At 37.4% G+C, this 56854-nt stretch overlaps 1 protein-coding gene and 2 pseudogenes across 3 annotated transcripts; 2 read left to right on the forward strand and 1 right to left on the reverse strand.

The window, feature by feature from the left end:
• Positions 1–11125: 11125 nt before the first annotated feature.
• On the forward strand, positions 11126–22128 carry LOC143575274 (auxin response factor 2B-like). 2 transcript variants are annotated; one of them, XM_077059690.1, is made up of 15 exons: positions 11126–11350; positions 11991–12106; positions 12203–12298; positions 12752–12808; positions 12898–13053; positions 13154–13238; positions 13321–13411; positions 13500–13664; positions 13756–13875; positions 13951–14026; positions 14112–14283; positions 15100–15917; positions 16009–16199; positions 16281–16461; positions 16529–16790. In XM_077059690.1, the coding sequence occupies exons 1-14, from the start codon at positions 11290–11292 to the stop codon at positions 16423–16425; spliced, it is 2349 nt and encodes a 782-aa protein (XP_076915805.1). In that variant the 5' UTR covers positions 11126–11289; the 3' UTR covers positions 16426–16461; positions 16529–16790. The 2 variants fall into 2 exon arrangements, with proteins under 2 accessions (XP_076915805.1, XP_076915806.1); XM_077059691.1 differs by lacking the exons at positions 16009–16199; positions 16281–16461; positions 16529–16790 and adding an exon at positions 21789–22128.
• Positions 22129–25221: 3093 nt separating this feature from the next.
• Positions 25222–27209, forward strand: LOC143575276 (PR5-like receptor kinase pseudogene; annotated as a pseudogene).
• Positions 27210–44482: 17273 nt separating this feature from the next.
• On the reverse strand, positions 44483–46300 carry LOC143575289 (transcription factor ICE1-like; annotated as a pseudogene). Its single transcript, XR_013142734.1, has 4 exons — positions 45281–46300; positions 44923–45160; positions 44671–44841; positions 44483–44576 (listed from the first exon to the last, which is right to left on the reverse strand). The product of XR_013142734.1 is annotated as a transcription factor ICE1-like (transcript).
• Positions 46301–56854: the final 10554 nt, after the last annotated feature.

Below are 56854 nucleotides of genomic sequence, written 5' to 3' on the forward strand. Positions count from 1 at the left end.
GGTGATAAAGGCTCCAAGAGAAAAGAACACATAAGTCATGGATATGAGGTCAACTGAGATGACAACAGAAGAATCATGTCTTCTGTCAAAGGCAACTGAATCTGAGTCTGAGTTATGGCATCGAAGAATGGGGCATATACATCTTCGAAAAAATGAACTACATTGTCAAGAATGGGCTGGTGCTTGGTGTTCCCTTGAAGAATTTCAACTTTGAAGACCAATGCTTATCGTGCAAGAAGGGAAAGCAACACAAGAAACCTCCTCACACCAAGAAGGTTAATTCAATAGTCAGTACCCTAGACTTACTTCACATGGATCTCTTCGGTCCCGTGAATGTAAAGAGTCTAGGTGGAACATCATACTGCTTGGTAATAACTGATGATTACTCTCGATACTCTTGGGTATACTTTCTGAAGACAAAAGATGAGACGGTTCAGTTGGTAATTAACTTGATTACCAAGGTTGAGAATATCGTGGGGAGAAAGGTTAAATACATCAGGAGTGACAATGGGACAGAGTTCAAAAACTACAGATGGAGATGTTCTGCTTACAGAAAGGGATAGACCACCAGTACAGCGCCCAGTATACTCCGCAACAAAATGGGGTGGCTGAGAGGAAGAACATGACGCTAATTGAAGGAGCCAGAACCATGCTGGCTGATACTAAACTTCCTGTGATGTTCTGGGCTGAAGCAGTTGCCACAGCCTGTTATATCCTTAATCGTGTTTTAACTGTTAAAAGGCTAAATAAAACTTGTTATGAACTTATGCATGGTCGAAAGCCAAACTTGAATGGTCTCGAACCATTCGGGTCCCCATGTACGATATTAAAGACAAACTCTAAATTTGGTGAGAAAGCCGACGAAGGTATTTTAGTCAGATATGTTGTTGGGACACCCAACAGAAGGGTCTTTAATTTATCGAACAGCAAGGTTGAAGTGGTATGTAACGCCGACATCACGAGTTACAAACCACCAATGCCCAGCACGGGACCCGCTGAAGCTTTTGACTATGATAAACTGCTCAAATCCTTTAATATGCCTTACTTGGATTTTGCAGAAGTTGATGAGAAAATTGCTTCACAGATTTTGTATGATGAGGAGGAAAATATTGTGCAACGTCCACGATACGATGAAAGTCAGCCTTCCACGTCAAGTGCCGTTAATGCTCCTGCCGCCTCTAATGAAGAAGAATTTTACAACCCTTTTTACTCTCAACAACAATCACCCATTGATGAACTCTCTTCGAACATGGAAGACAATCTGCAAGTCATTTCGGTTCCGACTACTGGAGTTCACAAAAATCACCCTTTAGAGAACGTGATAGGTGATCTGTCTGACGGTGTACAAACAAGACGAAGCTTGAATGAGCACACCTGTGTTTACGCAAGTATTAAAGAAACATGTATCATTAACGAGTGCTTGTACACTTGCTTCATCAGCCAGATTGAACCAAAGAACTATCAAATGGCTCTAAAAGACAGCTCGTGGGTCGAAGCCATGCAAGAAGAGTTAGCCCAGTTCGAGAAGATGGAGGTATGGAAATTGGTTGCAAAACCGAAGAATGTGCATGCGATTGGCACCAAATGGGTTTTCAAATGTAAGAGAGATGAGAAAGGAATAATCATCAGGAACAAGGCGAGGCTGGTCGTAAAAGGGTTTAATCAGCAAGAAGGGATCGACTACAATGAAGTGTTTGCTCCTGTGGCAAGATTGGAAGCGATTCGTTTGTTTTTGGCATTTGCTGCACACAATGAGTTGAAAGTGTTCCAGTTAGATGTGAAAAGTGCGTTTCTTAACGGTAAAGTCGATGAGGTTGTGTATGTTGAGCAGCCTCCAGGTTTTCCTGACCCAGACTTTCCTGATCACGTGTACAAGTTAAGTAAAGCGCTATATGGACTACATCAGGCCCCTCGTGCCTGGTACGCAACCTTGTCTGATTACTTACTTGAGAATGGGTTCGAAAGAGGAAAGATCGACAGCACGCTGTTTGTCAAGAAAAAGGAGGGAGACTCTCTCCTAGTTCAAGTCTACGTGGACGACATCATCTTTGCTGCTTCAAAAGTCGCCATGTGTCAGGAATTTGAGGAAATCATGAAAAGGAGGTTTGAAATGAGTGCAATGGGTGAACTAAATTTCTTTTTAGGATTGCAGGTTGATCAGAAGAAGGAGGGGATGTTCATCCATCAAACTAAATATTTCCAAGACGTTCTCAAACGCTTCAAGATGGAGGACAACACTCCATTTGATACTCCGGTTTGCGTCAACCACTAGCTCGGTGCTGATTCAGACAGTGACGCAGATGTGGACCCCACCCAATATCGAGCAATCATAGGTTCTTTAATGTATTTAACTGCATCTAGACCTGACATTATGTTTGCAGTTTGTCTCTGTGCTAGATTTCAGGCAAGCCCAAAGGAATCTCACATGAAGGGAGTGAAGTGAATACTGCGGTATCTCAAAGGCAAGCCTAAGCTGGGATTGTGGTACACGAAAGGGGGAGACTTGGATTTGGTCGCTTATACAGATTCTGACTATGGAGGTTGCAATCAGAACAGGAAGTCGACGACCGGTGGATGTCAGTTTCTGGGAGGAAGATTGGTTTCGTGTCAGTGCAAGAAGCAGACCTCTGTAGCCATTTCCACTTGCGGAGCAGAGTACATGGCAGCATCGAACTGCTACTCCCAGGTTCTTTGGATACAACAGCAATTGCGCGATTACGGTCTGAATTACACTCAAACTCCTATTTGTATTGATAACACTGCTGCAATCTCAGTAACTAACAATCCCGTAAAACATAGCAAAACTAAACACATTGATATTCGTCATCATTTTATACGGGATTGTGCTGAGAAGAAATTAATAGTGCTCGAAAAGGTTGATTCGTTAGATAATTTCGCCGATCTTTTTACTAAAGTGTTTGACCGAACTCGTTTTCAAAACCTTGTTGAGCTTAATGGGATGATCAATCCCGAGTAACCGTATTTTTCGTTTTTATTTTAAAAAAATATATATATATATCGCTTAGAATTATGTCGGTTGCTTCAGTTTGAAGGACACATCTTCGGATGTGTTTGGTCCTTACTTCTACTAGTAGATTATGAGGATAGCCATTAACCAGATGACTGAAAGTGACCGGGGCGGTTTATGATGTGGTTTTATTCTTTCGCTGAAAAGTAGTCGTTCATACTTAGTTAAAAGGACGCATATTCGTATGTGGTCGGTCCAGCTGATCCATTGGATCTTCAGGATAGCCGTTTACCTGATGACTTTGACTTGATCGGGGCGATAGAATTTAAATTATTTTTTTAGGGAGATGATATAATTTTTCAAGTCTATAACTTCGTAAGAAGTTTCAATACAATGTTTCTAAGAAAATTGATCCAACTGTGGAAAGTGATAGACAAGCTAATTCTGTGTGCTTAACTAGTGAAGTTATTAGGCCTAAAAGACTCTAGAACAGTCATTGTATGTTATAGTAGCTTTTTATGGTGCGTAAAAGTTTATGTGATACTAACTAAATCTTCTCGATTTAAAGGGAAAACTCATTAAGAGTTGTGTATGTCTCCATTTACATCTTTCCGAATGATAGGCAGAAAAGCGATTACCCAGTCATACACGAGCCCGCGAGTGTTCTGATTCCCAAGAAGATAGTGTGTCAAGTAACTGCAGTGATCCAGATTCGGGACTTGCAGTAGTCTACTGTTTGAAGCTTTGTAAATCTTTATTATTAAAAAAAATAATAATAAAAATATAAAAAAAATTATGATGTTAAGCCTTCTGAAGCCTATTATGTTATACTTATCAATCAAGAGGCAAGAAAGAGAACGGGAAGAAGACTCTAAAAGATCAAGATGTATTTACAGTTTAATCAGACACTACGGGTCGAGGTCAACTCGGGGTGACTTGGGGAAAGCCAAATACGCTTTGAGAATAGATAGGAGACATCACTTCTCTGATGTGTTGTCCGTCTAAATTTTGAGCTTAATTGAACCTAATCCGTATCACAGATGCGATGAAAACCATTCTAAGTTGTTTACCTGCTTACAACCTGTTCTTTATGTCATAATACAGCTGAACATGGATCTATGTGACAGTCACTTAATCAGTATGATTCCTGTTCGGATCTTTTCTAAAAACATTCTTGTCCCTGTCAAGACTGAAATTTGATCCCGTATACTTTATTTCTAAATTTACTTTACGTATTTCATTTTACGGTTCAAAGCTTGGTTACTTGCTTCTTTGATTTTAACATTTAAATCTTTAACGGAAGTTATTAAAAGACAATTGCATAATGTTCAAGATTATGAGGGACTATTATGTAAATTTAGTGCTAAGCGAAGTTGCTATATGGTGAAGTTATGGATAAGCGAAGTTATCCTTAACTTCGCCTATGCATATTTAATCCTATATAAAGGTCAACTTGGTCAACTGTTTACACATTTTCTCAACCCAGGCGAACTTATCACTCATCAACCTCGGCGAACTTTTTTCTCGAATCAAACCTCATTCTTGTTCGTTTCTAATCCGTGTTAAAGGTGTGTAAGGTCGATATTACGTTTAATTCTTGTCGATCATGTTAATCAGAGGTCGTTTTGGTCCGATTCGGGGCCTCGTTCATGCTAACCCTTATACACCCGCTTTTCAAACTCGTTTTTAACGTGTTCGTAACCAACTTGATCGTCTAGATCTCCATAAAAACATGTTTTTTAGAGTCTACAATCATCAAATTATCCAAAAGACATCTCGTTTGGACGTCTAAACCTTTGCCGTTTCAGTTCAGGCGAAGTTATGGTTTAGGGGAAGTTGTTCTCAACTTCGCCTAAGGCTTAACTTCGCCTGTTACGTTAAATTTTAATTAATCAGGGGCGAAGTTGTTCAAGGGGCGAAGTTATGATTAGGCGAAGTTATCCTTAACTTTGCCTTAGGCTTAACTTCGCCTGATGCTTTAAATATTATTTAAAAGTTAATCTGTTGTCAGGCGAAGTTATTGTATAGGCGAAGTTGTGCTCAACTTCGCCCTATGTCTAACTTCGCTTGCACACTAATGTTTATCTTAACTTCGCTCATGGTAATAAGCGAAGTTACGATCTGCCTTGACGATTCTCTAACTTAGACCGTTTGTGGTGCAGATATGGCAGCTGTTGCAGGAGTCGGTGGTGCTGGTTGTGACGAAGGTGGTGATAACAACCGCCAATTCTTTCCGGGGCACAATATGTACATAACACTGGACCCGGATGCTAGCGGTGTTGATGATTATCGCGAGATAATCACTTTTCTGATTCGCTCGCGTATCTTCCATGCGATTACTACAACTCTGCCCATTTCTCTGCCAAACATAGAAGACTTCTGGCAGACAGTTGAATACGATTGTAGAGTCGAAACCCCAGTAATGCGCGCCACCGTTAACAATCAGGTGGTGCAGTTCTCATCGGAACAGATAAGGGTCGCTTTGCAGTTTGGGAACGAAACGAGAGATGACCCTACGGACGTTGTTGCTCCATTCAGAGATGGTGCATTTTTAAGAATGGGCTATTCTGGTCCATTGGGTGACACTCAGAGGCGCAAGGGATTTTTGTTGGATCAGTGGCGCTTTCTAATGCATGTGATGATCGTATGCATGTCGGGTCGTATGGCTGGAACGGACGGTATGGGTGCCACGATGCAATCGGCAATGACAGCACTAACTTACAACAAGCGTTACAGCTTCAGTCAGATGGTGTTTTATGAGATAGACCGTCAGAGACGAGCGGTGACTCGTGAAAGATTCTTGATGTATCCACGGTTTTTGCAAATGATCTTGAATCACGTAGCTCCTTCGCTACCTCAGCGCCGACCGATTCGTTATGTAGAGAGTGTCAGCAAGAGAATATTTGCACAATGCAGATCATCAAGTGCTCGAAGTAAACTAGAGCTTCGTCCACGACATACTCCGCTTTTTGGTTATTTGATCAACCCGGCGTGTGTTGCTCCTCGTGGAGACGAGTTTCGGGATCCGGAACCGCAACAGGCTGCTGTTTCTCAACCACCACCTGTGGTACAGCAGGCATTGCCTGCTGCTCCTGTTGTGGCGCCGGAGGAACACGTAGACCTTGAAGCTGCTTTTGGTGGCCAAGGATTTTTTGATATGGAACGAGTCGATCCTGAGGAAGAGGTTCAGGTTTCAGTTGCACAGGTTTCTAGTATGCATGTGCCGTTGGTAGCTACGTTGGTAGCTGATTCTGAAAGAACCGATTCTGACTCCTCAGCTGATGAGGTTGCTGAAGCAAGACAGATACTGGTCGCTCAAGAGAGGATTCATGGAAAAAGAAAGAAAGATACTGATGACAGTGAATCTGATTTTGAGGAGGAGTTAGGTCGGTTGATTCGTCGATCTAAAAGGGCAAGAACGGGTGAAGGATCGGGAGCTGGTGAAAGCTCGAGGGTGGTTCGTTTCTCTCCACCTGCTCTATCTGGTATGACTATGGTCCCTGCATCGTTGCCTATGACAGGACCAATCACCTCAGGTGCCCCCGTTTTGACAACATCATCTTCTTTTGGCATTCCACCTACCACATTTCAGCTTTCGACTCCAGAAATTGTTTCCTTGCCACCTCCTACACTTACTCCATCGGAGGTTGTTGCAAGATTCGTTGAGTCGACGTTGGTTGCCACCGCAGGGTTATATGTTACAATACCACCTGCGGTTACGTTTCAACCTGTTTCTGATGTCCCGGCTACTTTGGGAATCCCTTCACCGTAATGCTCAAGACACCTCTCATATGAGTTTTGATTTTGATGCAACTTTATCTGACTCGGACAGAATAGCAGCTCTTGAAAAGGTCGTGGCAGAACAGTCGAGAATAAATCTGATCCAGACTCACGCTATTCAGCGACTTGTTGCAGAGAATCAGATTCAGTCGTCTCTCCTGATTGAGCACGGTAAACTTTTTGATGCCTTGAAACAGTTCTTGGCATCTCAGGGGGAGACGAGCTGCAAAGGCGATGAGTTGAGGACGAAGAAGAGGAATGATTGAGACGATGATCCCAATGCATCGAAAGGTGCAGGTGGTGAGTTGCCAAGAACTGAACAAGCTCTTGGGACTTCCACATCTCAGGGGGAGTCTACTGGTGCAACTGGTGAATCAGGGGGTGATGATGTGGTGGTAGTGGATGTTGAGGAGATGTTGGATGTTGATATTGCAGGTGACGACGATGTATTACCGATTGAAGAGATTGAGAAGATAGGGGCTGATATTGTAATTGATAGTGAGATTGAAGAGGGAGAGATTGTGGAAGAAAACATTGAGCATGAAATTCCCGAAGTTGATAAGTCAGATATGGGTCAAGATCTGGGTAGCGATGAGACTGAATGGGAAGAGCAGCCGAGATGGAAAGAAGGCTACGCTCAATGGTTCGTAAAGACAAAGAAACCGGCGGTTCCTACTATGTTCAAGAAGAGTTACAACATCAAAGGATATGCTGAATCGAAGAAGGGGATTATATGCTGGTTATATGATGAGCAGTTGAGGCTGTTTGTGATTAAACGTTTTGAAGGAGTTCAGTATTTCAAGAGATTGTTGAGATCGTTGAATACCTTGCCGGAGTGTGAGGTGAAGGACTTAGCCAAGTTGGGGTTGATAAACAGGAGTGATGATAATATGGTTAGGATTATTGGGAAGATCGTTTGGAAAGAAAGTATAAAAGATAAAAAATTCGAGTTATTAAAGCCGCAGAAAGGAAAGCTCGTTGAAGATAAAGACAGAGGTATGAGAGCTGATGGCAAACCTTGGATGATAATGAAGTATAAGCCGATCCGGTGTTTAAAAGAAGTGCCGATGAAACAAATGCCCAAGGATGTCTTAAAGAATCTGAAATAGTGGTATGTTGATAGTGAAACAGCTGAAGCGGTGATGGAGGATGAAGATGAACAAGAGTTGCTGAGAGTGTATGATCCAATGCACTTGGTGAATTTGTCTCAAGCTGACTTGCAGGTGCTGAACGAGAAAAAGATATTCTATATTCCGGCATGGAAAGAAGAAGGCAAGAAATATCAGAGAGTAGTTTCCGTTTGTGTCAGAGAAGGAGTTCATGCTTGAAGACGGGTGACTCGAGTTTTGGGGTTACAAGACACGTGATTGAAGTTAGAGATATGAAGCTACTGCCAAGGGGGAGTCTGTTGGTACATGATGTCAGTAGTTCAGTATCTAGTGTCTGTAATCGTGTTAGTTGGTTTTGTTTTGTTTTAGTTAAGTTGTCTCACAAGTTCGCCTGTTATAAGCGAACTTGTGGAACAAGCGAATTTATTGACAACTTTGCCTAGCATGTTAGGCGAAGTTGTCGAAGGGTATATATGTTTAGGCTACGGCTTGTTTTGAAAACGGTGGTTCAGTACGTGTAATTGAGATTTGGCTATCACGTGTTAAAGGAGTTGCAATACAACGTGTCTATTGGGTACTGTAACGTGTCTTTGTACTTGGGTTTAACGTATATCGAGTCTAACACTCGTATCGTCTTACGTAGGGATTCCGCACCAACGTAATACAAGATATTTCCGTGTAGATCCGGCTGTGAACCTACATTACAAGATATAAAGCAAGACTTGTAGCTCAAGGTTTTTCTCTGAGGCCAGGAATTGACTATGAAGAAACGTATTCTCCTGTTATGGATGCTATTACGTTTAGATATTTAATCAGCTTAGCAGTCTCTAAAAATTTAGAGATGCGTCTTATGGATGTTGTCACAGTTTACTTGTATGGATCACTAGATAGTGACATCTATATGAAAATTCCCGAAGGATTTAAACTCCCCGAAGCTATAAGCTCAAAGCCTAAGGAAATGTATTCCATTAAGTTACAAAGATCCTTGTATGGACTGAAACAATCTGGAAGGATGTGGTACAATCGTTTGAGTGATTATTTTATAAGCAAAGGATACACAAATAATCTTATTTGTCCATGCGTCTTCATCAAGAAGACAACATCAGGATATGTGATCATAGCTGTGTATGTTGATGCTCTCAATTTAATTGGGATACAAAAAGAAATTAATGAAGCGATTGCTCTTTTAAAGAAAGAATTTGAAATGAAAGACCTTGGAAAAACCAAATATTGTCTTGGTTACAAATTGATCATATGCACAATGGAATACTTATGCATCAGTCAACTTATACTGAGAAACTCTTAAAACTTTTCAATATGGACAAAGCAAACCCTTTTAAGCACACCAATGGTTGTTAGATCACTCAATGTTGACAATGATCCATTTCGTCCTTGCGAAGATAATGAAGAGATTATTGGTCCCGAAGTACCATACCTCAGTGCAATTGGAGCAGTTATGTATCTTACTAACTGTACAAGACCTGACATTTCTTTTGCAGTTAACTTATTGGCAAGATTCAGTTCATCCCCTACTAAAAGACATTGGAATGGCATTAAACATATTTTTCGGTATCTAAAAGGAACTGCTGATTTAGGTTTATTTTATCCTAACGATTCAAAAGAAGGGTTAGTTGGTTATGCAGATGCAGGTTATTTATCTGATCCCCATAAAGCAAAATCTCAAACTGGATACGTATTTAAGAATGGAGGAACTGCGATTTCATGGCGTTCTCAGAAACAAACACTCATTGCAACATCTTCAAATCATGCTGAAGTCATTGCATTGCATGAAGCTTCAAGAGAATGTGTATGGTTAAGATCTATGTCACGACACATATTGATTTCTTGTGAACTAGAGAAAGATCGAATTCCAACTCCTATCTATGAAGATAATGCAGCTTGTGTCTCGCAAATGAAGGAAGGGTATATCAAAAGTGACAGAACAAAACATATACCACCAAGATACTTTGAGTATACTCGAGACCTTATTAAAGACAATCAGGTTGAGATGAGATATGTCCAGTCCAGCAACAACTCAGCTGATCTTTTCACAAAAGCACTTCCCACAACAACATTCAGGAAACACGTTCATGATATTGGCATGCGCCATATACGGACAATGTAATGACCTGCAATATGAGGGGGAGCTATATACTACACTCTTTTTCCCTTAGCTAAAGTTTTTTCCCATTGGGTTTTTCTTTAACAAGGTTTTTAATGAGGCAGTACTTCAAGACCCCGAAGTTTTGAAAAAGTGTCATCCAAGGGGGAGTGTTGTGAAACCACCGACGACCTTGCAAGTTGTATGTCACTTTTGTCAAAAGTTTTGGCCACATGAACACTCCACATATTTCAAATGTCTGAGATTTGTCCCCTGTATATTTTACCTTTTGTGTAGTATAAATACTGCTTCGATGGAAATGAAATATCACCCCAGTACACTTCTCATATATTTACTTATTTCTATCATATCCAATATTCTTACAATTACGGTAATATTATAACATTTTTAAACAATATTCAATACTTTCCTTTTTATATAAAAAAAAAGAAAATTAGTTTTTATTGGTCCTTAACGGTCCGCAGCTAATAGAATCTTAACGCCGTTAGTTTCAGGTCGCCGGAAATATGTTTTTGCCCGAGAAAGTCAATTTTTTTTTCCGGAAAACACTACATGAACACCGCCACCACCACCAATTGACTCACCGCCAACCAACCACCATCACTTAAGCACCATCAACTGATTCCGACGATGACTTTAGGGTTTCGTCGACCTCAATAATTAGAGCTTTTACTAGAAAAATGTTTCTAATAGTACGATACAAAGTTACCATAATGTTTGAGACATAACTGTTGAGGTTTCGGACAATTATGTGTGTTTTCCGAACAAAAACGTTTTTCCGGCGACCTAAAACTAACGACGTTAGAATTGTGTTAGTCGCGGACAGTTAGAAACAAATACGTTAAAAGTTGGGACCGTTAGCAGCCAATTCGTTAGTTAGAACGACAATAAACAAAATACGATAGTTGGGTACAATGAAAACCAATTCTCTTAATAACATTTTTATATTATTATAACACAAGTCCATGACCACAATACCCATTGGTTACAAAAAGTAGCCGGTAACAAAAGCCAAATAACCGGCTACAGCCGGTCACCACACGCACTTGTGTTACACAATTACCACCCGTCAATATTATTATTATTATTATTATTATTATTATTATTATTATTGCACTACCAGTTTCCAGTTTCCACCCATCTCTCTCTATGTTCACTAAAATCTTCATTCATCAGAATCATCATCACACAATTTGTTCAGTTACTCGCTTAATTAATTAATTAATTAACCTCACGTTATTTATTTAACGTCTATTTCGAGCTGATTCACAGCTGCTGAAGACGGAGAGTTAGGGTTTCGTCGGAGTAAGATGACGTCAGCTGACGTTTCTAACAGAAATGAAGTAGTTGCTGATTCTATCAACGGCAAAGGTATATTCCGGTATATTCTGTTACTGTTTCTAGGGTTTTGTACTTTAATTTTGTTGTAAGCTTGTTATTGATTGTATATGTTTGTATATATGATTCGATTAACGGCAAAGGTATATTCCGGTATATTCCGGCGTATTTTGTTATTGTTTCTATGGTTTCGTAGTTTAATTTCGTTATAAACTCGTAATTGATTGTAATTGTTTGTTTATATGATTCGATCAACGGCGAAGGTATATTCCGGCGTGTTTTGTACTTTAATTTCGTTATAAGCTTGTAAGTTATTGTAATTGTTTCTAGTTATGATTTGATTAATGACATAGGTATATTCCGGCGTGTTTTGTTTCTGTGTTTAGGGTTTTGTACTTTAATTTTGTTGTAAGCTTGTAATTGATTGTAATTGTTTGTGATTATGATTCGATTAACGGCGAAGGTATATTCAGGCGTGTTTTGTTACTGTTTTTTATAGAGTTTCGTACTTCAATATTGTTATAAGCTTGTTATTTATTGTAATTGTTTGTAATTATGATTTGACCGACGGCGAAGGTATATTCCGGAGTGTTTTGTTACTATTTTTAGGGTTTTGTACTTAATTTCGTTGTGAGCTTGTAATTGATGGTAATTTATTGTGATTTTGGTTTAGTTGATGCGGATATGGCGTTGTATAAGGATCTGTGGCGAGCGTGTGCCGGTCCGCTGGTTACGGTGCTGCGTGAACGCGAGCTGGTGTTTTACTTTCCACAGGGACATATAGAACAGGTTTTGATTTGAATTGTTTTGTGAGTAAGGGTTTTGAATGGATTGAGATTGAGGTTGGTGTGTTTTGAGTGATTTCCGGTGGTTATTGTTGTGTAGGTTGAGGCGTCGACTAATCAGGTTGCGGATCAGCAGATGCCGGTGTATAATCTTCCGGCGAAGATACTTTGCCGTGTTGTTAACGTCGAGTTGAAGGTACGGTTATTGAAGATGTTAAGTTTGACGGTGTGCGTGAAACCAAAAAAAAAATTTATCGGAAAAAAAAACGACGGTTTGATTTTATGTTTTTGTAAAACCGAACCGGATCGAATTTATAGATTTTCATTTTTACTTTTAAGGAATATAAGAATTTAATTTAATAAATATTTAATAAAATATTTTAGCCTAAATGTATAATAATCAATTAGTTATTAATTAACAAATGATTTAGGCCCAAATTCATTATTGTGGGCCAGCCTATTATTTTTGGCCTAAAATTTTCAAGCTCATAAAAACCGAAAAAAGCAAAAATCGAATAATTTTAAAAAATTTAAAATCAGATGTTTCGGTTTTTGGGTCGGCTTTTGCCCAACCGTGAGCACCCCTAACGTAAATTTATGTTGGCTGGGTTGTTTGATTATTTTTTGATGGATGTGTGTGTGTGTGTAGGCCGAACCGGATACAGATGAGGTGTTTGCACAGATCACTCTTATGCCTGAACGTAATGTGAGTATCATGAGCTTGATGAGTTAAAATGATAATGTTATTTTGTGAGCGGATTGTTGATTGTTTTACCAACATTTTTGTGATGGCAGCAAGATGAAAATGCAGTTGAGAAGGATACACCACTGCCCCCGGAACCAAAGTTTCGTGTGCATTCGTTTTGCAAGACGTTGACTGCTTCGGATACTAGTACACATGGTGGATTTTCAGTTTTCAAAAGACATGCTGATGAATGTCTTCCACCATTGGTTAGACCGCTTAATGAAAAAGATTACTATATCTTTTTTTTTTCTGAGTTGGTTTAGTTTGTATCGTTTGTGATTGGTGTTTTCTTGTTCTCTCTTTTAGGACATGTCTAAGCAACCGCCAACACAGGAATTGGTGGCGAAGGATTTACACCGAAACGAATGGCGTTTTAGACACATATTTCGCAGTAATTGACTAATTGCTGAAACTTTTATTAGTTAATCAAATGGAAACTTGTTTGTTGATTAATAACTGTTTATAAATGGCAGGTCAACCACGAAGGCATCTGCTGCAAAGTGGTTGGGGTGTTTTTGTTAGTTCTAAAAAGCTTGTTGCCGGTGATGCTTTTATCTTTTTAAGGTAGAATAATTAATGTCACTTTAATCATCCATAATTTTGATTATTTATCATTTAATGTTTTCTTGACTATTGGAATGTAAATACACAGAGGTGAGAACGGTGAACTTCGAGTGGGGGTAAGACGTGCAATGAGACAACAAGCAAACGTTCCTTCATCTGTCATATCCAGCCATAGCATGCACCTTGGTGTCCTTGCGACAGCCTGGCACGCCATTCAAACTGGAACAATTTTTACAGTCTATTACAAACCCAGGTATGTTATATGATGGAATATAAATGTATATCTATGTTTATTTAAGTCGCTATCCAACATTATATGTTAACATTTTGCTTAAATTTCACAGGACTAGTCCTGCAGAGTTTATTGTTCCATATGATCAGTACATGGAATCTATCAAAAATAAGTACTCTATCGGGATGAGATTTAACATGAGGTTTGAGGGTGAAGAGGCGGCAGATCGAAAGTATAGTTGTCACAAGTTACTCATCTTCTTGAACCATCTCTTGCTTTCAGTATTATAATTTGTTTAATATTGTAGATTTACTGGAACTATCGTTGGAATTGAAGAACGCGATCCAAAAAGCGGTTCAGAATCTAAATGGAGATGTCTGAAGGTATTAATTTACTGCTAATCATGTGAAACTGTACCTTACTTTATGTTGGCTATCACAAATGTTACAAAAATGTATGTTATTTTAGGTACGTTGGGATGAAACATCTTCCGTTCCTCGTCCAGATAGAGTGTCTCCATGGAAAATAGAACCCGCTCTCATGCCTCCTGCTATTAATACGCTTCCGGTGCATAGACAAAAGCGACCTCGGTCAAACGTTTTGCCTTCGTCTCCCGATTCCTCCGTTCTTACTAGAGAAGGTAGTAAAGGGATTCTAAAATGGGTTAGGTAACAGGTCAAATTGTCAAAAGGGCTCTAAAACAAGCGAGACTAGATTGAGTTGACTTGTGAGCTTTTTTTTTTGTCTACTTTTTTTAATAAAAATTATGAATGCTTTAAATGATTAAAAAAAAGTATAATGTATTGTGGACTGTGGAGGCCACCAAGTACTAACTTTTTTGGTTAAAGCTTATCTATTGAAAGTTTGAAACTACCTTATAGGACCCATCATTCATTGTTTATACCAAATCCAGCCAAAATATAGTGAAACATAATAAAACGACAAACACACCTAGTTTTTTTTGTTTACATTGAAAATTCATTGTGTTTTAATAGATCATACAAGGGTATTTTTGTCTTATAGGCTTTTTTGTTATTAAGCATGATTCTGGTATAAATCAAACCAGGTGCATGCTTTTAAAGTAGTTTCAGTATATAGTTGACCTTTATGAAAAAGGTCGAATACATGGACGTCCTCCACAATCCACATGCCTAATCCCTTTTAAAAAAAAGCATTTTACTATGATAGTCTATAAGTCTTTGAATAAGTTGACTTAGTAGATTGTACACATTAAAAAGTCTTCTGAAGACTTTTCTAAGCTGTTTGACTCATTCTCTTTATAATTAAGATTTTCTTTTGACCCGTTTGAGATAAAACACGACCCCGTTTAAGATAAAACACGACTAGGCCTGTTAACGAACTGAACACAAGGCTTATCCAACACATTGATAGTTGACTAATCTAGTAAATGCTGTACTAATTAGCAAGTTGACTTTCCTTTTTCTTGGTTGTATAGGTTCATCAAAAATGCCTGCAGCAGACCCTTCACCAGGAAGTGCATTTTCAAGGGTCTTGCAAGGTCAAGAACTACCGACCTTGAGAGGCACATTTATTGATAATAACGAGTCAGATTCCTGTGATAGACTGATCCAATGGACACCGTCTGCAACAACAGATAATGAAAAAGCCGACCTTTCTGTTTCTCGATGTTACGGGTCAGATAAAGTTTTACCTGTTAGCAGGACCACTGAATCCTCCTTCACAGACCTATTATCGGGTTTCGGGTCCATCAACGGTTCTGTTACTTCTGCAACTGAATTCTCTATGCCAACCGGTGGTAACACAAACCCATGGGCAATGTCCAGTTCACCCTCCAATCTCTCACTCAGCTTGTTAGGCAGCGGTATGAAAAGTAACCTTCAATCAAGTCAAATCTCATACCCAACAACACGCGATATTAGGTATAGTGCTTTTGACGATTACACCCTTCATTCTAGCCCACAACACGGGAAATGGTTGATGCCACCACCGCAGTCCGGTGACATGATGCAAAAACCGGTTAAGCAAAACGAGCCTACAATACCTAAAGATGGAAGCTGCAAAATATTTGGTGTACCCTTGGCTGCTAACATAAACGTATCAGATGCACGTCAAGGTTTGCAACCGCAACCTCAACAGTACTTTGACTTTGAGTCTGATTTGAAGTCTGAACAGTCTAAAAAGTCAAAACCAAATAATGATTTAGCAATTGGTCAAGACCAAGAGAAAGAATACCAAAGTTTCCAGTCAGTTAATGTGAAAGCTCAGGGTGTTTCTACAAGAAGTTGTACAAATGTATTAATTTTTGTTAAAGAACCTTATTTTAACTTGCCTATTTTGCCAAACTTTAATATTGTTTTTGACTTGTAAACCATGACATTTGTAGGTTCACAAGCAGGGTATTGCGCTTGGTAGGTCCGTGGACCTCACAAAGTTTAACAACTATAATGAATTAATCTCTGAATTGGATGATTTATTTGAATTCAATGGCGAACTAAAGAACGGTAACAGAAATTGGCTAGTCGTGTATACCGATGACGAGGGCGACATGATGCTTGTTGGTGACGATCCTTGGCAGTAAGTACCATTTTTCTTTTTGAGAATTTATTATATATTTATAACCCACATCTCGTAATTGCTATGGTTTATTTTATTTAGGGAATTCTGCGGTATGGTTCGTAAGATGTTCATTTACACGAGAGAGGAGGTTCAGAGGATGAACCCCGGGACGTTAAATTCAAGAGACGATGACAACTCATCGGTAGCAGAAGGCATGGATGAAAGGAAACTCGAGAATGCATGAGTCTTGGCTGTCTAGATTAATATACATAAATATTAGGTAAACTTTCTTAAACTAGTTATTTAACTGGTTATAAATACGATTTTGATGGCGATGGTTATAACAGGTTTTGAACTATTCGTGTTGCATTGCATGAAGATGGTCGATCCAACTTCTTGATGGACTGCGGTCTTGGTAATATATTGTTTTCAGTTTTGAACAGCTGAAGCTAATATATATATATATATATATGATACATATAAGCGCGTAATATAATGACGATAGCTGAGAGTGTTTTCAATCTTTTTTATGTATAGTCTGTTATGTGTTCCCAGTTTTTGCATGCTTGTTACTTGTTAGAAGTTATAATGTGAATGAAGCCTGAATCATCTCATCTTGTATATAGTTTTACATGTGATCATGCTCTTGCGCTTTTTTACGGTCGCCTTTGATATTGTCTTTGACCAAATGTGCAGTCGATTAGCTTTGATTGTGCAGCAGCTTCATAACTTAGATTATATGATACCTGAGCATCCAAGCATTGTGCTGTAAATTGCTTGGTTCAATCAGTGTCGGAAAGACGTGCTAGTTATAGAAGCTCTTTATAATGGAAAATAATGAAATAATAATCAAGTTTAAATACTTTTCCAATAAAGTAGTAATAGAATAGTTTTCTAAATATAAGGACTTAAAATAGAACAATTGTTTAATTTTGTTTACATTTTTTTTTGGATTATTTAGTTTTTGACATATAATTACAAGTTACGTTTAAATATTGAGCAAATAACATCAAATAAAAGAAAAACAGTGTAGTTTATGTTTTTGCTCATAAAAGTTAAAAACGTTTTACACGTACAAGTCCCCTGACATGTTAATTTTGAACAAAATTATGACCTAACTTGAAATAGCGACACATCTATATGTTTAACATATAGATACACATCTATATGTTCATCTATAGTTCAAGCGACAAGTGATCACACCAGTGTTCAACTATCATCTCCTAAACCCAACTTCCAAAACCTTAGCTTATATATAAACCTAAAACAATAGAGGTGTAAACTAATCCCAATTGGAGTCCGCTGTTTTGAAAAGTTGTTTTAGTGGTAAGAGGCATGCCCTCCCAACGTGGAGATGCATGCTAGATTACCTGTTGGGCCGATTCAAAGGACATCTGGGTGAAGAGACGAATCAGGGCTTTAATTTCGGGTCACTTAATTTTTTTTTTGACTATGTAAGGAAAGGAAATCATCATTTGTTGAAGCTTACAATTATTTTTCCCATATTTGATTCTTGAGAGTGAATGGAGATCCAATTTGAGTTGTGACTATCCAGAACAAAAACTATCAATTTATAATAACGTAAGGCGGGTAAATGTGTTTAAAAAAGGTGACAAAACCGATTCCAAACGACTAGTAATCGATTTTGAACGGCTAGTAAAACTGACAATTCCAAACCGGTTTTTAACAGAAAAACTACAAACCAGTCCCAACCCTAAGGTATCAAGCGGGTTTCTAAAATATCGGTTACAAACTGGTTTTGGCTCAGTTTGGTTAACCGGTTTTTTCTCCTACTTCTAATTAAGATTTTGATTTTACTTAATTATACATATGGGCCAATAAAGCCCAATGTTAGACGTTAGAAACTAGTATAAATAGAGGTGGACAACAAAACCGGTTCCTGGAACCGGTTCGGTGGAACTGAACAGGAACCGAACCGGTTCCTACCCGTTTTTCGTAGGAACCGGTTCGGTTCCGTTTCAACCCGACGATCCGGGACCGGTTTGACATGTTTGGAGGTGGACCGGGTAGGAACCGGAACCGAACCGGAACCGGTTCTGGAACCGGTTCGACCGGAACCGGTTCGGAACCGGTTCTAGCCGTTGGAGTAGTTCTAGCCGTTGGGAAACGGTTTTATGGCCGTTTTTTTTACCGTTGGGGTCAAAAATGGCCGTTTTTTGGCTCCCCAAACACCCCATTACTAGTATAAATAGGTATTTGGTGTAATGGGTTCATCACAACACTCAAAACGCAAACCCGAACGCAAAAAAATACAAAAAAACGCTATTACAACGTTCTGAGTTCTCTAATCTCTTGTTTTCTCTTCTTCTATATTCATATTTGTTGTTATGGCTGCCTCACAATCGTCGGTTGGTCAAGGTTCCACCGCCGGACCAAGTTGCGTTCGTATTGTACCTCATAATCGTAATCAAGAGATTTGGTGCAATTGGGATTTGGTTGAATTGAGTGACAATTCATTGAAGGCTCGGTGCAAGTTTTGTGGGATTTATTTAAACCCACTTTCGAATTCAAATTTGAAGAAACACATCGAAAGACCGTATTGCAGGGCATTGAAACAGAACGTCGAGTCGCAACAAACGCAAATGGATAGTGAAGGCGGAATATTTACATACCAAATTGATCAAGTTCAAGATCGTATGGCGAAGTTTGTGATTCAAGAAGCTTTGCCGTTTAGCCACTTCGACAACCCTCGCTTAACCGCCATGATTCGAGATACGCTTCAACCACAATACACTCACGTAAGTCGTCATACTCTTAAACGTTATTGTTTAAAATTGTGGAAGAAGGCCAAAGAGGTACTAATTGCATATTTTGAAAATATAAATACGGGAATAAACTTAACTAGTGATGTTTGGTCGACTCCACATGGTCTACCCGAATCTTATCTTTGTGTCACCGCTCATTGGGTAGACCCGTCATCGTGGGAAATGATGAAACGCACCATTGCTTTCGAACTCTTTGAGTATCCACATACGGGAGATAATTTGTTTGAAATTTTAGATTATGTTATAAAAACTTATAAACTAGAAAATAAAATATTTTCAATTGCATTTGATAACGCGTCGAATAATACATCGGCGGTTGATAAATTAAAATTAAAATATACGCCGATTTGCAATGGTGTATTTTTTCACTCAAGGTGTGTTGCACATATCATTAATTTAATCGTGCAAGACGGACTTGCTTCAGATGAGGTTACATCGGTTATAAACGATTTTAGAGTAATGCTACATGAAGTTTTTAAGAAAAGTAAAAAAAGACAAATGGATTATAGAAAATTTTGTAAAGATACGGGAAGAAAAGCTTTGGGAGCTAATTGGGATGTACCTCATCGATGGAATTCCACTTGCATAATGTTTCAAAGTGATTTGAAACAAAGAGAAACTTTACAAATGTTTCATTCTAGTCTTGCCGAGAATGATTTGGCAATCCCCTTTTCAAATGAGAAATGGGAAATTATCAATGACTTATCGACTTTTCTTGAAGTTTTTAAAACATCAACTACGAAACTATCGGGAACGTATTATCCGACAAGTCCCTTGGTTCTTTCGGAGTTATTTTTAATCGTTAACAATCTTAAAGAATTTGAAAATAAAAGTCCAATGTTTTCAACATCATATTACCAATGAAGTTTAAATTAAAAAAATACTTTCTTGAATTGCCACCGATTTTTACTTGCGCCGCCGCTTTAAACCCAATGTTAAATGTTACGGGGGTTGAATGTGTGATAGACGAAATTTTTTCAGCCTTAGATATGCATGAAGTTGACCCAAACTTTTCAACAGAGGCACAAAATGATTTTAACTTGAATTTTAAATTTATGTATGACTTTTATATAAATAAATATGGGTCAAACATACACATGCCTACGCCGGGGGGGTCTTCATCAAGTTCAAGTGCTACTAGAGTACGAGACCCCATGATTAGCCTTATGAACACCGTTCGCAACGTAACGGCTAAAAAACAAAGGGGTAACACCCCTTCAAGCGAACTAGGAATGTATAGTGCATATGATTTCTCTACCGGTTTATCCGAAGAGGAATATGGCACTTTTGATGTTTTGGCTTGGTGGAAGGTAAAGGAAACCGAGTTTCCGATTCTTGCCACCATGGCCCGTGATTTACTAACCGCCCAAGCTTCTACGGTAGCTTCGGAATTTGCTTTTTTTCTTAGTGGCAGGGTAATATCGGTGAGAAGAACAAGACTGGATTCGGAGTCGGTAGAGATGTGCATTTGCTTGAAGGATCACTTGGACTCAATCGATCGTGTTCAACACGTAACCACTCTGGAAGACGAAACACCACTTGATGTTCGAGTGCACGACGAACAAGAAGGAGTTTCTACAAGTAATTCTGATGAATAAGTCGCCACTCAATAATTACGACGAACAAGAAGGCTTTTCTAGAAATAATATGTCACAACTTTATATTTATAAGTTTAATGTTTTGTTAGTTTGTTTTTGAATATTTTAAAACATGTAACCTTTTTTTTTTGAACTTCTTAAAGTAAATAAAATGAATTTTATGTTAATTGTTTTTTTTATTTAACATGTTATACAAATACGAATCGTATAACACCGCTCTTGATTATAATTCAGCATTTGACTTGCGTAAGCCAAAAGACTATAATACATAGCAAACTCAACAAATGTAACACGATACAGATTTAAGTTCACCATTACACGATACACGATACAGACTAATCAATTCAAACACGCTGACACTCATAGCATTAAGTTCAATATGTTGTTTACCATTGCTCTGTGGGTGAACAACAAAAGTAGCATGAGCCTCTTCAGAAATCAGAAGAACACAAATCATCACCTACACAAGCAGCGGAAACGAAAAACGAAAAAAAAAATAAAATTTTACACTGTAACCGGTTGGAACCGGTTACAGTGTAAGAACCGGTTTAGGAACCGGTCAGAACCGGTTCCACCGGTTCCGGGTCCGAGGGTTGGGGAACCGGTTCGGTTCCTTAACCGGTTCGACCATGGAACCGGTTTAAACAGTGATGTTGACTAATGGAATCGGTTCTGAACCGGTTCCGGTTCCTTTGACCAACCCGATTTGATCACCTATAAGTATAAATACACATTATTATCTCTATTTTTAAAACACCAAACATTATTATTATTATTGTTATTATTATTATTATTATTGTTATTATTATTAAATTATTATTATTATTGTTATTATTATTATTATTGTTGTTGTCGTCGTCGTCGTCTTCGTCGTAACAAGAACTTAACGAAGGCAAAAAATAATCGATCAATGGCTGGTATGTATCTTCTTCTTCTTACTGTTTTTTATCTGTTAATAAGTGGAGGACTTGATTTTACTTTTTAGTTAGTACAAGGACTGTTTTTGTCAAACTGTAAATATAGTTTGTTAGTTAGTTAGCTTCCGTTGTAACTAACTGACTAACTAACTAACAAACTATTATTTATTAAAACAAGAAGTTGTACAAAGGTATTATTTATTAAAAAAATAAATAGTTTGTTACTTGTGAATTGTGATAATATTAATATTAATTGTGATAATATTAATATTGATAATATTGACTTGTAAATCATGATATTTGTAGGTTCATAAGCAGGGGTATGCACTTGGTAGGTCTGTGGACCTCACAAAGTTTAACAACTACAATGAATTAATCTCTGAACTGGACGAGTTATTTGAATTCAATGGCGAGCTAAAGAACCGTAACGGAAATTGGCTAGTCGTGTATACAGATGACGAGGGCGACATGATGCTTGCTGGTGACGATCCTTGGCAGTAAGCACTTATAAATTTTTTAGAATTTGTTTCATATTTATATCCCAAATCTTGTATTTATTAATATGGTTGTTTATTTTATTAGGGAATTCTGTGGCATGGTTCGGAAGATGTTCATTTACACGCGAGAGGAGGTTCAGAGGATGAAACCGGGGGCCATTCAAGAGACGACATGGATGAAAGGAAACGCGAGAATGCATGAGTCTTGATTAATATTCTTAAATATTAGGCAGACTTTCATTAACAAATAATCTTGATTGATTATAGATATGACTTTGATGGTGGTTAAAAGTTAACGTCTAAATGTTGTAGCCTAGTAGGTAAACTGACTATTCGTGTTGCATTGCTTGAAGATGATTGATCCAACGCTTGATGGACCGCGTTTTATACTTCTGTTGCTTTCAATTGGAATATGAGCCCACGGGCCAGATTAGGTTTTCTAAGGTTTCTTATAATCTCCATATATTGTAATGTATTATTGAGTAATAATCAAAGAGTTTCACCATTTTGCGGCTACATGTATCTCTTTAAAGACTTGACAAGTGAGTTTGTTTCGCGTTCGAAAGGGGTTAATGATAAATGGAGGAGAAGAATCGATGAGCAAAGTGTTGATGGTATTAGTCAATATGGAAAAAAATACCAAAGTAATGAAACTTTATGTATTTGTGGGGCCCTCTTTAAGGCCAACCTTTCAAAAGACTTCCTATTTAGCAAGTTCGAAAATGCCACCACTATGTCACGGACCAAATATTTGAAGACCGAGATGCTTAATTTGTGTTGTAACACTTGGGTTTGTTGGCTCGTCCCATACTTCATTGGGCACCAGCGGGAAAGAAGACGTACATGCCTAGTCGTGCTGGCACGACGGACGCATCGCTGGTTGCGAGCTGTTGCCACTCGCCTGATGAGTCCAAGGCAAGACAAAACCAGCAAGCCCTAATCATGAGCAGACCGATTGACTGGCCTTCGGGCGCCACACGGAGTCAAAGGGATAGCTATGTGACAAGGCTCTCTTTTAGGCATTTCATTCAACAACTTATATGCTTCCAAACTAACAATTAATGTCTAGCTAAAAGCTTTGTCAAACCATTAAGGTTAAGAGACGTTAGAGGCTGTTACAACATGATTAACGTATACTTGAAAACTGAAGAAAGAATGCATGTCTTTTACTAAAGTGCCATTTATAATTTGAACAACCAATGAACAATGCACTCTCCCCCGCAATCCTCTATTGCAATCGAGAATCAAAATCACATGTAAGTAGTCAAACATGATTTAGTTGTAACATAAACGAACATGGAGCCATAAAAGTATATGTAAATGTTGAAAGCATTAGATTCACAAAAACATAGATTTCAATTTTGACACCAATTCTCATCAAAGACTGAACTAGAACTTAAAATATTACTTACCAAACAATAACAGAAAAATCCAACTCTCATCAAAGACTAAACTAGAACTTAAATGTGCTGTGTGTATATATATATGTGTATATATATATATATTTATATTATTATTATATATGTTTGTGTGTTGTATAAATATATATATGTATACATATATATTAGCTTACAACATCATTACACTTCAAAAACAAATTCCTACCCTTTGCTGACTGGGCATCACGTATCGTAATTCGCCCAATTTATAGCCCCCTCCACTACACATAGCGTGATAATAAAACTTCACATGTGGGGCTCCTCTATGCACCTCCTACAATTATTAGTTATATTTTTTTATGAAAATGTTTAAATTCGGAGTACATATACTTAACTTGAGTAAACCCTCATGGACCTTGCAAACAAACCAAATGTATCGACAAACCACAAAATGCGATTGAAGTTTAACTAAAAACATACTTGTCTCACTATGTTGACTTTGGGTCAATATTAGTATTAGACCATCTTTATATTAATACAAAATGATTTTGTATTTCAGTGTGTGGCTAATTGCTTGGAAGATCACAAGGAAGAAGGTGATAAAATAAAGCCTCAACGACCTTTTCATTCCATCTTTCTTTTTCCTCGTTAATACGTTCGAGGAATGGAACCTATGATGCTCTAAATCAAAGTTGTCGTTTGCTATACGACACGGATTCCTATAGTCGATGTCGCCAACTAGCGTGAATAATACAGTCTTGTAACATATTCTCTAAATGCGTATTTTTTTATTAATGAGTGAACTGCGGTTTTCATCCTTGTGTTTTGTCCAAATCTACGGTTTTAGTTCAATAATTTCAATTTTGCGATTTTCGTCATTGCGGTTTCATTTCACTTGCAATTAAATCCGAATTTATTAACCCCGTTAGGTGTAACATCCGGCCCATCGCACCACCAATATTGTCCGCTCTGCCCACGAATAGCTCACGGATTTGTTTTTGGTTGCCCAAAACGCGTTGGTAATTGAAGAGGCATGACATTTACTTATGAACCAAGGATCTCTCTTGTCCACGGCCGATGTGGGATAGCCTAAGAGTGGGACGATGTTGTGTTTGCCAAGGGTGTTATATTAGGTCTGGTCGTTAAACCCATCAACGTGCCCCCTCACGCGAGGGGCATTTTTATCCTTTTTCTCCCTAAATAAACTCAGTCGTAATTTGGGTAATTTGGAGTCTTTAGTTCTCCTACACTTGTACCAAAACCAACTGACTGGACCCATTCCCACTGAACTTGGGAATATGAGGTCTCTTACTGATTTGGCAATAAGCGAAAATCAACTCAGTGGTCCTATACCTTCGTCACTAAAAAACCTGAGAGACCTACAAATTTGTATCTTTGTGTGAACAATTTATCAGGTCCAATACCACAAGGAGTACTGTCAAGTCCAGTCATGATTGATCTAGAAATGGACAATAATCAATTGTCTAGGCATTTGCCTGAAGATTTACGCCATGGGAGAATGCTTCAACATTTATCGCTAAGTCATAATCGATTCACAGGTCCTAAACCGACAGGCATAAGGAACTGCCCTAGCTTAATAAGAGGTCATTTTGATTTTAACCAATTTACTGGAGACATATCAGATAGTTTCGGAGTGTATCCAAGTTTAGATCTACTTGACATGGGCAGTTGTCTCCAAACTGGAGTAAATGCAAGAACTTGACAGCCTTGTTGGTGGAATATAACAACATCAGTGGTTGCATACCACCCCAATTTGGAAATTTTACTCGACTATGGACACTTAATCTTTCTTCAAATAACTTGGCTTGTGAGATTCCAAAGGAACTTGGAAATGTGAGAGGCATGCTAAAATTGTTATTGCAAGATAACAAACTTTCAGGTGTTATACCTCAAGAGCTTGGGTCACTTCAAAATCTCCTTGTTCTTGATCTATCCTCAAACAGATTGCACGGGCCGATATCGAGGCATGTTGGTCAGTGGAAACAAATATATTACTTGAATTTTAGTGATAACAAGCTCACCGGAGAAATCCCATCTCATATTAGTAAATTAGAGCAACTTACCACACTTGATTTCTCTTGGAATTCTCTTATGGGTGTGATACCATCTGAAATTCAAAGTTTAGTATTTTTGGCATATTTGAATCTTTCTCACAACAAATTATCTGGTTCAATTCCTAATGCCTTTAAATCATTGCCAAGTGGGATTGATATCGATCTCTCTTACAATGAGCTCGTAGGTCCAGTTCCCACATCATTTTCTATCTTCAAAAATTCATCCATACAAGTATTCCAAGGCAATCCAGGTTTGTGTGGAAGCGTTACCGGATTGAAATTTTGTAAAGTTCTGCTGGAGAACAATATTAATGACAACTTTCATCATAAGCTCGTCCTTCTTGTAATCATAATGATCCCCCTTTTTGGGGTAATTTTACTCGGCTTAATATGGATACTTAGGTGGAGAAAAAAAGTGAAGCACAATGTCAATGCTGAGATTTTCATAAAAAATAATGAATTCCTCGCTCTAAAAAGGTACTCTTATTCACAAATCCAGAAGATTACAAACTCCTTTGAAGTTAAATTAGGCCAGGGTGCTTTGGATCCGTGTACTAAGGATCATTAAGCAATGGAAATCTAGTGACAGCGAAGATTTTAAGTGAATCAAAAGGTAATGGTGAAGATTTCATTAATGAAGTTGCTAGTGTTAGCAGGACTTCCCATGTTAATATTGTCAATCTAGTGGGATTTTGTTTAGAGGGTCGCCGAAGAGCTTTGATTTATGATTTCATGCCTAATAGATCCCTTGAGAAGTTCATATATGGTCGGGGCTCTTCAAGTATTAGTCAACTTAGGTGGGAAAAGTTGCACCAGATTGCTATTGGGATTGCTAGAGGTTTAGAATACTTGCATAGGGGTTGTAACACACGGATCTTACATTTCGACATAAAGCCCCATAATATTCTTTTGGATCAAGAGTTTTGTCCTAAGATATCAGACTTTGGACTTGCTAAGCTATTCCCCGAAACGAGAAGCATGATATCCATGTCCCATATGCGAGGAACACCAGGGTATATAGCTTCGGAAATATATTCTAGGAACTTTGGTCCAGTCTCCCACAAATCAGATGTTTATAGTTACGGAATGATGATCCTAGAAATCGTTGGAGGGAGGAGAAATGTTGAGGTTGAAGTTGATAATACAAGTGAAATATATTTTCCACATTGGATATATAAGAAAGTTGAATCAGAAGAACAACTTGAACTGCATGGGATTGTGAGCAATGAAGAGAACGAATTAGCAAGGAAGATGATTATTGTGGGTTTGTGGTGCATACAAACTAATCCCTTGAACCGTCCAGCGATCACCAAGGTGTTGGAAATGTTAGAAGGCAGCTTAGAGTTATTGGAAATCCCTCCAAAACCTTACATGTTTTCACCGCAAAGATCAGGTGATCTATCTTCTACATATAATTAGTTGCATTCTTATTGTTTACCCCTGAAACTAATTTATAATGATTGTGTCATCTAAGTACTGCTATGTTAATTAACTCCTGTGAATGTTAAGAGAATGTGTGCATATACAAGCTAATACTTCTATTTTGCTATGTTAAGTTAACCAAATCATTAATATTTTCATATATTTTTCGCTTTTTTTGACCTCCATAACACATAGTCTAAGTGGTTAACAGGCTAATGTTATGTGAATGAAGCCTGAATTTTCATCTCTGTATAGTTTAACATGTGATGATGCACTTATGCAGTTGATGGTCACTTTGTTATTTTTTTTGGTCAATTGCGTGGTCGCCGTTCGTTTAGGTTTAATTGTGCAGTAGCTTCATAACTCGGATTAAATTTACAATACCTAAGCAAGAGACCATTGCACATTTGCACGTTAATGGGTTCAATCGGTATTGGAAATATGTGCTAGATAGTTATATAAACTCTTTATTTCTTTATATTGTTTAAAAGGGAAGATATAATGAAATAATATTGAAGTTTTAATAGTAATCCAGTAAAGTACTAATACGTTCGTTTAGGTTTAATTGTGCAGTAGCTTCATAACTCGGATTAGATTTACAATACCTAAGCAAGAGACCATTGCACATTTGCACGTTAATGGGTTCAATCGGTATTGGAAATATGTGCTAGATAGTTATATAAACTCTTTATTTCTTTATATTGTTTAAAAGGGAAGATATAATGAAATAATATTGAAGTTTTAATAGTAATCCAGTAAAGTACTAATACGTTTTCCATTTATTAAAACCACTCAGTTCAAACTAATGATTCGTTGTTAGTAACTTTTTTCATAGTTTTCTAAACTGAATGACAAACGAACGATTATATTATGAAATTTGGCAGTATTGTAGTGATTTTTTTTCTTCATATGCGTGTTTCCCTGTAAGGTATGAGTGGTGATTGATACATGCCGTTTCGTTTTAGCGCATTCAAGTCATTTAAAAATTTAAAAAAACTAGATAGCTAAAGTAGTGTATTATATCCGTGAGTAGCATGTGGTCACTATTACACGTTTCTTTTAATAAGGAAAAAGTATAACAAAGTGTATAACCTAACGTAACTTACTAGCATACTATGCTAACAAGCTATGTTATGTAGACATAACATTGTTCAATGTATGGAATATCTTCCTCCTTTTAATTCCATTCATTGGTAGGCCAGTTAGTGGGCCTCATCTTCTTTATCTTTTCATTTTTGATGGCCCAACAGCCCAACTCGATGAGTTGGCTCATCATTCATTTGTTACCACACTGCAAAGAAATAAAAAAAACTTGATTACATCTTTAATTAAGCAACTGTACCGTTTCGTTTCGTCATTTGGAGTACCGTTTTAAGAAAACTTTTACATTAATCGACTCTTATCCTCATTCTAGTTAAAAGCCCTAAAAATTAGTTTGACATTCGGATAAAACTTAAATAAGTCAAGTTTTTTAATGGATGCCCAATGAGTAAAAATAGTATAAAAGATGGGAGTGATGGCTATAATATTCTCAGATGATATTATTATCAGTCAACTGTGTAAAAACGTAATGACTATTAAAATCCAATTTTTCTTATTGTTATCTTAGAAGTATAAATAAAGAACTATAATCTCACGATATTAATTTTTTTTTCCTATTTTCTATTATTTTTAATCACACACAACAAATAACCAATAATTTGATATAACATTAATTTAAAATTCGAATAAAACTTAATTGAGTTAATTTTTTTTAATGGATGTTCAATGAGAAAAAATAATATAAAGGTGGGACTGATGACAAAAATATTCTTAGATATTATTATCGATCAACTGCAAAAATGTAAGATTATTAAAGTCTGATTTTTCTTATTGTTATCTCAGTAGTATAAACTGTAATATCATGTTATTATTATTTATTTTCCTTTTTATATTATCTTTAATCACACACAACAATAACCAATAATTTGATATATTTTATGTTATATTATATTAGATTCAGTTTTTTGTTTGAAGTTTATTTTTCTGAATTAGTTAATTTTTTATGTATGGACGTTAAAAAATGTAAATACAAGATCCTATAAATATTCTTATTTTGGTTATACTTATTTTGGTTATACTTATATTTAAAGTTTAAGTTTAAGTTTAACAACCTGCTTTTCCTAATAGATCTCATATATTTGGCACTGAAGCCATGATCTCATATATAAGAGCATCGTCGAAGGCATAAAGAAAAGACTCTTGGAACATAGATCCGGTTGGGTGGACGAACTTCCACACGTCCTTTGGGCAAACAGAACGCTGAAGAAGACCAGTACGGGAGAAACCCCGTTCAGTCTCACTTATGGCACTGAAGCCATGATCCCAGTCGAAATCGGTTTACCCTCACCAAGGGTCTTAATCCAACCAGAAGACAATGATGCGGAAAGACGGTTAGACCTTATGCTAGCCGAAGAGCGCAGAGACTTAGCCGCCGTGCGTGAAGAAAACTACAAACGACAAATGCAAAAATACTACAACACGCGGGTAAAACTCTGCAACTTCAAGGAAGGAGACTACATACTGCGTAACAACGAGGCTTCGAACCAACAACGCCCAGGAAAGTTGGCCCCGATTTGGGAGGGGCCATACATTATCAAAGAGGTTCTGGGAAAGGGCGCGTACCGGCTCGAAAGGCTCGATGGCACTCCCATCCCTAGAACATGGAATGGAGCTCAATTACGCAAATGTTATATGTAGATCAATTCCAACTTGTAAAGAAAAGGCCTAGAGCCACTTCTAATGGAAATGATTCTCCCTTCATGATGTATTGATAGCTTGTAACCTATGAACTTCCCTTACAGGAAGTAGTTGCGTGTGGAAGGCGGCAATACCCGCATAAACACAACGCCAAAATGTTAAAAAAGTTCTAAGGAAAACCTACACGCAGGTCAGATGTAGGTAAAGTTTAGCCATCCTTGTAAGTGCAAGTGACGGTCTTACCCGCACAATCACATTCAAGGAAGCCAAACTTAACTTACCATCTACCACGTTAAAAGGTTAACTTATGAACACTTAAAAAAGGATAAGAAAAACCTACACGCAGGTCAGATATAGGTCTAAAGTTAAAGCCATCCTTCTAAGTGCAAGTGACGGTTACACCCGCACAATCACGAAAGAGGAAGCAAAAACTTTAGTCCATTATCAACCACGTTCAAAGGTTTAACTTAATGCCTTAGAAATTTTGAAAAACCTACACGCAGGTCAGATAGAGGGTAAAGGTTAGCCATCCTACCAAGTGCAAGTGACGGTTTTACCCGCACAATCACGAAGGAGGAGGCGAAACTTTAGCCCATCATCAACCACGTTCAAAGGTTCTTATTCTAAACACTTGGGAAATTGCTAATTTAAACTAAGTATGCAAGTCATAAGTTTATAAAGCAAAGAACCCAAGGAAGGAAATAACAATCTTATACGCAAAGAGATTAATATTTCACAATCATTTACAAGAATGGCTGGGTAACTACCCGCCTAAAAGAAATCTATACAAAGCTAAGTCTATCCTACCAGCGGGAAGGGATCTTCAGGATCAGGCTTCAGGGCCACCTCCGCTTGGGCCAGCACCATCAGAGCGCGGCTGCCCAAGGAAAGCCTTAAGGATGTTTAGCCCATCATCAGCAGCAGCAGCTTCATTCACCTTCTCCACCACTGGATGCGGGAAGGCAGCGTACTGGTTCACAGCTTGGTCATAAGCAGCTTCAGTGTTAACATTGAATAAAGGGAAGTTGGAGGGCGGAAAGCCTCTCTCAGCAAACCCTAGACCAAGCAGGAAGCCAGTCTTCTGCCCATCCTCATGAGAAGCGTTGAGGGCTGCGCTCATCGCATCGTCATAAGAGGTCTCTGAAAGGACCTGACGCACAACCTACAAAAGAATAAAGTTAGAACATTTTCTAATTACGAGCAGAAAGCGTAAAGAAAAAGAGGATACCTGAGGCAACGCTTCTCGAAGCAACCATTGGAGGGTAGCTTGACTTTCTTTACAAGCACGTTCGGCTCCGCTTTTATCAAGGTTGGCAAGTTGAACTTCCTTGGCGGCAGCTTCTTCGACGCTTTTGAGTTTCCTTTCAGTACGGTCAAGCACCCCCCTCTGGTCAAGGATCTCCTGCAGCTTCTTGGCATCTTCCATTGCCAAGGCGTCATGAGCATGCTGAAGAGCCTTTAATTTGCATTTAAGCTGCTCATTCTCTTCGCGAAGTGGCTCAGCAACAGCTTCAGCCTTGGCAGCCCTCTCAGTTGAGTTTCGCGCAGTCTCCTTGGCCAGCCGAAGCTGTTCATTCACAGCTTGGGCAGCCTTGGAGCGGGCCTCGAGTCGCGCCTGGACTTCAACCTCAAGGGCCTTGAATGCCTTCTCCTTCTCGGCTGCGGCAGCGGCCAACTGCCGGTTCTCCTCCCGAAGAGCCCGCGCTTCAGATATATCTTTGGCGCGAGCTGCTTTTAACTTGTCGTTTTCACGACAAAGCAGCTCGACGCGGGGCTGCGTTCGGGCCTGGAGAACCCGAAGCTCATTGGTTAGCCTACCCTCTTGGTAGCTAGCCATGGCTTCCCCCAACGCACCATGAGGAGCGGCGTGGCGAGCCCAGTCCACGCACTCCGCAGGGGTGCGAAGGGTTGTTCCTCGGCGTATGTTCCATCTTGGAACATACACTTCATTGGAATCCGACACTGCAAAAGAAACAAAGGCAGTTAGGAAAAGATGATAAAAATATGTAAAGGAAAAAGAACCCTACGTACCTGTAGGGTCAATAACAGGCCGATAGCCGCCAAACCCATCACCTGAACCTAAAGGAAATCCATCCAACAGGTCAGGCAGACGGGAAGGTGGCATAGATCGGCGGGAAGCCTGGCGCATACCTGAAGGTCCGGCCGTCGGTGCCGGTGGCGCAGGTATAGTGGCAGCTGCTGTGGTAGCCATGGTTGGCGCCACCTCCTCAGCAACAGTAACCGCCGGCTCCGTGAAAGATGCTGTAAAAATCGCACTCACGGCCGGCGGAGACACCTTCTCAGCTGGAACAGCCTCAGGAAGGCTGGAACCAGCGGAAGCAGGCGTAGACGCCTGGGTCGATGCCTCGGGAAGGCTGACCGAGCCTACCGTCATTGGCGGGGGAATACTTGCTCCAACTCCACCCTGGAATGCGTCAACATCCACACCTACATAAGCAAAAGTGTTAGAAAAATTTATTTTAAACAACAAATCTAGACAAGAATTATGGGGGCACTTACGGGGTTTCTTGAGCTTGAACGCACGGACGAGCGGGGGCGAACCCGATGGAGCAGGCCTCTTGACACCGGTAACCGTCGTTGCCGCTGCCTCCTCGGAGGTGACACCTGCAGCCTCCGGAGCGGTGGTCTCTTCACCACCGGGCTTCCCCGCCACCTCTGCATTATCTGACTCCGAGTCAGATAGGACTACCGGGTCGGCCGTAGAGGCCACCTTCTCCTTGCCCTTCGCGACGGCAGCCTTTCTCTTCCGCACCAGTGGAGGACCTTCTGCGGATTCCTCAGAAGAAGAAATGTCATGAACTCCAGCAGCAGGCACAGCTTTGAGAGGTTCAGGGTAGAAGATAGGCTTACCTGGCCGTCGGTGGCTCAGGATCTCTTGGCCTGGCGGGTAAACCTCCACGAACCGACCCGCAGTCTGCTCGAGGATGGGCAACTCGTTCTCGTCCAGAGCACGAGTACCCATCCGCGCAGGACCATCTTCCTCCCGCGGATTCAGGAGCGACTGAAGATCGTTACCCTCTGAAATCAACAAGAAAGTTAGGAAAAATCGTAGTCAGCAAAAAAGAAACAAGACATACCATAAGGGGTAGAGTTCGAACCATATTCAAGGACGATCGGAACCTTATCCGCATTCGCCGCCTTCCACACCCGGCTCATCCCCAGCATCACCATCGCCGACTCCGGAAAACGGAAAACCGGGGACTGGACCCGGGATATCTTCGAAAACCATTCCGCCTCCTCATAGTTAAGGGCGGGAAGGTTCGGAAGCGCCTGGCCATTCTTAAACTTCATGGCGATGGGGACGGCGCGAGCGGATATGAAGAAGAACTCTCTTCTCCATGAGCGAAGACTCCGCTCGGTGGTACAAATCTTTAAACCCTTTATACGGGTTGTAAGAGTGTACCACCCCTGGATGCACCTCCAAGTGTAGAAGGTCATCAGACGGTCAACAAAGGGCTCAAGGCCCAGTATCCGGCACACCCACTCAAAGTGCCGGACCTTGGCAATGGCCATGGGGTGCACCTCTGTCAGGTGCACACCGTGCCTCTCCAGGACACGGTACACAAACTTTGTCAACGGAAACCTAAGGTTTCCGTAGACAAAGAATGCAGCATAAACCCCGATCTTGCCACTAGGGGCATCGTACACAGTATGGTGGGGTTCAGGAAACTCAGGCTCGAGAGACTCGAGCATGAACTTCCTGACGATATACTGGTACAGATCGACAGGAAGAGAACACTGGCACTCGCCAGCAGTCTTCTGATCATCAGTATCATGAGAAGACATGGTGGAAAGAAGAAAGTGATTTCGGGAAAATGCTTGCCTGAAAAGGGGAGTATTTGCCGGAAATCACTAAGAAGAAGAAGAAAGGTGAAAGTGTGAATTACAGATAACTCTCCCCCCCTTTATATAGTAATCGCAATTAATGCGGTGAATTTAATGCGGAGGAGAGAGAAATCAAAGGTGCAATGAAACTATGACACGTGGCAAAAAGCAGGCTGGCAACAGCTGTTGAAAGGACGTGTGCCAGTAATTTCGCGGCCACGCGCCTGAAAAATCACGCCCACGCGCCTGAAAAAACGACTGGAATGACCATGTTCTGTCACGTCACCATAACTTCCTGCACGTCCTGACACAGTCAGAAGAAACTGTCGCACGACGTTTCAGAGGTTTGGACTGTTCTTATCTTTTCACCAACTCTTCGAATTTCAAAATTCAAAATTCGAAAATATTAAAAAGTAAGCGGGAAAATATCCCTTACCCCTTGGCAAACAAGTAACCGTAAGACGGCTGCGGGTACAGTGTTAAGGCAAAACCCTTCACATACCTAGCACCCGCAGGGAATTGAAGCCAGGAAAACCTTGGTAAACAAGTAACCGTAAGACGGCTGCGGGTACAGTGTTAAGGCGGAACCCTTCACATACCTAGCACCCGCAGGGAATTGAAGCCAAGTACCCCGGCAACCAAGTAACTATAAGACGGGTGCGGGTACAGTGTAAAGGCAAAACCCTTCACATACCTGGCACCCGCAGGGAATTGACGCCAGGAATACCTTGGAAGTAAAGTAACCGTAAGACGAGCGCAGGTACAGTGTTAAGGCAAAACCCTTCACATACCTAGCGCTCCGCTGGGAATTGAAACCAAGAAGGATCTTCTGGGCAATGCTTGCGGAAACGGAAGTAACATCCCCGCATAGCGGGAACGTCGAGAACTACGTTGTTTGAAGCTCCAAGATGGAATTGGTGGTCTTAACATAATTGATCACTATGTTCAAAACTACCAAAACCTCATGGAAAATACATACAACTGGGACTCAACGCTCCTGACTTGCGAGGAGGTTACAGACCTACCCGCATCATACCCAGAGACCAAGCAGGAAACTCGGGCATTTCTGCAAGTGACAAGGACTTCCCATGGAAAACCTTACAAAACCCTTTTCAAAACCCTTTGCTTAAGTCCAAAAGTTCACCTCACTTTATTAAACACGCATGAGAAGAACATTGGACTGGGGGGACTTGAAGAGGTAGGTCCCAGCAGAGACCAGTTGGTCCCGCAAGACTCACCTTGAACAGGGTTGTCTGCGCAAAGGCCATCTGCTCCCGCAGGACCCACCATGCTCATAGAATCTTACGCGCAGTACGCAAGCTGTACACGCAGGGAAAGCCTCCCAATGGTGAAGTACCCCGCCTGTTCCCGCAGTTGCGGATACAAGCCATCAGGGAAGGCTACCCGCAGACAGCAAGGCTACACGTACAAGATTAGCTACTTCAGCAGTCACGTGAAGGCATGAGCAAGGCGGGAACAATCCCGCCCAAATGAGCCAGTCTGATTCTGAAAGATCTTTTGTACCATACCTACCAAGGTATGGATAGGACAGACGATCTGACCAGAACAGCCCATGAGCCAATCACAGGGTGACAGCTCACCGACAACAGTGCGAGGAGGAGCACCCTCTAGTACTGTTTGTCACTATTAGCCGCTGCCTACTCACCAACTCTCACTGTGGAGCAGGCGCAGCCTACAGTTGGTGGAATAGTATTACTGTTGGCCGTAACCTATTCACCAACCAGCATGGCCTGCGTACAATCCACAGTCAGTAGGACGTGCATGGTCTACAGTTGGTGGAATAGTGCAGCCGACTTTATTACTGTTGGCTGTAACCTACCCACCAACCAGTATGGCCTGTGCGTAATCCACTGTTGGTTGAACAGGAATACTATTCAGCCGGCTGTACCTTCTAGAAAACCTACCTTCGGCTATAAATACTCCAATATCTTGGAATGGTAAGATCATCTACAATCTCGTATAACTTACTTGATAACTGCTCTTATAGTATTCATATACTTTTATATTCAAAGAGCAATATAGACTGATTCTCACGCCGGAGGGTGGTCACAAGGAGGAACCCCCCCCCTTCTCAGTGACGAGCTTACGGTGTCTGTTTTGCAGGTTCCCTGAAGTACAACTTACTCTGCTGGACCTAACCTTCGTGGGAAACATTATCTAGCCCCCAGATTATCCATAATCTGCCCGGGGTTACTTAGTGTTTCTTCACTGCTTTTCCTAATAGATCTCATATATTTGGCCTTGTCTGCCGGCTCTTTGTTTCTACAAGTACCTTCGGCATTATCACTATTATTATTATTGATTTTTTGAAAGGCATGATTTTAACCGATTTTAGTTAGCATATTACATGTGAGTAAAAAGATAACACTAATAATAACATATATATTTGGCTTTATAGGCCTCCTTTTATTATTCAGAAGTACTTTAACTGATTGAGGACAAAAAAAAAAAGCAAAACTTGAAACTGAAATACTCAACACGAGTAATGTCATGGATAAGAAATTGGTAGACAAATGATTCTAAATATTTTCATAGGTTTGAAACATGTATGATATTAAGCGAGAATAGTCTTATTAACTGTACATTTTAACCCGCACTTTAACCTAGTATATTATATGATCTTATATAACTAATATATAGGTTTAAATAATATAATTTGAATTTATTAAAATTATAAAGTTGTAAGCGTTGTTCAGTATTTGATATTTCAAGTCATTTAAAAGTAAGTTTAAGATCGAGTTTCGAGTAATTGCATTTAAATAGTTAAATGTTAATCACATAATACCATAACAAGGTTATACCCAATGAGTAAAAAGTAACAATACACGACACATATGAAACCGGGTATGTAATATTTTTGTTATTGAATATAGATCAATAATATCTATAAATTTGGGAACAAAATTGTAAGACCGGTATACTGGTGACCTCATAAAAGTTTAAAAGAAAATATAACGTTAGTTATCTTCATTGACTAAAAGTGGAATCAGCAAGCGAATAGTGGAGACTAAAATTGTAATAAGCCTTTAAAATCATATATGGGTAAAGTAGGAATGAGCTCGGTAGCGTATCGGTATCGAAAATACCGATCCCGAAAATCACCAATTCTTGGTACCAGTACAGTCCATCGGTACCAGGACGGTACCGGTATTGAAGGTAAAATTCGGGAATACAGGTATCGTACCGATCTCAAAACTCAAAACTTTGGTACCGATTTCGGTACCAGTACCAATCGGTACATGTACCGAATTTGCTCATCCCTAGGGTAAAGTTAAAATACAAAGTGAGAAAAAACTGAGAAATGTGAGAATGATTTGTGACCACACAAAAACCTCTTCAAAGTAAATTAAAAAAAATAATAAAAAAATCATAACTCAAAATATAAATAAAAAACGAAAAAAATTTAAAAACTAAAATGTTTCCGCCGTCATTCCCGTTCAAAAAAAGTACATAAAAATAAAAAAAAATGGCGAAAATACATAATGCCGAGATCAAAGACACAATAACGAAAATGAACAAAACACACAATTATAACTAAAACAAAACACAATATATCGCAAAATATAACACAACCGAATAAAATATAGCACAACGTTGAGTAATATAACACAATATAAAGAAAAAAGACAAAATGTCAAGGAAAAAAGACACAATCAATGACGAAAATAAACACAAAACACAACGATAAACAAAATATACAACTTTTTTCACTTACCATTGTTTTTTATGAGAACGAGAAAGATGGTGGAAACATTTTTGTGTTTTTTCTTTTTTCGTTTTTTTTTTAATTTTGAGTTATGATTATTTATATATTTATTTTTAATTTTTTAGAGGTTTTTTAGTATGACTACAAATCCTTCTCATATTTCTCATTTTTGTTCTCATTCATAGAATAACTTGACCCTATCGTGTGTGTATATATATATATATATGCATCTAAAAAATTATGTTAAATATTTCATAATCAAGAACATAAAATAGAAATAAATAGAAATTTAATGTACTTTGGGGTTTAAAATTTTTTAGGCAAATTAAATTCTATTAATTCCACATTTTATTTCATTGATCGATAAAAATATCAAATGAAAATATTCTTGTTTGAGGTCCCACCTTTTAAATAAAAAATCTCGTTAGACCTTTGTTAAAAAACTTTTAAGTTTTATCCGATTTTCAAACTAATGTTTTGGTTCTTTTGATCGGAAAAAAAGATAAAATCGATTGATGTTAAACCTATCTTGAAACAGTGCTCCAGACAACGTAGTGGTTCTTCAATTTAGGTGTTTAAACTTTCAATTAAGAAAAATCAAACAGTATGGAACATCGTTTTGAAATAAATTTTACATTACTGGACTTGTATTCTCCTTTCGGTTAAAAACCCTAAAACACCAATTTCAATTTGGACAATACTTAACGGCGTTAAGCATTTTTTTTAATAGGGATCTAATGAGAAAAAAAATAAAAGGTGGGACTAACAGGAATATTCTCGGTTGGGCATATTAAAGTAAAAATGTGAGATAGTTAAAATATAATTTGTCAATTTTAAAATCATAATAATTACATAATTATAAAATAATAATATAAAAACTGATGACGTGGATTTAACCAGAAGTGATTTCTAGTGATGTTTTTAAAGGTTTTCCTTGTTATGTGAGGATGACTGTTTTTTAGGAATGCAAGATGGTAAATGACCAGGGATGAGATTGTACCGTACCAGCATCGATACCGAAAATATTGGTACCGAAATGTTAGGTTCGGTACCGAAAACTCAAAACTTAGTATCAGTATTGAATTTGTTCATCTCTGTATGTGACAATGTAGAGGGTTATCTTTTAGCTACTGAAAGTCTGAAAGTCGTTTAGCTTCTTTGAGCTTGCTCACTATTTTAGTATTTCAAATTTCTACACAACTTGACCTGAGTATTAATGAAAAAGTGATTTCTAGTGATATTAAAAAATATCTTTCTTTTTAAGACGATCATCCGTTAAATGCTCTAGTACATGACAATGATAGTATTTTGATATTGCAAGGTGTCATGTGACGCTTGTAAGATTACTCTCTAGTTTTCGAATCACTTTTGGTTAATTTAACGTGCTTGTTGGTTTTATGTGTTTGATTATAACACCAGGTGACGTTGATTGATACAAAAAGTGATTTCTAGTGATATTTTGAATAAATGCCCTTCCTTTTATGAATAACGTTGGTTGAACACGTGATAGTGACAAGTTTCTAAGATTGCGGGGCGTTATGTGACGTTGTGTAAGGTGCGTTCTAGCTTTCCAAACACTTTTGGCTTAAAGAGTGTATTCGCTATTTGATGTTTTCAATTCACGCTGTGTGATGTGGTACAAATGAAAGTTAGAGTGAATTATGTCTATATTTTTCAAAATGTCCCTCCTTTTGAGGGAATTGTTGGTTAGACGCGCGAGGATGATTATTTTTTTAAGATTTCAAATGTCGTTGTGGAAGGTTCTGTTCTAGATTTTCAGACACTTTTGGTTTTTCTGCGTGTGTTCGTTATATGTTGTGTCTTTGATTCCAACACTAAGTCACTAAGTGGCATGGTTTTAAACTAAAGTGATTTCTATTGATATTATGAAATATATAAAAATATTGGATAAACAGGTTATGATGACAAGTTTCCGAGATTGCAGGCTGTTATGTAGCGTCGTGGAGGGTTCATTCTACATTTCCAAACACTTTTGGTTTCTTTGTCTGTATACGTTAGTTTTGTGTCTGTATACTTTATTTTTTGTGTCTTCCGTTCAAAAATTGCGTGGCATGGTTTAAAAAGTGATTTGTAGTTACATTTTTCACGCCTCCCCCATTTTTAGGGAATTGTTGGTTAGACGTGTGACGACGACGATTTTTTATTGCAAGGTGTTATATGACGTTGGGGAGAGGGGAGAGTTCTTTCTAGCATTCCAAATACTTTTGACGACGTGACACCGTTGGTTTTGTGTTTGAGATTCCAACACAACGTGAAGTAATTTAGACTAAAGGGATGTCAAGTGTATTTTTTTTAATATCCTTCCTTTTGAAGGAATTGTTGGTTAAATTCGCGAGGATGACAATTTTTTGAGACCGAAAGGTGTCACGTGATATTGTTGAGGGCTCTATTCTAGCTTTGCAAACATGCTTCTTTGAGCGTGTTCGCTATTTCTATGCTTCCGCTTCCAAAGCAACGTGTGACGACCGACGGGGGTTAAAAGTAAAAGTGACTATATATTTATAACTATTCTTCATTTAAGAGAAATGTTGGCTAAAGAGTGAGTATGATAGTCCTGAGATTGCAAAGGGTTATGTGATGTTATGTAGGGCCCCGTTAACATGACGCCTGCTTAAGCAAAAGACGGTGATGTTTTTCTAAAAATGCCCTTTTGCTTTTAAACACCCTTATTTAAAAGGGGGTGACGGCACATCTTGTTGTTCACTTATCCACTTCTTTATTTTAATTGGATTTTTTGTTCAATATATGAATCAAAGTTATATTTAATTCAAAAAAGAAAACACTTTTGGCTTCTTTTGTTTTAGTTATACTTATTTAAATTTAAGTTTAACAACATGGTTTTCCTAACTTTACAACATTAAATCAGACGTAATAATTAAACGTATATAGATCTCATATATTTGGCTTTGTATACCGGCTCTTTGTTTCTACAAGTACTTCGGCATGATCACTTTTTTTTTCTTTTAGAAAGGCATGATTTTAACTGATTTTTAAATAGCATATTACATGTGAGTATAAAAGATAACACTAATAATAGCATATATATTTGGCTTTATAGGCCTCCTTTTATTATTCAGAAGTATTTTAACTGAATGAGGACATAAAAAACCGAACTTGACATAAAAATTTGAAATATACAAGACAGGCAATGTCATGGGATTAAATCGGTAGAAAAATGATTTAAACATTTTCATAGATTTGAGACATGTATGATATTAAGTGTGAATAGTCTGATTACCTGTGTTTTTTTAACCCGCGTTGTAACCTAGTATACTATATGATCTTATAGAATTAATATATAGGTTTAAATAATAAAATTTGAAATTATTAAAAATATAAAGATACTAACGTGATTCAATATTTGATATTTCAAGTCATTTTAAAGTGAGTTTAAGATCGAGTTTTGAGTAATTGCATTTAGATAGTTAGATGTTAACCACATATAATACCATAACATGGGTATGTCCGATGAGTAAAAAGTAACAATACCCAACAAATATGAAACCGGCTGGGTATGTAATAGTTAAAGTCACCATTCAAAAAAAAATAACACAAAATATAAATAAATATTTTGAAATTTAATTTGAGGTCTTAAATTTTTTAGGTAATTTGGATCTTAGTAACCACATTTTCTTTTATTGACTAACAATAATACCAACTGAGAATATTCTTGTTAGAGGTCCTGCTTTAAAAAAAATTCTCATTGGACCTTCATTAAGAAACTTACCGACATTAAATTTTATCCAAATTTCAAATTGATGTTTTGATTCTTTTGATCGGAAGAAGGACAGAGTCGATTGATGTAAAGCATACCTTGAAACAGTGCTCCAAACAACGTAGCGGTGCTTTAATTTGAGTGTTTAAACTTTCAATTAAGAAATATCAAGCAGTTTGGAGCATCGTTATGAGATAAATTTTACATCAATCGGCTCATATTCTCTTTCCGGTCCCCTAAAACATCAGTCTGAAATTCGGATAAAACTTAACGTCGTTAAGTTTTATTTTTTAACGGATATACTATAAGAAAAAAAATTAAAAGGTGGGACCTCCGGTAGTAGTATTCTTAGGCTTATTAAAGGTCAACCTTACAAATGTAAGATTATTAAAATATAATTTGTCAATTTTACAATAATAACACTTACATAATTATATAATAATAATGTAAAACGCCCTTATGGTGACGTGGCACCATATAGCGCAAAAGACCCCATAGGGGTTCCATCCACTACACAGTTTGAGAAGTGTTGGTTAAACACGTGAGGATGACTATTTTTTCAGGAATGCAAGATGTTAAGTGACTATGGATGAGAACGACCGATACCGAAATGCTGGGTTCGGTATCAGTACGGTAGCGCAAAAGATTCATAACTTGGTACCGGTACCAATTGATACTAGTACCGAATTTGCTTGTCCCGGTATGCGACAACGTATAGGGTTATGCTCTAGTTACTGAAACTCGTTTAGCTTCTTTGAGCTTGCACACTATTTTTGTATTTCAGATTTCTACACAACTTGACGTGAGTATTAATGAAAAAGTGATTTCCAGTGATATTAAAAAATATCCTTCTTTTAAAGGCGATTATCCGTTAAATGTTCTAGTACGTGACAATGATAGTATTTTGATATTGCAAGGTGTTGTGTGACGTTTGGAAGATCACATTCTAGTTTTCGAAACACTTTTGGTTTTTTTCAGCGTGTTTGTTGTTTTTATGTGTTCGATTATATCACCATATGACGTGGGTTTATACAAAACGTGATTTCTAGTGATATTTTAAATAAATGCTCTTCCTTTTATGAGAAACATTGGTTGAACACGTGATAGTGACAAGTTTCTGAGATTGCAGTTGTTATGTGACGTTGTGCAGCGTCCGTTCTATTTTATGAGAAACATTGGTTAAACACGTGATAGTGACAAGTTTCCGAGATTGCAGGTGTTATGTGACGTTGTGAAGCGTCCGTTCTATTTTATGAGAAACATTGGTTAAACACGTGATAGTGACAAGTTTCCGAGATTGCAGGTGTTATGTGACGTTGTGAAGCGTCCGTTCTATTTTATGAGAAACATTGGTTAAACACGTGATAGTGACAAGTTTCCGAGATTGCAGGTGTTATGTGACGTTGTGAAGCGTCCGTTCTAGCTTTCCCAACACTTTTTGTTTCTTTAAGTGTATTCGCTATTTAGTGTTTTTAATTCACACTGTGTGACGTGGAACAAATGAAAGTTAGAGTGATTTCTATTTATATATTTATTTTAAAAAAAACCGTCCCATCTTTTGACGATTGCAAGGTGTTATATGACGTTGTGGAGGGTTCCATTCAAGATTTCCAGACACTTTTGGTTTTTTCTTTTTGTGTTTGTTAAATGTTGTGTCTTTGATTCCAACACTAAGTGGCATGGATTTAAATTGAAGTGATTTCTAGTGATATTATCAAAAATATAGAAATGTTGGATAAACACGTGATTATGACAAGTTTCCAAGATTGCAGGTTGTTATGTAACGTTGTGGAGGGTTCATTCTACCTTGCGTAACACTTTTGGTTTTTTTGTTTGTATACGTTATTTTTTGTGTCTCCAGTTCATAGACTGCGTGAGATGGTTTATAAACTGATTTGTAGTTACATTTTCCAAAAATAACCCCCCCCCCCCCCCCCCCCCCCCAAGGGCATTGTTGGTTAGACGTGTGACGACGGTGATTCTTTGAGATTACAAGGTGCTATATGATGTTGGAGAGGGCTCTTTCTAGCATTCCAAATACTTTTGATTTCCTTCAGCTTACCCGTTATTTTTGTGTCTGAGATTCCAACATAACGTGACGTAATTTAAACTCAAGTGGTGTCAAGTTGTTTTTTTTAATATCTTTCCTTTTGAAGGAATTGTTGGTTATACGCGTGAGGATGACATTTTTTGAGGACTAAAAGGTGTCACGTGATGTTCGGAGGGTTCTATTTTAGCTTTGCCAACAATTCGCTTCTTTGAGCGTGTTTGCTATTTCTGTGATTTCGCTTCCAAAGCAACTTGTGACAGGGTTTAAACGAACGTGACCAATGTTTTAAAAACCGGTATTTTACTTGTACCGGATTGGGCTAAAAAATGGTACAACCGGTTGAACCGGGTTATACCGGGAGGTTCAACCGATTGAATATTTTACCTTATAATTTCCTATAAATATAACTCCAATCCAAATATAACCCAAAACTATATGATTTCATAACAAAAAATAATCCAAAAGTTAATCCATATTAAAAAATAATGTAAAAGCACAATAGTCCTTAAGTTTACACGTTTGAATGTTAATTGTTGGATTAAAAATAATTTTGAAAAAATATGGGCGCAAAAATCAAAAATTTCTCGGACTTAAAACCAGTTTGCTGGTAAAAACCGGTATTTGAGACAAAAAACCGCCGGTACGATGTTCAAGCAAACCGGTTGAAATACCGGACTCAAAATACCGACATGTTGTGTGAAACCCGGTTTAACCGATTCAACCGGCCGGTTTGAACCGGTTTTTAAAACACTGAACGTGACTACATTTTTAAAACTATTCTTCATTTAAGGGAAATGTTGGCTAAATGACTGAGTATGATAGTACTGAGATTGCAAAGGGTTATGTGACATTGTGTAGGACCCCGTTAACATTACGTCTGTTTAAGCGAATGACGGTGATTTTTTTCTAAAAATGCCTTTTTGGCTTTCAAAAACTTTTGGCTTCTTTGCCCGCGTTTTATTTGTTTTTTTTTCAAATTTGTGCTTCCCTTGACATGAAATCTTGGTGAAACATGTAAGGTTGAGGGTTTTGCATCCTTCATCTTACGGACGCCAACATGGCTCCATCGTGGGGTGGAAGGCTCAAGAACGCCACATACTGCCACGGCAAATGCCCGTGGCCACATATGGGAAAAGAAAGAAGACATGAGAGGGAGGGAGCTCGTGTGTGAATGTGGGGTCCAGTATTTGATGTGGATCTGTCTGTAAACTTGACAAGCTACGAACATTTTTATAAGACAACCCGACAAGGTTGTCGAGTAACACATTGTAACGTTAACGTGTCGCGCTAACCATAACAATAGCAAACATCAATAAAGTAAGAAATATACCAAAACTGCAAATAAACACTAAATTCAACAAAATATATTTCATTCCAAATTCCAAATCCCCAATACCAATAAACCTCTAAAACATTTCTCATAGATTCCCCTGATTTCACTACATACCCCAAATAAAAAACAAGAACATTCATATCAAACATAATAATAAAAAAAAAAAAACCACCCCCAAATCACTAAACCACTTTATTCCACTTAACTCAAGCCACACCATGGTACCCTGCAGACTCCAACAACACTGCCTTAACCTGATCAGGATGAACATCTTGCCCTTCTTTGCATTGCTACAATACCGAAAACCGAAAACCAACAAACAAAATCACACAAACGAATCAAAATAAATCAAAACGTATAAATTAAAATCGTTTAAATTTTAACCTCGGCCCGGAAAATATCAAGAGCGAATCCATTGAAGCAACTTATCACAGCTTGTTGAATGTCTAGACCAAGACTATCAATTGCTCTCATGACTGACAACAACAAACCAGGCCTCCTACTACAAAACATATGGATGTTCACCGCACGCCCCTCTCTTTGCCTAACTTCAATCTAAAACCAACACGAACAAACCGAACATTTTATTAAATAACTCGTTAAAATGTATGATCATAATATAGTAAGTGTGATTACCCTTGCAGGCTGGCCGGTTGGGCTCGAGATTGTGGTGGGGCAAAGTTCTTCTTTGACCCGCAAAGGGAGGCTGGTGGGAGTTGGGGTTAAAGGGTAGAAGCCAGGGGCGGGTGGCGGCTGCAGCCGCCAAGCCACCTGCAGTTGGGGCGGCTTCAAGTTCAAGGTTAAGGTCATTGATTTTTTGAAGAAGCTCTTTAAGATACTCGATTGCATCGCCTAGAATCGAAGCCCGGTCCATCTGTAATCATGAACATTAAATGCAGTTCATGAGATTCTTGATCAAGCATTGATTAAACATTCAAGATATCTATATCAATATTCAAATTTTAAATTAAAAAAAAAAAAAAAAAACTCTTACCTTGCTGATTTTGGGGACAACAGACCTGAGCATGTAAAGCCTATCATTCAACTTCTTCCTCCGGCGTCTTTCCGCCATCAAATTCTTAGCAGGAACCCCCTTTTTCTTCCCTTTCTGATTGCTACCACCACTCTCACCGCCGCCACCAGCCGTAGCGGTCACAGTGCTGGTAGCAACAGAATTCCCACCACCGCTGATTTTGATCCCCTCCTCACCAAAATCGGCGGTGGTGTTCACTGTAAACTCGTCTGAATCATAATTCAGACAAGACCCATCCAAACTCAAATCATCCACATCATCCCAACTCCCAACACTCATCTTCCTCTTCCTGTCATTCATCTCCCCACCCAAAACCCCACCACTCCCTCCGGCAACGTCAACGCCAACGTTAACCCCAACCCCAACACCAACTCCAACGCTGGCGTTGACGTTGTTGTCACTCCGACTTTGTCTCAGAGCAGCCCGCTTCTGAAACAAAGTCGGAGGTCCACCGGTCGAAGCTGCAAAATTATCCAGCGGTTTTAGCAGCTTCGACCGGTTCAGCATCAGCGAGTTGTCCGGAAACGAGAACAACCCGTTTCCGGACAACTGAACCAGCTGGTTACTCGGATTACTCAGATTACTCAGAAACTGAGTATCCGAGTTCAAATTCGAAACACCACCGCTTTGCAATCCTGAATCATAAAACCCCACATTCCCATTCCCATTCCCAAAGGCATTCCCACACCCGAGATCAAACGTCTCGGATTGAGGCAAAAAGAACGGGTTCAAGAACCCGGGATTGGGTAAACAAGAACCCGAATCAACTTGTTGTTGCAACAACAAGTTGTTTGAGTGGTGGAACAGTAAGTTGTTGTTGTTGGTAGGTTGTTGCAAGAACCAGTTGTTGTTGTTGTTAGGGTGGTCTTCTTCAATTTCAAGCATGGATTTGAAAGATGACATTGGGTTTGTTTGGTTGTTGTTGTTGGCTTGTTCATCTTCTATCCAGAGATTATTATTATTATTACCCCCTGATAGCATTTTTTTAATAATAATAATAATGGTGAGAGAGAGAAAGAAAGAGTGAATATGTTGTAGAGAGCGAAGGGCGAATGGATGAATTTATATTGTTGTAAAAAACGTTACTTTTGCGGTGATATGATTACAATTTAACAGAACTTAGCTGGATTAATAACGCCCTGCTTGCGGTGCGCGCATATAATGTATATATATGTGAACCCTCGGGTGGGCAAAAGTAAAATTGCACTAATTTTGACGTTATTTTACTAATCTCGTGAAAATAACGTTAAAAGTGGCGGAAGGTTAATCAGGCATCATGTGGTGGCGTTGATAGCCGAAAGACAAGGGCACATGCACCGATCAGCCGGTGCCCCGATGATTGAGTGCTATGTGTCTTATGTCCAAGGCTTGATGCAAAACTACTATCGAGTCGGGGGTCTCACCGGAAGCAGCCTCTCTATCCCTATGGGATAGAGGTAAGGCTGTCTACATCTTACCCTCCTCAGACCCTACCATAGCATTGCTATTGGTGGGATATACTGAGTACGATGATGATGATTAGCTGGATTAATAATGTACAAGATGTGATGCATAGGAAACTTGTACTATTCCGTTTGAGTTTGGGGTTGGGTTTTGAGCCTCCAAAAGTGGAAAATGACACTTTAATTAATGGAATTCTAAGAAATTTGGAAAGATATTTAATTTAAGAAAATGATTATTAGGAGTATTTCTTGTAAAATATAAAAGGATTTTTTAAGATTTTGTAATTATTCTCTTATTAATTTTTTTTAGATTTGAGATTTAGGAGTGTGAACTGTGAAATGGAAAAATGGATTGTGTTTGCGGGTTTACGGGTGGAGATGCGTACACTGGTATCAAAAATAGCGAACAAAACTAGATGAATAACGTGATTTGCGTAATTGTAACGAATGATTAAATACTTGTTAAACACGTGTCTGAAGTTGATCCGTGTATTTTCTTCTTCTTTTTTTACTTTTGTAGATGTAACTATTTATAATACATATGAAATTTTAAAAAAAAATATATTATTAAATGTAACTCTTAAAAGTTTTAAAATTTTAATAAACTCTGAAAAGTATCCATAGACTTGCTATCTATTTGATAAACATGTGAATATGTTAAACTCTTGTGTTTTAATGACATAAAAATATGTGATAGATAAAATGTTATAAAAATAATGCAGTATATGTTATGGTCATTTAATGTTACAGTTTCATTTAAAAATTTGAAAATTTAATGTTATTAAAAATTTGAGCGCTATTAGTAAAAAGTAATACAGTTCATAACTATGAAAATGTTAAAATGCATAAGGGGATAAAAATTAGAAGTTTAAAAAGAATTTATAACGTAAAAAGACCTCAAAAAAATTTAAGAATAACAGTAAAAAAAATCATAACTCAAAATATAAATAAAAAACGAACAAAGTAAAATAAACTAAAACTAAAATGTTTCCCTCGTCTTTCTCGTTAAAAAAAGACGAAAAAGACATAGCGTCGAGAAAAAAAGACACAAAACGGAAATAAACAAAAGACTCAAATATAAATAAAAAAAAGACACAACAGATCGCAAAATATAATTCAATTTGAGTAATACAATACAATGTTAAGAAAAAAAAGACACAATGTTAAGGAAAAAAAATACACAATCAATGATGAAAATAAACAAAAAACATAATGATAAATAAAAAGACACAAAGATCTTTTTTACTTAACATTGTGTCTTTTTTTTTCTTTTGAGGATGAGAAACACGGGGAAAACATTTTCTTGTAACTTTTTTCGCATTTTATTTTATTTTGAATAATGATTTTTTTTATTAATTTTTAGGAAGTCTTTTTTGTCATAAATCATTCTCATGTTTCTCATTTTTGCCCCCCTTTGCTGAATAACTTGACCTCATAAATGAACTTATATCTAATGTTCCGGTATCTAAGTTTTCATTGCTGTTAGATTTCAGTTACAAATGATTAAATATTTTGGTCATTTGAAAAAATTCGTTCGGTTAACCCGTGATTCATGATCAAAAGTTTCTTTTTGAACAGTTGTTACATGATAAATTCAAGTTCGTTCAGTTATCAAATCTAACTTGTATTATACTTAAATAAAAGGTAAATTGGATTTTGAATAATCCCAAATTTGACTTATTGGCCGTGATTAATTTCAACTTAAGAAATACTGACGGTTCTAGCTTTGAACGTGTTTTCCTCCAACAATCTCATATTATGAAAGTTAAAATCGTTAGTTTCTTCTATGTGATAAAAAAACCCTAAAACCATCACTTACTGCAAATCAAGTGTTCATTAGAAATGTAGGCCTAAAAGTTAATTGCGTAAGTTGTTTAAGGGATTCAAACGAGTGTTGATTAGAAATGTAGGCCAGGTGTATGAAGTGTCCCTCTTAATTTGCAGTAAGATGCACGTTTTTGCCACAAACAATCAATGTCATAAAAAAACTAATGGAGTTAACTTTCACTTGGTATAAGATCGTTGGAGAAAAGTACATTCAAAGTTAGGATTATCTGTATATATTTTTCGAGTTAAGGTTAGTTCCGAGTTGGGTCAAAGTTGCAATTCTATTTAAATACTTGAGTGTTATCAATAAAAAATAGCGTATACAGTTCACAATGAACCTAAAACTAATGTTTTAAGTTTTCTTAGCTAGTAGATTTCAGTTACAAATGATTAAATATTTTGGTTATTTGAAAGAATCTTTTGGTTAACCCTTGTTTAAAGATCAGAATTTTATTTTTGAACGGACGGAACAGTCATTTCATGATCAATTTAATTTAGTTCAGTTAGAGTATTCTCTGCCCATTCTTCATCCATATTCATATAACTACACTGAAAATCACTATGGTTCTCTTCCTCCTTTAATTAAATAATATTTTTTATATCTTTATAACTATCTTTTATCTTCACTCTAATCACAATCAGTTTCAGAAAATATTAATAGATTATATTGTGTGAATAGTGAAACATAAAATTTAACTTTCTCATATAACTTTTTCTTTCTCATATACTTGCAACTACTTTTAAACATACTATATAATTTACAATACTCACTCACATTATAGGGGACGGACTGAGAATATTATTATCAAATCTAATTTGTCTTTTATCTAAATAAAAAGAAACATCTATCTATATACTATATTATCTATATATTAATTGTATTATAATACATATGAAAATGACAAAAGTGTAACTTTTTATAAATTTAAATAATTACAACTTTTAAACACATGATACAGTTCTTTAAAATTAAATCTTCATGCCACATGTGAATTCCTTCGTCTATTTAAATATCAATAAGTTTTATATACAACAATTTAATAATAATATTAACACCATAATAATATGTGCTTTTTAATCTTTAATTAGGTAACACATTTTCACTTTCAATATATAATTATAAATTGCAATGTTGTGTTCCTTGTTGCATCGCATGACTTCTCTCTAGTTAACTTCTAATTAACTTATAATAAAATAGGTAGGAGAAAAATGATAAATTACTTATAAAAGCTATATAAAAACTTTTCTTAATATAAAAATTATTTTTAAAAAATAAATTTATAAACTTGGAGTAATAGACGAACTACAAAATTTTGATTATTATATATTTTTATTGTTTATTCTTTTTTCTTTTTTCAAACATTAGTACCTTTTGCGTAAGTAAATACTTTTGTTTTCTTTTGAGTACCTTTCGGCATAGTACTTAGACAAGGACAAAATTTATCTACGGATAAAGATGATAAAGATACCGCTAATTAATTATGTAACGTAATCTCACATGATTACAATGTAACTAACTAGATACCGTGTAACTAACTAGATACCATGTCTTTAACGTATGGATGATAAAAAAGCATGAGCGTGACGGACATACCCGAAAACTAAAACATATGAGATGGGTATACCCAAAACTAGGGCTGTAAATGCGCCGAGTCGAGTCGAGCCAGAGTGTGCTCGAGCTCAGCTCGAACTTAATCGAGCTGGCTCGAGCTCGGCTCGTTTTCTTTATCGGGCTGAAAAATCGAGCTCGAGCTCGGCTCGTATAAAGCTCGAGCCGGGCTCCTTTAATTTTTTTAATTTTTTATTTATTATTTTATATTTAATATTTTACAAATTTTGATATATAAAGTACAAAAAAAATATTATTTTAGCATATATATTATATAAAATTTATAAACTAGAGAATTTATCAATTTACATGTTTTATTTTCGATATTTTTAATTTTTTTATAAGATTTTAGATATTGAGTGACATAATATATGTATAATTTTTATTTATTTACTTCTTGGTATGATATTATTATATATAGATATTAAAATTTAGGGTTTAATTTAAACGAGTCAACGAGCCGAGCCAAGACTGAGCCACGAGCTGAGCTGACCCTGGCTCGAGCTCGGCTCGTTTAGAAATCGAGCCGAGTCAAGTCGAGCTCATTTAGAATCGATTTTTTTCGAGCCAAGCTTTTTTCGAGCTATTTTCGAGCGAGTTTCAAGCGAGCCGCGAGCTACGGGCTTTTTGAACAGCCCTACCCAAAACCCGACGAGTATGGGATTAGGATTTAAAGAACTTCATGGGTATGAGATGAGTATATATGGGATTAGATGATAGCTCACCCGATTATCGAAACCACATATCCATTTACCCGAAACATATACCCGACTTTTTTAGAATATTAATTTTTATTTCCCCTCAATCATTGTCTACTAATGCCTCATTTTAGTAAATTCATATATAAAATGGTTATTGAATTTAAATAATCCTATTTATAACACATTGTCCGACAATAGTCTTAACTAAAGTTAAAGCTAGTCTTAATTTTCAACATATTTCCTCCAACAAGTTTTGATTAACCGAGAACTAACTTCGATAGTAAATGATGATTGGAATTACAAATAACTAAAAATGAAATATAACAAGAAAAATGTTATACATATTTTTTTTTCTTTTAAGAAATTAAAAAGGAAACATAAACTGTGTTTTCTTTCTTTATATTATTTTGGAAACGAATTAATTTCAGTCTTTATGTATATAAAAAATAACCAAATTTGGTGTATTATGTTTTGTCTAAATAAAGCCAATAATCGGGAAAAGTGAATCAATTTTTTGTGAAGTTTGTTGGTATTTGTTATACGGACAAAATTAATCATTTCTCTTCATGAGCCTAACTTGTGAAATAATGGGCCTTTTGAACAAGAAAGAAAGTGTAAATATATATTTTTTTTATTATTTTTTACCAGCAAAACGAACTTTCATTTATTTGAAGTTAATTTTTTTGTAAAATTTTTTATCTAAGTTACTTAACAATTGTCGTACCGATATCGGTATCGTACTAAGTATGTGAACAGCGATTGCACATTGTCGGTCCACGCATCTTGCGCTTTTTGGTATCGTAAACTAGACCTGGTATCGGTATCGTATCAAAACGAGTTGATACCAACCAAATAACATTGTTACTGTTACTGTATTAAATTTTCTGGTTTTCGGTTTCGATATTATTTCTATATGTTTTTTCTCTAATAATATGCGTTCGTTACTGACTGAACAACCGCTACAAGTGTCGATATTCATTTTAATGGCTTTCGATTTCATTATAAGTGGGGTTAAATATTTTTAGGTGTTTTTGCACTACTGGTACCGAATTATTACTGTACCGTAATAACGGATATGTTGTTCGGTTTATGTTCTTAGTCATTTTCAGATTTCGATACAGGGACCAAATAACTTTTCTGTTTAAATTTCGGTATATAATTTACAGGCCCGGCCTTGAAGGTATTTGAGCCGCACCTTCGGCCGGGGCACTTTTATTCGGGGCCAAATTTTTTTATATGTATTTAAAAAGATAATTCTCATATATTATAATTAAATTTTGATCACTTAATATTATCGGGCCCAATTTTTTTTATTCTAAATACATTGGTTAAAATTCAGGTCATTGGGCTCAAACCAGAATAGCAAAATTAATAATAAAAAATTAATAATCAGTTAAAAAATAAAATAAAACGTCGATCAAAATAAGGCCTCTAGGAGAGTTTCACGAATCATCGGTTAACGATTATCTATTATTGTTTTTAATTTTATTACTATAGTTTTGCTATTTTTATTGTTATAACGTTAATGTCGTTTAAAAAAATTAGCTTATATATTTCGTTACTCGTTAGGGCTTACGGACATGTTTATTTCAGCTCGACCGAGGTATTAAAAATCTCGGAGACGATCCTGATAATTTATTAAATGTAACATCCTCAAAATTTCGGCCCAAGTTTGACAGTCTAATAAACATAAAGGACCAAAAATATTTTCAAGGTATATAATAAGAAAATAAGATAAGGAAATAAAATCATTCCATGTTAAGAAAATAAGAAAATAAGAAAATAAAAACATTTCATACGGAAAATAATTCCATAGAAAGGAAATGGAGAAAGAAAATCCATCCGACATAAAAGGATGAAAGAAATTGGAAGCATTTCACTTGGGTATAAATAAGTTATGATAAGAAATTACCTCTTGTAATGTACTTGTATGTCCATTTATTTTTGAGGAGAGGTTTGAAACGAATGCAAGACAATGATTTAAATATGACGGGACATAAATACACGTTAGAGTTATTGCAAGGAAATCTCACACAATGCAATGAAATGCTATGTATGTCATGTGAATGCTTTGTTCGACTATGTGTGCATTTTTGAATAAATTATCCTTTAAAGGATAGTAAACATGTATCAGTTGAGGAGAAGATGGCTATGTTTTTATTATAATCGGTCACAATCAACGTTATGCGGTTATCGAGCGTAGATTTTAACAGTCGAAGCAAACAATTCTTAATTTTTTATGAAGTTTTGGATAACATGATGCTTTTCACTAAAGATATGATAGTACCAACTTCTTTCAATTCAAATCTCAACATTCTAGGGCATAACAAGAGGCTACAATGGGGTTTTAAAGGAACAATTGGTGCACAAGATGAACTTTGATACATGTTGTTATCCATACTGGGAAACAAGATTTATATAGAGGACGGTGGAAAGGGGATCGTTATCAAAACGTATTAGCAATTTGTGATTTCAACATGATTTTCACATTCATTGTGGTCAGCTGGGAAGGGGCAACATATGATTCTAAAATATTGTAAGAGGCATTATCATATTCACATGCAAGATTCATGTTTCCATCACCAGGTATGTTTCTGGTTTTATTTCCATCTTAGATTAATATTCTAATAAATTGTATATAGTTACAGAGAAATATAACTTTGTGATGTCGTGTATGCACATGTACGAGGGTTTATCGCTCTAATTCGTAATGTGAGTTATTGGCTTGTAGAATTTCGTTGGAGACGTGCATTGACCTATAAATAAAAAATTAGCCATGCACATGAAAAACTTCGCAATGTCATTGAGCGTGCTTTTGGTGTCTTGAAGGTACGATTCCATATCCAGAAGAGGATAACACCATTTTCGTTGGCTACACAATGGAACATTACGTCGATGTTTCGCGCTACATAATTTTATAAGGAAAAAAGGTTTAAGCGATGAGTTCTTTACACAATACGATATACCAATGTGTAAGGCCCCGAACCCGGTAGCCCTACTTTAGCGTCGGATTTACTCATAAACGCAGTTCTTACAAATCATAGTTAATTAAAACTTTCGCGGAATATAAAACTTCGATCATTCTTTACAAAGCATTGCAAACTTGTCTTTAAATCATAACATAAAACATTATGTTAAAACATTATTTCTTTTATCATTAGATGTCAGCCGTTCACTCCATGCCATGTGTCATCCTCATGCTAGTTCTTTAATCGGCTCACCTGCGTGCATACTAAAAGTCAGCTACGCTAAGTGAGTTCTAGTTAATCAAGAAACTTACCATACAACCACTACATGCATTAAATACGTATCCGAAGACACATAGTCCACTATCTAACCTGCTCACCTTACCACTTTACCTCTTATTTACCCCTACAGCTTAGCCACTTTAATAACGAATAACGTTATGCCACTTTGCCACTTTAATAATGAATCTCGTTATGCCACTTTAATAACGAATAACGCATAGGCTTACCATACCACGTACTATCGTCATGCCACTAACACCCTTACTCGACCCTTACTACTTCTATCACGTCCTACCTCTACTTTTCTACAACACACTTTATATCATTACATCATTTACATAATAACCAAGTCATATCACAAAGTTTATATACACACTAATAACCACTTAGGGATCATTCCCGAATGACGGTACGCGCAATATCCGAAGATCATTCGCACACCGTCTAACATTACCTTCCATGTCTACACGTGTAATATCCGAAGATCGTTCACGCACCAACAAGCATCCAATCATAACATATATAAATATACCACATCAAACATTATAGCATACACTTACCACTTAAGGTAAGTGTATTCACACTTCACATCGAGTATGCACACAGCCCCGAAAGCATAACAAGGAAATGGGGCTTGAAACTCACCTGAACTCGGTTAACAGTTACTCCTTCTTTAGCTGTGCGCGACTAACTGTATAACAATTACACATATAAATTAACTATTACTATCCATATCGCGTTTCTAGTCTATTTACAACCCTCAAAGAACGGGGGTCCGGGGGCAGCGCCCCTGGCAGGGGGGTCTAGGGGCGGCAGCCCCTAGAAGGGTCCAAGGGGCAGATCCCCTGGCTGGGGTCGAGCTGCCAAGTCAGCTTGGAAAAATTTTATTTCTATTAACTGTCTTAACACATTTTCCACTAGGATTTTAAATTATTATTTTATTCACCATCACATTTTCTATAACGAATTAAGCCTAATTCGTTATCAGATCACAGTGTAATTCGTTATCTAGCACAGTCTAATTCGTTATCTATCACATGATCTGATTCGTTATCTTTCCTTAGCTGATTCGTTATACTAGTTCGTCACCTTTCATAACGATTTGGACCTTAATAACGAACTGGTCCTTTAACGAACTGAACCCTTAACGAACTGGGGTTCATTCGTTAGTTCCTCATTAACGAACTACTTAATGAATTGGAGCTTCTTCGTTGCTTATCCTTAACGAATGACTAAACGAACTGCTTCTTGTTCGTTACTTCCTCTTAACGAAATCGATTAACGAATTGCCTTCTAGTTCGTTAAGTCACCGCTAACGAACTAGGGTTATGTCAGAATGTTAGAGAACATTCTCTGACATCCTTACCTCGTACACCCAACTCCGGCGCCGCCTTCGCCGGAAAACCGGGATGTCGCCGGAAAAACGATATCTCAGCCGTTTCACCACCGTTTTTCATCTCGTTCGATCCAGATATGAGCTAGGGTAACCCCTAAGCTAACTTAGGTTCTGTTTATACCCGATTCCACCTGGATCTCATAACTTTAACGGTTTAAGGTGTCGGCTCGTCGTTTCGCGACTATATCTAACGAGTTTGGATCTCTACAATATCATACTATCATACCTCGGGTCGAAAATCGGTTCTTCCTCTTGGTTTCGGCTAGAGAGAGAAAGTAGGATGAGAGAGAGCTAAGTGTGTTTTGGGTGGTGTATGGAATATGTGTAAATGAAAGGATATGGGTGATTTAAGGTTTATATATGTGGGTTATGGGCTTGAGCCCATGGTCCATCTTCCTTCCTTTTTAACCCAAGTCCATTACCCATATTACTTAACCCAATACAAGCCCGACTCATAATCACTTCCACTTTATTTTATTATTTTCCCATTAACTCGAGTAAACCTTCCCACCAATATTAAATAATATAATTAATATTATTTTAGAAATTTTGGGATGTTACACAATGTGTCGTTATGAAATAGCCATGTGCACTTTGATGCTGATGAAGACGAGGTTGAAGCACATGGTACTGCATTAGATCGAGAATATATGACTCGGTTACGAGAAGAAATTGTTGGGCAATTAATGCGAAGTACGGAATGAATAATTTAAAAAAGGGTTATTGTAGTTTAATTAATATTATTTCAGTGTTTTATAACTATTATTTGAATTTCAAGTGGAAGTGCAGTGATGTATGCAGCTGAGGCATCCTAACAGACCGGTAGACTTGAACCTTGTTCCTACATGACCCGATCAATTCGATCGGGCACTCGCCATCTATTTTCATTGTTCAACTCTTTCAATGTTGAAAAACTCTTTGAAGTTTAAAAATTTGTTTATTTAAATTTCAGTTTATTTTAGCAGTTTATAGAAGTTAAAAAAACAAACAATCTTCTTATTACAAACGGCATATTTTTGGTGCGCTTTTTCGTTTTGATATTCTTGTTTTGATGTTTTGTATTGGGTTTTTGTTGTGTCTAGCCTAGCCTCTTGCTAGTTTAGGTTTTTTTCTTTATATAATATTAGCCGTTAAAAAAAATCTATACTCTCTAATAAAAGCCTACAAGTTTTACCACTTGTCACTTCTACATTAAACCACACCTTTTTTAACAAATTTATAATAGTAAAATAATAATTACCATTTTTAGAAGCTGTTAATTTAATATTTACTTCTTATTTTTTTCAAACATTTGATATTTATAATTGTTTTT

This window comes from Bidens hawaiensis, unplaced genomic scaffold, assembly GCF_021521415.1.
Source record: "Bidens hawaiensis isolate Kalapana, Puna unplaced genomic scaffold, B.hawaiensis_p1.1 tig00027332_1, whole genome shotgun sequence".
NCBI classification, from domain to species: domain Eukaryota; kingdom Viridiplantae; phylum Streptophyta; class Magnoliopsida; order Asterales; family Asteraceae; genus Bidens; species Bidens hawaiensis.

Excerpts from the sequence above, each read along its gene's own strand:
- LOC143575274 (XM_077059690.1), top strand. The coding sequence starts at position 11,290 with ATGACGTCAGCTGACGTTTCTAACAGAAATGAAGTAGTTGCTGATTCT. Across the intron at positions 11,351-11,990 it reads TGATTCTATCAACGGCAAAG|TTGATGCGGATATGGCGTTG; the intron begins GTATATTCCGGT and ends ATTTTGGTTTAG. Across the intron at positions 12,299-12,751 it reads TTGTTAACGTCGAGTTGAAG|GCCGAACCGGATACAGATGA; the intron begins GTACGGTTATTG and ends GTGTGTGTGTAG.